This window comes from Contarinia nasturtii, unplaced genomic scaffold, assembly GCF_009176525.2.
Source record: "Contarinia nasturtii isolate CC-2019 unplaced genomic scaffold, AAFC_CNas_1.1 Cnas_scaffold_864, whole genome shotgun sequence".
Taxonomy (NCBI): Eukaryota; Metazoa; Arthropoda; class Insecta; order Diptera; family Cecidomyiidae; genus Contarinia; species Contarinia nasturtii.
Genome location: NW_022198211.1, coordinates 3,038,091 through 3,109,446, shown reverse-complemented (window position 1 = coordinate 3,109,446; position 71,356 = coordinate 3,038,091). Strand labels below are relative to the sequence as shown.

Here is a 71,356-nt window from a genome sequence, read left to right as displayed (position 1 = left end):
TTACACTCAAAATGGTTCTCTTTTCTGTGTTTTTAAGCCGATTAGTTGAAATAAATGGAAAACAAGTGCCAAGAATGTCTTTTGACAGGTGAATGGTTTTTTTACGAACCACGAAAATGCCATTAATACCACAATGAATGACAAAAACAAACAGAATTAAATGCTTTGAATGGCAGAACATTCGAAATAGAAATAAATTTGATGTGGAATATAACAACAAAAAGGTACAGCGCATGTAAGATATAAATATATGTGCTCAGCGACCTGTAAAGTACTGCCACCACATAAGTTAATTCAATAAGTTTGATGTCGCATTAATTTTTGGAATGAATCCAAAAACCAAAATGTTTCACACACATTTGTGCAACATGCAAATACTTATACGTCATAGCGATCTGTTTTATTTTTTTGCTGTTGCTTACACATGCCTTACTGTTGCCAACTTGCTAACTAACAGATGGATCAACCAAAACACTTTTTTCTGCTGATTTTTTTTATGGAAGAAGAACGAATCGACCCGAAAAAACTCCGCTCCGAAAAAGTTAAACAACCCGAAAGTTATATTATCAAAATAGAATCAAATGCCAATTACATTGGTTAATTTATTATCGCCTTCAGAACACATAAATTGCCACTATTCAACAATTTGTTTACCGTATCAGATTACCTGACAACATACCAAAACATGTTGTTCCGAAGGAGTCCATATCTCACGCACATGTTTGTTTCACATGAATTATTCACCACTTTCGTGTTTTTTTAAATACCAAAACAAATGAATGGCACATTAACAAATAACGAAGTAATATCATGCTCTAATTGCAATGAAAAACTTTACAACCACTCCATTTTCATTAGTTTAACAGCATTGTTGTGTGCGAACATAGTGCAACACTTACTTTACTCTTTGGAGCATTCGATAAAATATATTTCATCGAAGGTTCTAACGTGTAAACGTTTTAAGCGATGTTAGATGATATCATAAAATTCAACCGACACGCGCGGGTTCAACTACGCTGAATTCATTTAATTTTTATCACGAAAAATCAGCGTGTTGTGAACAGCTATGAAGAGAAAACCCCGAACGATCCAATCAAATCAATCGAGTTATAAATACATTTTTATTATATCGGTAAATGTTTTGCGAATGAAAATTCATGCGCGCGCCAGCACGAATTCGTCCCGATTTCCGGTTATAGTCAATGAATCTGTTGGATTGTTGCAATTTGATTTCATCCGATGAAAATCTATGTGACTATCATTCGAAATTTATGCTTCGCTGACGACCGTTTGGTTTCGCTATTTATTTTCGACATTTAATGGAGAAATTCCAGACCAAAAGTGAGCACACAAAAGGCGAAAATATAAAAAAGCTCTCTCTCTCTTACATTTGTTGCTCAACCTAGCAACAAGATACGAAGCAAACGCGTGATCTCCATTACAAGATACAATGACGTTGCACATAAAGGAACTGGAGCCAAGAGAGAGCGAGAGAAAGGAAGTTTGGTCTGCAGTGTTGTTGTTTTTCGGTTGCAGGCTGCCTTGATTTTTGCTATCTTTTTATATTTCGAAATCATACAATGCCGAAATCCTCGTATCCTGGTTTGTGTGTCCTTTTTCGCATTTTTATTATTTATTTATGATTTGCCGTTTTATGGACATGCTCGTAAAAAGTGGATACGGGAAGGGAATATCTGTTAGCCCGGACTCTCTGAAGCAGCACCGATTTATGACATGATGTTCATTCGTTTCACATTTTCATTATGAAAATTATGGTATTTACAAGGGAAACAGAGAAACATCTTTATTTTAATTCAATTTTTTTTCTATTTAGCAGCTCATATATCCTGACTTTGTTTGTTCAATTGTGCGCTTTTTCTAAACATATAAAAACTAGAACATTATTATTAGAAATGCCGTTGTTTCCTTCTCCTTCCCATCTTTCTATCCCAAATATCTCTTACGTTTATTGATGGTCATTTGTAAAATTGATGTCATCGTGTTTAATTTCCAAATTAGAAATTCAAATGTTTTCTAATATATTTTTCCGGCAGACCTTTTCGGAATACCACTCATTTTTGCATTATGTATTTTGCTTTCTTTGCTAACAAAAATGATCCGATAAAAAAAAGAAGAGACCAGTTGCCGATCGAAATTCATCTAATATGTGCCGATTGGAATACTTGGCACGAATTTTGTGCTGTGTTCATTAAATTGGTTTGGAAGCGAACAAAAGACTGACAACTCATCCCCCATCAATAGATATGGATGGGAAAATATTATATCGCTGTGAATGTTTCGCACTCATTTCATTTTATTGATATCGTATGTTTTATGATTCTAATCTCTAATGGCGCGCTCCATTGACAGCTTTCGTGCGCGCATATCCAGTTGGACGGAAATGACGATGGGAAACAAACAAGAGGAAAAACGGAAAGTGAGTTAGAGATATGACATGTTAAGTGAGCTCACTGAACAAATTGTGCATAAATAAAAAGTGGTCGTTTCAATAAACATATATTGAGCAAAAATGGTGGAATGGGAAATGGGCGACAAAGCAATTAGTAGAGCTTTTAGTGCAAACACGGTTTCAATCGGATGATTTTGTGTGCGCCGCCTTACTGATCGATCAGCGCGCGCCGCACATCCTTTTTTAATTAAATCAATTTTGATTATGTGTCACCGACAGATCGTATCTTGTGTACGACGGCACGGCAGCAGAGGCCAACATTTCTTCGTCTAATTTTCATGTGTTTTTATCGTTAGTCGAACCACTTTTACAGCATTTTATCTCCGGCGCATCCTTCCTCATAATATTTAATCAGGAAATTGATTTTCCCTTTCGCTTTTGTGCGAACCGCATGTCAAATCTTTTGTATCGCAACCCTGATCCCTTTCTTGTCTTATGGTGCGAAATTTTCAAAGCAAAATTAAATGGACCGTTTATCGGCGCACGGTTCGTATCAAAATAAACAATGTCAATATCCATAACGAAATACGTGTACGTGTGAATGCGGCCAAAGATCAGATTTTGCTGTGACATTGTTGCGATAAAAATAGCTGAAAACAGAGTGTCATCAACATATTTGATGCTTTTTTTGAAATCCAAAAAAAAAAATTCCGAATGCATAAAAAATGTATCGAATTTCTCGAAAGGAAGGCAGTGCCATTTTCAATTTAAATATTGGATGTTGGAAAATTGAAAGCGCACCTCACCAATACCTCAAAAGCTGAGAAACATATTAAATCAGATGTTAAACAAAAGGTTAAGTACGGTCATACGTCAGAAAACAATACGATGCCAGAGGAAAAAAAGGTCACGGCACATTCATTTGACTACAGGTTATTGAGGTTATTTTAAATAAAATATGTTGAACGATCCGCTTTCATATTATATTTGTCACACATCACTCACAATTTTGGTTTCGGTTTTGTAATAATACATATATACTACTTGCTCGCTACATCAGTCGTGCGTTTGGGGACAAAAATTACGATTCGAAATCAATCATGAACTTCTACACAGCCGTTTCATTTGCCACCGTAACAATTGATTGATTGAATGATTGATTTGATTTGGATATTAGATTTACACACAATTTTTTGCATCCCAACTCAATGAGCACGGCGACATTTTTCATTGATTTCTTCATTCCGGGGGCCGATCATTTTGATTGCCTATTTATAAATTGACGATTGTATATTTCCATGATGTAATGAAGTCAAGTAAAAAAAGGACCTATTATTACCTACGTAATAAGATGCAATTTAAAACAACTCAGAGTCATACATTTTTTATACTCAACTTCCGTTTTTTGTTATTTTTAAATTATGTTTTCACCACATCAACTTCCGAGGGATTTTTTTCGAAAAGATTTTTGGTATGATGTAACTCCCTACTTTTCGCGCTATTTTCCTTGAGCTTCAAACTTTTAATGAACGAATGGTAATGGTTTTGAGCATCATTATCGCGTAAAGAAAGGCAAAGATAAAAAAAACCACGTTATTAAGTCATTAAATAGTATTGGGAGGAAAATACAACAATGAAAATTAAAAATGTATCGGTTTTTTTTTGTTCTAGCCGCATGTGTATATATTGTTGTCGATAGCACATCATTAAGAAATAAAATAGGGAATGTAAGCCGACGGCTCGTGAGAAAAAAAATCTGCAAAATAGCTGACTACATAGACGTTGAATTGGTTGCTTCCCGTTGCTGCTACATTGTTTTCCACATCATTTTGTTTCATTTTCTTAATTTATAAGCGCTCAACGAAATAGTACGAGTAGTAAACACGATGAAATAACGACAATGCAGAGCACAGCAGATTATAGTAAAGCAGTAGCAAAAAAAACTGTGCAAATCAAGTAATAATAGACTTCCGTGCCTACAAACCATATCTTCGTGGGTATTGTTTCCCTTTCATTTGAAAAACGTCTTTATCGAGCGTTCAGTAAAAAAAATAAAACACGAAACTGAACTATATACAATAAATTCTGTTGAAACCATAAATAACCCGCGCTACAAATTTTCCTTCATTGCTCGTCGGACGTTCGAACAGAAATTACATTCGCAATATTATACTATACTCTAGAGGAGTATAAGATTTGCCCACTAAAATAATTATGATACATCGACCTGTTTTTTCAGTCGTTTTTGGCATACGGAAATCATTTATTGAATATTCAGTTTTTTTTTTCGTTTTTTTTTATTCGTGAATGTAGTTTAAGTTTCTGATAAATACATTATGCTGAGCTGCGATGAAAACCGTCACAAATTATTCTAGATCTGAAGAGAGTTAAAAAAATGTTTACTATTCACAAAGTTCTCTGTACTTTTATGTAAATTGAGTTGAATTTTGTGTCGAACTTTTCGCTTTTGAGTCTCTCTGACAAAAAAAACTTTTCGAGCATAGTTTTACTACTTAATTTAACATGATAAAATATGCTTAAGCTGTGAATGACAAAAATACATCGTTAAAACAATATCACCAAAACGTGACTCTACCCAATACACTGTATTCCGAAACGAGCTCGTGTTCGTTTTACATTTACAATAATAGCACACATCTCAGTCAAAGCTGGCTAGACTCCTTAAAATCGATTAATTTTTAATGAAATACGGTAAATACTAAAAAAATCGTTTTCAACTGAAATGTGACAAATTTTACATGAGTATTTCATGTTTTTTTTATTCAATGATGTATGACAAATTGACTTTTAACCTGTCCTCATGTTTTTGATTCTCTCGACAAACTCTGAAAACTTTTAGCTTGGCAACAAAAGATATTTGCCATTCATTTGCGTTTAGTCTGCGTAAAATTAAAAAGCACTCATCATTCATGGAATGTGTAACAAGAGCGGCTAGGATTATGTCAAATGAAAATGTGCTTGTGCACTCTATATAGTAAACGGATATGTGCTCTTTTATCAGTTGGTAAAATTCCAAATCAAAAATCAAAATTTTCCAAAGCAAAAATCTATTGCAAAAATGATGAAAATTATTTACTTTAATCCCAGCTTTGTTCTACTTTGTTGGTTGAACTATTGTTGCTTTTTTGCTGAGTCAATGGTATATTTTCGTACTTTCGTCCTTCCGAGCAGTAAATTCGCTGTGTTCCAATAACAGCACACATACTATAATTTACTTTGGCAACAAAATTTTGTGTTTTTTTTCTGCTGATCACTAAGTTCTATTCTTTCTGTTTTTGCGTTCGTTAGTCGCTTTGATGTTGAATTTAATCACACAAAAAATAGTAATTCGCTGGTTGCACAAATTCAGTCACGTACAGGATTTTGCACCGGATAATTCAGTTTATATTGGTTATGCGCTCAAAAATAATCACTGAAAAATCCTCACTCTCTTCTTTTCAAATTGAGCATTAGACTTGACAAAAATGTATAAATCACAAAGCCACCCACATTAAACTTGCATTGTTGTTGTTGTTGATGATGATGTTGTTCTTTTCCGTTTCTTGTTTGGCTTTATTGGAAAATGTTTTTTTTTTTTTGGATCGAAACTGATCGAAAATCCAGTTAATGGATTTTTTCCGTATTCTAACCTTGACGACTTTACTTTTGGCTTAATCGAGATGTATTGGGAATTAATGTGCGGCACTGAATTTTTGACAAAACATACGCAACACACGGAACAGTTATTTTGAATGGAAGTCGGTTGAATAAATTGCGTTCGTACTGTGGTTGGAGTACAGTAGCTTGATATTCGTGTAAAATTGCGAACGATGTTCGTTTCACATTTATGGCAACACGCACTCACTGTGTATAAACCCAACAGCACCTGTAATTATAATTGGATATTTGTTCTCCACCTCCAATTGTTTAATGTGCGTAATTTTTTTCACTTTTCCTGGCTTAATATCCTGTTTATCTCACACTCTCTTATGGGGGCACTTTCCACCGTAATCGTTGAGTAAACTTGCCAATGCTGTTGAAATGTTTTTGGCGGAACAATTTTTATCACATAAATCACTCAAACGGAAGATAATTTTCAACAATTTTTTTTTAAATTCATCATTCAAAATAACACCTTCCTTTTTTCACTTTATTCATTTCCGTGCACACACAAACACCAAACCTTGATTCGGTTTGCCATTAAATCGAGAAGCATTGATACACAACTTGAGTGCTCAATTTCGCGTGTCATTTATTCGACTCTGAATACAAATCGAATTGCACAACAATCGAGAAATACCCGTTGGACCGTTCGTTACCACTTCATACAGCGTACTAAAGAACTTTTCGAATCGGGTTAATGTGAAAACGAGAACGAGCGCAGAAAACATCATTCGGTTATTCGTGTGTGGTGTGTGCTACCAAAACGGAAATTTTCCCGAAATTGTGTCAATTGTTCCCCTGCGTTGGCAAATAGACACAAAAACGTTTAACGTTTGTTTTTGGGGTGTATATTTTTCATTGGATGTTTGAAATAAACAAATTTTCACGCCGGCGATTGAACAGCGGCCAAAGCGCATGTCCGGCTACCACGGCAATGACAGTTACTTGGTAACGAATGAACGAAGGGGAAACAAGTTTTGACAATGATAATGAACAAAATTCATTACATTGAAAATTCTTACATTGTAACGTTTACACTTACAGCACGCATAATATTGGACTGTGGGGGGATGTTGTTGGATATAAGTGTCTGTTTTGATAGCCATTGAAAGTTACGTGTTTAAGATAGGTGTAGGTCGGGTTTTGATTGATTTCGATTTTCAAGCAAGTCTCGACAAATTCATGAGATAAAATCGCCTCAAGTTTATAATTCTGTTCGAAAGTCTGTAATCTTCTATCATGACACTATATTGTGATCGAAAATACCTCAATGAATGGGATGCTTTGCTGGAAATTGCATTTGATTAAGACCGACTAAATTAAACAAACAAATCTGAATGAATAAAAATTGGAACACGCACATTTTTCCACTGACAATTTTACTTAGATTTTTAAGTCATCGCCTTTCATTCAATTTATTACACTATTAATAACAATTTCCATTCCGATGAGTTTTAATGAGTTAATAGAGCTGGTTCATTTTGTTGTCATCAACGATGCCAGTCATTCTGTTCTGTTTTTTTTTATGGTTCTCTATCATAATTTTCTCTACTTCGAGAGTCCACGTTGCTTGCCGTAATACAGCTTCAAAATCGTCGAGTATGAGCGAGAAATGAAAAGTGAATCAGAGAAAGAATGAAAAGACATAAAAAAAGAGTGCATGTCGAGAGCCACCGCGCTATAAAAATGGCCTGAGTGCTATTATGTGCACACACATTTTTGCATAAAATGAACGTATTTATTTATAATTAATTTAAATATGCAAAACCAAGAGCCACGAATAGAGTGAAGAGGACTACTACGCGGAATGAGAACAAAAACGCCACAATACAACACACTGCAAAGCACATTGTACCACAGACACCGTTGAGGCGCTCACCGTGTCACATTGTGCGGCATAGCTTGAATATACACGGTACACACGTAGATAGAGAGAAGAATGAATATATTTTCGGTTATTGTTCATTCGCCAATCGGTGTACGTGGACGGTGATTTAACCGCCAATGTTTGCATGTGTGTGCTTGCTTTTGACCGCGAATCGTAATTGTAAATAATGCACCAAATGAATAAATTCGCTTTTTTAAGCTTCTTTTTGCCGTCTGCTTATTCTCTTGTTTTTTTTTGGTCAACATTTTTTTCGCGTGCATTTTTTTATAATTTATCACTGCAAATACATAAGAGCATACACTTGACTCGCAACACACATATTTGGCGGCATGTACGATATGCTCATATTTCTTGATTGTTTGGGGCGTTTTTCCGTTAAATACGAGCTACGTTAGAAAAAAGAGCAAAATTAAGCTTTTATAATGTTAAATAAAATGAAATAAAAAATCACGTTCTCATTTTTTTCTTTATAGACCTCGTTATCAGAACGAAAACAAAAAAAAACACATAAATGCATTCATTTTCCTCGGCTTTACAATGAAATGAAAAAATATTTTGAATAATAAAGTAGCCAACGGAAATATTTAAAAATATTCGGCTGTTTATTTATGCGAGAGAAATACAAATACTTCAAATGAAATTATGCTAAAAATGCGCCATTGACCTTGATGTTGAAGAGTTCTATTTCACTCTCTCTATATTTATCTGTCGAAATTCATAGTTGATATGAATTTATTTAAATGGAGAAAAAGCACTTCGACTCTCCTTCGTGAATCTCTTTAGAATTATAATTATTTATATGTTCTTGCGTAGCAAATAAGTTCAAGCTTGTCGTGCATGAACGCAAACCAAACACTCATTTTCATATATTCATTTCAAACCAAAAACCTCTTATGTTGGTGCTTTTTGTTCTACAGTTGAAAAAAAATCTTCGGAGAAGATACCATGTAAATTTGGATTCGAATGAACAGCAAAATTGGGCAGTGAGCCAAGCAGTAGAAAGATAGATATTCCTCTTGTTGATGGACGAGAACTGCTGTATGGAGAGCCAGAAAGGAGAGAAAGCAAGAAAAACTAGAACAACTTGCTATCTGTTTGTATCCCGATGACTGTATATATAAAGCAATCGTTACTTGCGATTTTCAAGGAATACTCTGTTTTTTTTTCTCACAGCCCGTTTTCAAATTGTCTACACTTTTTCTGTAATGCGCATTTTTTTGCGCTGCAGTAATCTCTTTGAAAGGAGTTTTCTCTTTCTGTGTTCCTTTAGTGTTTTTTTATCTTCATTGGAACCAAAGATTACATGAATCGAAAATATGTTTCAATGCATTTTTGGTTCATGTATTTTGAAATCGCCCAATTTCTATAAATCTATCTTTTGCTTTTATGTCGTCCATTGGCATTTTTCTTCGTCTTTTTTTGTGCGACTAAAGCACTGTAAATTTGATGCCAACGAACATGAAAAAATTGCGGGTGGTTGCGCAACGGCGGCGAAGAAATATGAATTCAACCTTGTATGCCGTTCCGATTTCAAATATTACAATATACATTATATGCATTTGCTGTAACTTACAGCTGTAAGAGAGGGTGGGTGGATGGCGCGCCGATATAGAAAATAAATTGAAGCCAATAAAAGCATACACTCGAACAGTTTTAAATTCTGCTCTCTTTTTTTTGAAACTTCACATGTAAATTGCCTTTGCTTTATGGATTACTCGGAAATCGAATTGAAGTAAATAAAAAAATCAAAACGTTAAAATGTTACAAGTGGCTTTCATCAGAGAATGCAGGTTTAAATATGCTCCAAAGCACGAAGATACCAATAAAATAGACAAGTCGGTTTTTCTTAATTGTGTATGTGTTGTTTTTACAGCTCTTTTTGTTTTAACTTTTGTCTCAAGTGACACACAATTACATAAGATGACGACTCTTCTTTTATTCCATACAAATGCGTGCGCTGTATGGATTGAAAGGAAAAGGGTCTAAAATAATTGCTTAGCATTGATTCCTGGCTGATGCTGTCGTCGTTTTTGTCACATGCTGTGTGAGACGCATGTTAAGAACAAAATTCATTTTGCTCTGCATGCTGCACTTGGCAACCTAACCATAGTGTACGGGGTTTACAGATTTTCACATTTCCTGTGGATCTTAACAGCAGAAACAAGTGGTAATTTCATTTGATGATGATTTGTCTCTCACGCGTTGAATCCATAACTCACGTTTCCATGTGGAATTGAATACCCACCTTGTGTCTGTGCATAACACTTGGAAAAAAGGCGAGCTCACAATCATGTCTAAAGCGAAAAAACGATACAACTCATACGTTTTCTTTTTTTTTAATTCTAATTTTAATGAACTGACTCACCGTGATGCTTGTCAAAAACATACATAGTCTACATATTTGATGTGAAAAAAAACAGTTGTAAATATTAAAAAATACAATGCACGTTTGTATGTATATACATTGAAATTTAATTTTTTGACGATCCCGAAAAAATACATTCATGTAAGTTTCCCCAAGTTCTCTATCAACTTTTCAATTTGCGTTCTCTTGCAATTTAAAATGTAACCATAAAATAATGTAAATGCGGTGAAAACACAGTTAATTCAATTGCATTCTCAATCTATCTTTTGTGGGCTGTTGATACTTTTCATCAAAAATCATGATCTGGTTTTGACATTATGTTTTTTTTTTCATTTTGATTTGGTCTTTTTAACCATCTTTTGAAAGAAACATTCACTACGAGGAAATAAAATATTCAGCGGAAAATGTATACATTGATCGCATTTCCATCGTGTTTTTATTCGAGTAAATTTTGGTTTCACGTAAATTTTTTCTATTTAAATATTTTTCTCTCATTTTGCTTTATTGAATAGTAGCGATTAGGTTATGTTTCGTTTTTGAGAATTCTTTTGAAAATCTTTTATGATGACTTTATCGACTTTAAAGGTAAAGTTATTGCTCAACATTGATAAAGCACAAAGTCATTTCGATTTTCATATTGATGGTTTTATGATTCGAATCGAAAATTAGTTCAAAACATCAAATGTCTGGCTGAATAAACTATAGTTGCATATTGCATTCGAATTGTATAAGGAAGCTCGCTTCGCTCGTTGTAGAGTGCAAGCAAGCGAGTGGCACAGGAGACAGGATTTTAGTTAATCAGATTTATTCCGTTACACATCACCATCAGAGCAAGAGCAAGAACGTTGAATAAAAGAGTATGAGAGAGTAATCATTTCCATTCTGCTAATATTTTGTAATGTTTTTAGTTCAGGAGATATAGCAACTGAAAAAATATTACACAAATCCAATAGCTCATAGCTCTACATTTCGAGTAGTGCTAAGAACGTCAAGCAAAAAAAAACCACAAAAAACATACGTTTCGTATCTTTATGTTGATGATGATGGCGATGATGATAGTCTATCGTGAACTTTTGATCGCTTCGTAACAAAAAATACTGTCAATTATACCATTAGATGTCATTAAAATTCATAAGCTTTATTAGAAATCATTCAACGTAAAAATATATAACAGAAAATCAGTTTGTGATTGGAAAAGACCGGAGATATTATTTAGTTATGTTCATAGTTAATTGCAGATACGGATATGCATCCGTATCCTCTGATCGACAAATGGATCTGTATGATGCGACCGACATTTTCTTTTATGCCAATAGTCGGATATGTACACTCAAAAAATCAATTTTAGATATTAAATATTACCGTGTTAATGGTTTCATACTTTGCCTTTGGATAATGAAATAATGTGCATTAAATGAGTGTGATATAAATCACAATTATTGAAAAAGCATTTACAATTTGATTATACCGACATATTTTTGTAGGCATGAACGTAATACTGTATCAGTCTATTTCGAAGTTCTGTAAAAATGAGTAGCGGTGAACAATTTCTACGTTTAGTTCGTGCGTTGTGCAATGTCACGCGTATTTGGGGTATAAATGGATTTGTGATACCACCAAAACGCAACAAAAAAATGAAATTGTACATAAATAGAACAAGTGTTCTGATTACTTTAGTGCCCGTGTCTATAATCATTGGATCAGTTGTTATATCCACCCTTAACAATCAAGCGCAAAGTGCAATTTCTTCGTATATGCCAAAGGCAAAAATGGCCAATGTTGTACTTTATTTTTTACAATTTTTGGCAATCTGTGGTTTTTTCATCAACATCATTATGGATATTAAAAATCGTCCAAGAATTCAATCAATCATTTGTGGCTTGTGTGATTTCGATATCGTGGTAACTTCTCTATTCTTTTTAAATATTGATTCTCCCTTTAATTTAACAGATTTCTTATTTTTCAAATAATATGTTATTTACTTAGATGCGGCGAATTTGTGGGAATGTTGAATTTAGTAAAATGACCCATTTAATAAGCTTTACGACATTCATTTTTGGCTCTTGCATACTGTATGCCATATTTCACTTCCGTTTTGAAGACCATTCAAACGGACTTTCTATACCAATCATTAGAACTATATCAATATGTATAATGATTGGAAATGCGGGCGCTCAAGCAATTGTACTTTTATTTTATGCTTATCATGTGTACATAAGATATAAATATCTAAACGAGAATTTGCGGTAACGATGCATCATACTTTATTAAATGACGTTCCCTGAAATATCTTTTATTTCATCAGTGTTTCGTTTAATATAAAAAATTTAAATGGACGCATAGAATCAAAATGGCTGGCCAGCGTCAAGGAAAAACCAAAAAATGTTCATCTTGATCAATTGGTGCGAAATACAGCGCGACTGCATCATCGTCTCAGTTCCGAAATCATCTCATACATAAATTATTGCTATTCATTTCAGGTTTGGTCTCAATTGAAAAGCTCAAAATAAATAACCTAATTTTGTATTTTTCTATTTCAGTTTATGATTTTTTCGTTTAAAATATTTGTAATTGTACTGATTTCTTTCTACGAAGCATATGGGTATTTCGTCTCAAACCACTCGTCTGATTTTAACGCCGATTTCCTTGTTATACAATCGATACTAGCTACCCTGCATATTTATTTGTTTGTAATGACCCTTGCGTATGGATCTTCCATCAACAATGAAGTAAGAGAAAATATAGTTAGCTTTACTTTCAATAATAGCCCATGTTATGTAATTATTTTTGAGACTTTTCGAACTTTTCAAACTTAGTTATACTAACCCATTGAATATAAATTACTTCATTTTCATTTGCCTTATCTATTTATTATCAGAGCCACAGGACTGCATTCATCGTGAACAAAGCCATGAATAAATCTTGGAAGGATGGTTTAGTTATGTCAGAGGTATTGAAAAAAATGCCAAGTGATTTATACAGTGAATCCGATATTTTTGGTAGACAAAATTTTGCATGACACACTCCACTCACACGCCATTCGCATATGAATCCTATGTTAGTGGAGAGTTTCTCTGCTTACTTTGCTTGTTATTTTGTCTATCAAAAAAATTAGATTCACTGTATATGTTACATATATAATATGTATAGTTTTCTTAATTCGTTAAAATAAAGTTACAGCAATTTCTGCAACAATTGGAGCATTCAGATCCTCACTTGTCATGTGGCCTCTTCAACATTGATATTAATTTGTTGCTTCTTGTATGTTTTAATTTACGTTATGTAAACAATCTCTCATTTGAATTATATGATAATTTCTATTATAATTTAGGGATTTTCGGCAGTTGTTTCTTATATAGCGACCTTAATTCAATTTGACGTTGTTACTTATCCGACTAGAGAAAAACGATAAGTGTATTCTAATGGCTGAAATAACGAAAAATTGTACTGAAATAATGAAATTTGGTCAGTTGCTGACAAAACATGCCACTCATCATATATCTGAATCAGCTTTCAGAAAATATTTAAATATAATGTTTGACTACTTGATGAGAATAAAATGTATATTTATTTGAAAATTGAACTGTAAGACGAATAAACAATTTTTAACCTGGTCATTTGAGAATTAGTTCAATAAAACCAGCACAACGCTCAAAAGAATTGTTTCTTCTTAATCTTCAATTGAATAACAATCTTGACAATTATCTTGGATTCATCTAACTGGTCTGCTAAGCTGACAGTACGTAGCCAACTCACCGAGCTAAAACAATAGAAGTGATTGATCATTATAACAACAAGTAATGGGCTAAAACAAAAGCCATTTAGCTGGCTACCGAGATAATCCCCCATTCACATTTGTACCACCTTTTCTTTACTCAATTTCACCGTCATATTTTTATATTACTTTTGAGTTAAGCTCAGCTGACCAGTTAGTTGAATATATTGTCTGCCAAGAATATTTTGATCAAGTCAAACCGGATAATATCGAATGTCAACTAAAAGTGAATCCACCTCATACTACAGGACAGATCATCATATTGTTAACTTTCCCAAAGCTTAAAAGTACATCGGTGGAACTTCAATGCTTTATTATTCATCACTTCTCTCAGGATGTTTGCTATTGGAGAACGCCAAAGAAGGGACAAAAGTTCTTGACCTCATATACCGCTATAGCGGTAATAACGAAACTGACTGATTAATATTTTTGATGTGAATAATAATATAATCTCTTCATTAGCCACCACCGATTGGCACTTCAAATGGCCGTCAAAAACAACTACAGTGAATCTAATATTTTTAGTAGACAAAATTTTGCATGACACACTCCACTCACACGTCATTCGTATATGAATCCTATGTTAGTGGAGAGTTTCTCTGCTTACTTTGCTTGTTATTTTGTCTATCAAAAAAATTAGATTCACTGTACTATGGGACATGCGAATTATTGCTTCGCACAGAAAGAAAAAATGTGGTATTTTTAATTCAATTTTGGTAGATTTAATATAAAATCTACCAACAACGAATTAAATTTACCATTTTTGACATCTCTGAGGCATATTTTTCAAAAGAGACTATCAGTTGAATTAGTTTTACCAATTGCTTCATTACATTCACCAAATTCATGGGCTAGCGTCATCTGTGGTTTCGAAAAGTTGGTAAATGTAATGAAACAGTTGGTAAAACTTATTCAACAAATAGTCACTTTTGAAAAATATGCCTCAGAGATGTCAAAAATGGTAAATTTAATTCCTTGTTGGTTGATTTTATATTAAATCTACCAAAATTGAATTAAAAATACCACATTTTTTCTTTCTGTGCGCTGTGCGGGTTGGTATAAACACAGACTTGATGCCAAAAAATTGTAAGGCCCAACTGATAGTGGACGCTAAATCAATCCGAAAATTAAGCACGGTGCCGACCCGTTTGGTGAATCCAAAAATGGAGAGACTCCCATGGCATTGGGCGAACAGTAGAGTGGTTCAATTTTGACATTTTTTCAAGAATCAAAAATCGTACCACTATAACCTCTGAAGAAAGGTCATAGAAACATGACTATAACAACGAATTCGAAAAAAAATGATTTTTGGTGATGCGCGGTTCCAGGTGGTTTTTTAAAAAAAATCAAATTTTGATGAGTTTTGAGCACTTTAAAAATTCCGAACCACTGCAAAAAAACTATGAAATAAAAAAAATAAGAAAAAAAGATGAAAAAAAAAATTGTTTTCACACGGAATCGAACCTGAGACTTTCAGTGTCATGCACCGTAAGCGTAACCACTGAACCAATGCAATGCTTAAAATTTTGAGGCACCAAATGGATAACTTGAAACTCATGGAATTCATAATTTGTATATACGCAATTAGATGAACTAATACAAATGAAAACAAACATCAACATACAAATAAGCTACAGAAAATGCTGCTTTAGTGTTTGTATTTTTGTATGTATTTTTGGAACATTGTTTTGTCAACGACTATACATATGATGTATGGGAGATACATACGATATAGATATTTACCATACAATGATTTTTAGATAGGATAGATGCGTAAGATCTCCGCAAGATCCAGATCCAAGCGTGCGTACGCTGCCGCATGATGCATACATATATAATACGCACGCAAATTCATTATTCTTATTTCCCCTTCTTTGATTCGCATGCCATAGCATTACGGAGTAAGGAATGTATGTATCACGCGGCTACGTACGCACGCTTGGATCCGGATCTTGCGGAGATCTTACGGATCTATTCTATCCAAAAATCATTGTATGATATTTACTTAATAAAGCAATTTTTCAAAAATAAGTTTTCATTCAATTCGTAAGGAACAATCGTTCCATCTTTCAATTTATATGACTTTCGAGCATACCTAGGGGCAGGGCAGTACTAGAATAATAATTTTTGTTTAAAGTAATTCTATGTTGTGAGTAGTAATCCATATTAATTCGCATGTGTACGTTGTGTATTACATTTGTTAGGAATAAAGCGATCGTCGTATATTACGGATTGAAACAATTTATTCGATATTTTCCATTTTTTAACAATAGAATGTCTTATCCGAAATATACGGCGATCGCTTTATGCCTAGCGAAGGTCATACACAACGTACACATGAAACGTCATTGCACGCTGTTAGAATTTACGTAAGTGTGTATTACTATGGATTACTATTCACAACATAGAATTACTTTAAACAAAAATGATTATTCTAGTACTTCTCTGCCCCTAGGAGCATACACAAACCCATTCATTGTTGACGCACTAGAATTCTTTTAAATAAAGGGGAAATTTTTTTGTAGTTAAATGTTCTAGGTTTTCTAATAAGAATTAAGAAGACATTTCACGAAATTTTATTAAATATATTTTATTTGCTGCAAATATTCTTTAAATTCTACAAATTGTTTAACCGTTATTTCAAAAATATTGGTTTATTGTAATTAAGTGAGTGTTCAAAGTTAATTTATATAAAAATTTCATGTTTTACTATACCTTTTCATTTTTATTCGTGTATTTGGCCATGAAGAAATTGCAATAGATTCGAAAATGAGCACCAAACATAAAAATTTCGATTATACATTTTTTTTTTAAAGCAGGAGTTGCTTACAATTTATTCGGAGGTGGTTTAGTATTTTTATTCTCTTATCCTAAATTATTTCAAGTGTAAATAACATTTAAATACATCACTGTAAATAATTTTTCTTTTACTTTTTTTTGGTGTTTTAGGTTTTTACCATTCCAATCGAACACAGTTTGGAAATAATAATAAGAAAAAAATGAATATTTTTTCAACTTTCAATGAAAAATCTATTTACAAATTGCTTTGAATTTAGAGAGGGCACTAGGTTAATCGCGATAGTCCATGGTTTTGATAAATTGGACCGCTGAACAGAACTGAGTCCACCAGTACTGATCCTCGCCTTCGATTTCTTCGCCAATAAATGCGTTCACATATTGAATCGTTGACAATAAATACGGAGGATTGGCCTATATGTAAAAAGTGACGAAAACCAAATTCAAAACATTAGAAGGGATACTTATTTTTCTGTGTTTCATTTAGATGAAAGAATGTTGGAACAAGTACCATTATCACAACATAAATCAAAACTGGGACCAAATCATCAGCCGATGGGATTCGGTTTGAAGACATTTGTAGTAAATTCATTATGCATGTTATACACCTGTAAACCAAGAGTTTTCATTTAGAAAAATTGGAATTCTTTTGTTTTTTCTCAGAATTGAATCAATCTTACCGAACAACACACTGAACTTTTTCGCGTGGCGTTTTGTATGCTGAAATGTACGAGATTTGTTGTTGAGCAAATGGCCATGGAGATTCAATCCAGAATGCCTTTGGAATTCTAAGTGCACTGTGTGATGGCGTAATGATTGTAGACAATTTTCGAATGTGTTCGTGCAATACTCTGAAAGGCAAGTGACAAAAAGTCGTTATTAGAAATGTAATTGGTGAAAGATCGAAAACTCGAACTTACTCATCACGTGAAAGGTCAGCATCATCGTTTGGAAACAGCACTTGTCGATAGAGTCGTTGCAGTAATATCCGTTCGATACAAGTTCGTGCCTCATGTAGTTGCCAATCGGCCATTCCTTGCAATACTCCATCTGATTTCAAGTCGTCCATCAGTCGGTTCATAAAATCCAGCATTATGTCGATTTTCTCATCGAATACGGTTAATTCAGAAAATCGTTCTTCAAATTGTTCGATAACCGATTCACACTTTTTCAAAAACATTCGAACACAAACCATAATCAAGTGACGATTGCACATTTCACGGTCATTCTTTAATCGATCCTCGAATCGATCAATGTTTTCCAGTGCGGACAGCAAATTTTGATGATATCGCATTAAATATTGCAAATAACTTTGTCGCTTCACCAAATCTGACTGAAGATCGGCAATTAAGGTCTGCTGTTGCGATTGATCCAATTGATTGACTGACCGTATCGCCTCGGAAACGTATGAAATTTGCTGGAGATTTTGAAGATTTTGCGCTTGAGCCAATTGAATGTGCAGATATACGAGTATTGGTGGCGTTTTATTGCACTATAAATTGAAAATGAAAATTGAATTAAAATCAAGTCCTTTTTTAATAAATATATCCATTATTTTAGTAACTTACGTTTGTGTGTCGGAAATCGGCTGTGTGTAAATCGGTTGTCGATAGAACGAGACGTAACTTTTGTTTGGTTTTTGTATACAAATAAATATTTTCATCGTGTAACATTCCAGCCAAGTGATGCTCATCTGTGCTCATGAGACTCTTTCGATCATTGTTCAAATTGTGTCCAATCGAATCTGAATTGGTAGCTTCACTGGATGATGAGATTTTACGTCTATATTTCTCCAAAATATCTTCGGAATCATTGTATCCATTTTCAATTGATGATTTTTGTGAAGTATTTGCGAACAATGAGCTACTTGCGCTGGCACCATTTGATTCCATTGACAATGGCATGGCCGTATAGTCTTCGAATGTGGCGCGTGGCATTTTACTGTTACGACGAAATCCTTTTTTTATTTTACTAAAGAAACCGTTTCCGTTGCCATTTTGACGACCATTCGAATGATGGGGTTGATGGTATGGCGATGTGTTTGGTGATCCATCAACCTTTCGTCCATTGCTATTTTTATCAGCCGATGCATCGAAACTAATACTTTTCGGAATAGCACCCGTATACTTGGCTGTTGTTTTATTCGCTGAATCGGTAGACGTCGGCGCTTCAGCGCCAGTAAATACATCGCCACTGCTACCGCTTTCCATTGGCGGTTGACCAGCCGAATCTTTGAGTGACATTGAAATTGTTTTTTGCACCAGCAAATATTCATCTTGTCGTTTATTTTTATCGTCATCGGTGGCCGAACTCGACAACAATTGTAAACTTGATGTTTTTGTTTTTGCGATAATCTCATGATTTTCATAGTTTAAACTCTTTGCAAAACGTTGAACTGAAGCTGCGGTTATTGAATTGCTGCTTGTATTGGCTGTTGAAAATGAGATGCCATTGCGACGACCATCAAAGCTTGCGTTCAATGCACGTTGTTCATTGGACATTCGACGGCATTCAACCGGTGTTTCTTCAGAGAATTGAGCACTTTGATGGTTGCTGCTATCATTGTGTCTCAATTTCGTTGTGCTCGTACCTTGTGCACCCAATTCATCTTCGGCAAATGGATTTATGATGTCCGTACTGGTTTTCACCACATTCTCTTCCTGTTCAGTCGAATTACCATTTTCACGTAGAAAATCATTCATCGAAAAGTTTGATTTGTTTGTCGATGACCGCTTTGATTTATTCAGTGCGGCCGCATCATCTAACGTGGATGATTGATTGGATATGCTGCTTTCAGCGGAATTTTGACGACGCATCGTTGAAGTACCGGTCGTTAAAAATGGATCGCGTTCAAAACTTTCATTTCCATTTGGTGTCGAACGATAATTTCGAAATGCACTGTCTGTATACCGTTTGTTTGTCGAGTTTCGTGCATTCGAAGCCGATGGCGATGATGTGCTTGCGAATCGTGCATAGTCTTCATTTGGAAATCGGGGTGATTGGGTGCCACGTCGATCATCAAAATGTGAACTTCGATTTGTGCCAAAAAGCGGTGAATCGGGTGCCCGAGGTGCAAACATTGGTGAATCCGGAGCACGATTACGTGGTGAAAAGAATGGCGAATCGGGTGCTCGTTGATTTACCGGAATTAAATCGGGTATGGGATCACCTTCGGACCGATTTGCGTCGGTCGTGTCTGATTTTGCTGCAATACTTTGATTATCATCCGTATCAACTTCGGTCATTTTTTCCGAATCACTTGCAAGCACATCGGTCGACCACGCCGATTCGGATCGTGTGTCGGACGCATCGAGGAAATTGGCTCGCAGTTGTGGATTGGCCAATGGATTAAAATTATTATCACCCGGTAGAACCACAGCACTTGGTATCAATGGTGTGGAAAAGTTTCGTTCATTTTCAACTGGTTCAAGTGTTTCTGAGTCACTTGCCAATACATCCGTTGACCATGTATCTGATATAATCGAAATCGTTTCATCGCCTTCGACCAATTTTTTAATCTCAAATTTACAAAATTTGTCATCGATATCCGATCGTGCTTTATTCAGAATTTTGGCCATTTGTGGTGTCGGAATTTGAACATTTTCACCTTCAGTGACTTGTGACGATGGCGTATCTCGGCCACTAATGTTTGGCGTACCACGACCAGAAACATTCGCTGAAACCATATCCGACAAATTATCGTTTAAATTTTGATCATTTTCCTCCAATTCCAATGAACTGGTAACCGAATGGTTGCTCGGCGCTTCACTAACCACTTCTAAATTATCAATCGATTGATCGTCTTGCGAAAGTGAGAATCGTGTATGTTTTCGTGTTGGCATCACAGCGCCCAATTCATCATCGAATGCCACATTGTTTGTTTTGTCAAGTGTATCAACATTTTCTTCGGTGAGACCAGGTTCAATTTCATTGCTGATATTATTCATATTGAGTACTTCTTGTTCGGTTAACAATTGAAATTTTGTTTCTTCACTGATCGTTATCGGAATCATAAGCACATTTTCATTGTCAACGTTGTGATACACATTATTGTTGATACCAACTGATCCATTCACACTAACACTAGCCGCATATTCATCGCTGCCCACATTCAAACTAATCGATTTCGCCAATTTGTTTCGTGTACTTTTACCCAAATTGATTAGCTGCTTTGTTTTACTTTGACTCTCAGTTGTAATCGTAACTGCGTTGCTGGTACTTTGGTCACCATTTAAAACCGTGCTTGGTAGTTGCTCAAGAATTTTGTTCAATTTTCGTCGATCTTCACCACTAATTGTCAGCTCATCATTGTCCAATACGGTGCGCAAAAAATCCACAAAAATGTTGAGCTCATTTTGTGTGACCAGCACATGACCACGGCCAAAATCATTTTGATGCGGTATTGCCATCGAACTGACTCGTATATCATTCTCAGTCTCAAGTAATTGTTCCATCAACTCGGAGATAATATTGCGATCGAACATGCTAAACAATTCCACATATTTTGGATCGATGTCTTCATGTTTCATGAGTGCAAACATTTGCAAAATTTGCCCAATTTGAATGAGATTCATGCGTGCATTTTCGGAAATCGGTGCATCGGATATGCCATATAAATCTGGGCTTACAACCGCCGGGCAAATGAAATTCGTAAAAATCATATCAGTCAAAATGTCGTTGATTTCCTTATCGTTTACGTGAACCGATCTGAGCAAATGACACATTGTTTGTACGACCCAACGCATGGTCGACGGAAACATTGCCCAATTGTTACTCAACGATTTTATAAACAATTCCGTTAGTTCGAATAATGCTTCGATTGTTTTGCGTCGAAATTCGTTGAACTTTTGCGCATATTCATCGGTACCTTCTATTCCAAATCTGTTAACGGTAAATAAAAGAAATTTAGTACAATTGCCAAAATAATGTGTTTTGTTTTTCATACTTTTTCAGTCGTTCCTTTGCCGCATAGTTCTGAACGGCTTTGTTTGCATCGATGTCCAATACTAAATCGTCACCGATTAATACTTTCATAACTGGCTGATGCAAGGCGGCTGTTAGAAATAATTTTGCCGAAAATAAACTCTCATGAAGTCGACTGTAGAGACGGGAAAATGAACATGATCCACTGCGCAACATTCGACGTGGATTCTCACTAACAATCACTTGTATTTCAATCAAGTCACGTAATAGTCTCAACACCAAATCGACATCCTTTGACAGAATTGCGTTGCCATAAAGACCGGTGGCCACCGTTTTTACGACCGAGTTCATTTGATCATTTGAAATCTCCTCCAATCGGTCACCGACCGATAAACTTTGCGCTAATAAATACGTTGAATGATGCAGGAAATTCAGCAATTCATTGTAGGCAAGGACATGCTAAAAAAAAAAAACAAGAAAAAACCCAAACATTTATCACCTTGCTCTCAAAAAGAAAATAACATGATTCATACTTCGTATTTGACGCCTTTTGCTTTGTGCGCCTCGACAAATCGCGTGTTTTCCAACGAATTTGCTTTGTGACAACATTCCGTTGGACCGGTGTCGGGTCGCGATATGATCAAACTGTTAAGATTTTGTCGTTGTTGTGAGCAAATCCAGGCCAACTGTTGATTGAAAATAAATGCACCATTATAAATTTGCATATTTAAATGAATTGACCATAAACTCTCACCTGCGCCACATTCGATGCATTCCGACCAAGTGTTTCGTTGAGGCGATTGAACGAAGCCTGTTCATTGGCAATGAATAAATGTTCCTGTCTCAACGAGTGTGCCAAATCGATAATTTCCAACAGATTGCCATTGTGGATGGACTGCATTTTTGGAACAGGACTTACTCAATTTGAACGATTTTATCAAACACCCAGTTCAACTGAAATGAAAACCGCAAATGAAATTAATACGTATAAGTGTCTCGACCGAATACAAAAAAGACATTTCCGTGTGAAAATATCGCACACAATTATCTCGCTCATTGTGTGTGACACACGAGTAGTCGGTTGAACGCCCACTTAGTTTAAAAATTTCGTACAGATCAAAACGATAGCACCGCGCAGAAAAAAATGACAATAATTTTGATTGAATGTTTTGTACAAACAAAAAATCGTATAACAACGACGTTCGTAATCAGAAAGACAAAGGCACACAGTGTCACGGTAATTCCATACGAGCACAACAACAACATAAAAAAATTATAAAACACGGAACGGAACTGCAAAGCGGATCACACACATAAATGCAGAGAGTGAGAGATAAATGTTCTATCAGCAGTAATACAAGTGTGTATTGAATTTTTATTTCGAAGCGGTTCCGTGCATGAATAGCACACATACGTAATGCAGATTTCCAATAAATAATAATCGACGTGTATCGCATGTGAGCTTCACGGCATTCAGTTTTTATCAAGGTTATGCACAAAATACAAAATAAAAGTAAAGAAAACAACAACAATTACAGTGAAGAACGAACAAACCGCGCAACAGACAAGCGATGAGTACATTCATATGTTTCTCATTCGATTCACAATGTAAACACTTAAAGACAAGCAAATAAAGCACACGAGCGGTAACAAAACTCAAAGCAACAGTAACAACGTCAAACGAAAGAATATTCATTTACGTTCGATTGTAATCCATAAACAATTAAAGAATTACGTCTAAATCCGATAAGCGTTGGAATAAATTTGTTTGTTTCTGTTGTTCAATTGAATTGTGCAAAGCACGAATTTAGCGCTATATTCTGCTCTTTGCTCTCATTTCATTTGACCCACGCGCGCATATTTTGCTTCCAATAACAAGGAAGCAACAACACCAACAAATATGCTTAAACGATGAATAAAGTGTTGAACTAACGACAACCACGATTTTTTTTTATCATTTTCATTTATTCTTCCATCATTTGCTTGTTGCAAAATAAAAACAGAAAACATTCAATTTTTCTCACTTGAATTCACACATACAATTTGTTTTTGTTATTAGTTTCATTAGTTTGTTTTGCTTTTGATTCGTTCAGAACGTGCTCGGTGTCGTTGTGTATGTGTGTGAGAGAGGAAAGCATCTCACATACAGTCAATCAACATCTATCTTGTTGTTTGACTCAGACACATTCACGCGCAAACATCACACACTACCAGTCTACCATAATAATTACGATGACAATGACGACAACGACGGCGACGACGATGAAGATTGTTTCAATGATTTGTTCACAGCGACATGCATGCCAGCTAGACTGAGCGAGACGGACTACAAAGAGAAAACATGAAACAGAGAACACGAACAGCACAAAGATGGGAAGAGAGACAAAAACTATAAAATGCACACCATATTATTTTCAATATTCTCTCACTGTCTGACTATATGCGTTATTTCTATTTTAGCCTAAATTTTACAATGATTTTAGAACATTCTGTCGTTTTTCCTTGTTTGTCGTAATGTAAACACCAATAAATTCAATAAGTGTTTTGGCTTTGGTTTTTACTGCTGCTCATTTTTCGAATTCATTTTAAATTATTGTCATTGAACTTTGCACGCAAACAACACAGCTTATTGAATCAATCCTTTCACAATTTTTTTGTAATTTCAACTTTCTAACCCAGCATTGAACAAAATAAAATACTGTCAGCATTCTTATTCACCTTTTTCATCCACATTGATTGCCTTGACTGGACGATCTCTTTTTTTTTTTTTGTTTATATTCTCTGAACTTTTGCAAGTCGAACCAAATTAAGAAAACAAATACACCATTTAATTTTCGCAAAAAACACAACACAACACTTATTTTGGATAGAAATTTTCACGTTCCTTTGATTCGTTTGGATATCAAATAAAAATTCCACAACTTTTCAACTCGTTTACAATTCGTTTCTCTTAGCTTATCTTTGTTTATAATTTATGAATTCGTATTTTTTGTGTACGAATTGGATCACATCACTACGAATACTATATATTCAGTCCGTCAAGCAGCCACATAATGCAAATATGCTCGTGATGAATGTGTGACAGGGATAGAGCGTTGCATTCAGTTTTGCAAAGACATTTCGTCGTTGTTTGTATTTGTGAAAGTGTTTTGGTTTTATGTGACGCCTGCCATTCTCGACCGTATTTCACTACAGTGTAAGACTTCTTTTTGCTGCTATTTGAAGCGCAGTTTGTTGTTTACAGACATCAATTGTATGTGTTGCCATCTAGTGCATTTAAATGGAAATGAAATAAATCGTAAAAATTCCTTTGAATTTCAAGCAATTTTATTTCACACTTTTTTTGTACAATAATATTTTCACAAAAAATTGTCAAAAAATTTCAGATTCTGATCTTAATTCTTATTTCACGAAATATATTGAATATTTCAAACAATAAATGTTGATACTAAAAATTCCATTACATTCGTGTGCAAACTTTGTCTAATTGAGAAAAAAAAAAGAATATAGCCAGGATCAAACTAGAAAATTATTTCAAATTGTATTGGCGAATAAATTCGAGGATGAGAAATTTTAAGGGAGTCGAGACTGTGTAAAAAATGCCGTGTGTGGATTTTTATGAGAATTAATAGATTGAAACAGTGGATTAAACGCGATTAAAAATTTTCAATCATCTTCTATATCTTTTTTTTATTTTTAAGTTAAAAGTAACTATTTTTATCCCTCTCATATCCAATTATAAAACGGAAAGAATTTGATGAAAAACAGATTTTCGTCTGTGTCAGCAAAAAAATGAAATTTCTTTTTTTTTCGATCAATTATAAGTTCGTAAATAATAAGTAATAAAGAAAATATGAATTGATGTAGTTTTTTAGGTAACACGTGACATTTGTTTATCATTTCCTTTCGTTATCGCCAAATTAATTGCTGTTGCTGCCTGTTTGTGTTTGATTTCCGAGTGAAAAATTAGACGAAAATTGCCAACAGATTTTTACGGATTTGTTGAAGCGTTGTTTTCTTGGGCACACGATTGTATAAAATATGCTGAAAAATTGGTAAAAGAGGCCATTGAAAAATAGTTTACGACCTTGTTAGAAAAGTAATAAAAGCAGCACGTCATAAAGTATTTTTCTTCTTCGACTTCTTTTTCGAGTGATACAGCCAAAGACGAAAAGGAAATATAAAAAAATTGCCGTTGATTTATGTACCGCAATTGGTTTTGGACCAAAAATTTCAATGTTTTTAATTATTGTAGCTCAAAATTGGCCACAAAGAGTCAAAGGTACACTGACGATCTATTTTTTTTTTCGACTGAGCAAAGAAAAGACAAACGGTACTGATCATATTTAACATAATTTAACACAAAAACAACACCAAAGTATTTATCAGAGTAAAATATCGAAAAGAAAAAAAAACTGAAAATGTACAAATCAAATACGGAAGCGATCCATAAAAGAGAAAGTAACGGAATGAAAAAAAAAATGAAAAATGAAATTTTAAAAGCAATAAATAAGGCAATTAAGCAGTTACGCCGTACCGCCCAGAATATAGATCAATTTGGGAATGTTGTCGACGTTACCGTTTTTACCGTCGTCGATGATATAGACGACGACAGGACTCGACAACAACAAAAACCAATAAATTTCAAAATGTTTATGTTTTTGTCAGATTCTTCTCTCCAAATTTGTTTTGCGATTGAGTTGAGTGCAACCAAATTTATTATTAATTTTTCTCAAATTTCACAAAATATTGGCTTCTTTATTCGTCCTTTGTTCAGTTTTTTTCCTTCTTCTTGTTTTAAAAAGTAGTCATGTTCACTTAATATGATTTATTAACTGAATCTATTGAAAAGAACAAGCTAAGGGGTATATCGAGGTTTTCAAGAGCAAAATTCTGGCGCCAACGTGCTGAGTGCAACAGAATCTTGAACCAATTGAACAGTGTTTGAATAATAATTATTCTATTATTAAAACAAAAAGTGTAATAATTTTAAATTGATAATCAAAAACCAATTCAAACAGGAACTAAATGTAAAAAATCGGTCGAAGATCAAAAGATTTTGTTGCTTTTGCCGCTGACATCAAAGAACATTATTAAATATGATCAGTCAAGAAACTGTCGTAAACATATAATTATCATCAATATTTGTCCTGATCCATAAATACGACCAGATGCGCTTTACATAATATGATGATAACGAAGCGGCTAATGAAACATTTAGTGACTCTATGCTACTCTCACGCATTTTTATTAATCTGAGAGTGTCCCACAGCACCAATAAATGTATGTTTAAGTAGCGAATTATCTTCGAATTTTATAGCATTTTTACTAATAGTACAATTATCTAATCGAACGGCATGCTTTTCATCTAAAAAATTTTTCACTTTCTTGTCTCTTGAGTGCATGCAGTTGCTATGCAAAAACACGGTAAATTTTATTGCCATTCCGAGAATAAATCGCCGTCAGGATATGATGTTTACTGAGAAACGGTAAAATTATAAAGAAAAAAAGTGCATCTCATGTCTGAAAATGCCGACACATTGATTCTAAAATGAAATGTTAAGACAATCGCACATTTGCATTGTGGTTCACAATGTTAAGACGAATCAAACTGAAAATAAAAACTTTGTTTCAAACAGAATGAGAACGTCGAGATTCTAGGCAAAAAAATGTGACGAAATTCGTTGGTTTTTCCTCGTGTGTACACATTCACGTCTGTGAATCTTTAAAACAACTGCATGCAAGCCGTAAAAATGTCGTGTTCAATTAAAATCACGTTAATTAATGACTTTTTACTACACGCTGGAAATCACAATTTTCATCTATCAACCATTTCATTCATGTTTGAGTCTATTTTTAAGCGATACGTTCGCATCGTAAAAAATTTCATTTTTTCTCATCTAAAAAAAACAAAAAATTGGAAACGAATCGAGAGCATATTCAAAATTTGGAGCGAATATCATCCTTTCTTTTAAGAATAAGTTCTTCTTATTCATTCTGAGATTTGTTTGTTTCGTAATAAGAAATTCAAAGCTATTAATTGCTCTTAATCAAACGATTTGAAATTAAAATGTTATTAACACCATTAGTCATTTAAATGAATGAGATCGTTTCGCATACGCGCCAATTCAATTGAATTTCTTCGCTGGAAATTTTATTCGAATTCTCACAGCAAAAAAAAAAGACGTCATTCACTCGTGTTGGCTGGCACCGGCGACAAAGCCCACCAAAATCAAATCGAATTAAATAAATTGTGTGAAATCGTGTCGGTTCCTGAGCGTTCTTATTAAATTATAAACAAATTATGCTTTGATGATAATAATATACTCGCTGGTTTGTTAATTTACTAAAACAAATTTATCGCAAAATCAAATTATACAATTCTTCATTATGCATCGCGTTGCAGTACAATAGCAATCGTGTTCTCAATTAATTTTTCATGTCAGCCGAAATGCTTTTACTCCTCCCACAAAGTGCGTGGCTTAATTTGTGAGCACGTGAATATATGCAGTGATACACAGTAAACGAATGAACAAACAAAAATGTGTTCAACATTTGTTGGCGCAGTGATCGAGGTTCGTGTATGAATAAATTCTGAATCATAGCATAAACAGATAGAGTGTGTAAAATATCTCTGTCGAATGAGAATACAGAGAACGATGAGCTCAGCTATATCGCGCCGAATAAGCGATATACGCAAAGAACGATGGCATCGAAGGAATGAAAATCGAAGAAAAAAGCGGGAGAGAGAGAGTGAGATTGTAAAAAGGGAAGGAGCTGCTACGACATATCGATTTGGGCACCACCGTCTCATCAACAACATTTCAACATAATTTCAGTAGGCATTTGACTAGCGTTTGATTAAGTCTAAAAACCAATTCATTTTAATTTGGTTAATTTGGTAAAAAACCTTTCATTTCAAACACATTGATCTTTCTGTTTTTGTGGTTTTTTTTTTGCGTTGAAGTTATTGAACTGAAAAAAGTGCGTACAACGCATTTTGTGTTGATTTATTCTGAATATTTCGTGCGCGCACCCATTAAAATTGGCAACGCTAATTCAATTAAAATTCTCTTATATTAAGAGTGTTATTTTTCTTACTGCACGCGTGTGTTCGTGTGTGACACAGCATCGTAATTTAATTAAAACTACAAACAAATTCAGTGAATACTTTTCAATTAGACACGCACCTGATCAATTTGAATTGACGATAGAAAGTGATTCAAAAAATGTTGAATTTTAACACGATTGATAATTCGAACGCATTTTCACATCCGATCCCGTTGCATAGCGGAAATTTTAATGAAACCGCAAGTGCAATGGTTACATCATCCTCATCAAATCATTCGAATCAGTCTCAAGCGCAACAGATTAACTTGAATTATCTAAGTGCAAATGGCAACGACGATCAAACCAACTGGACGCATTCTGAAACTGCTCATAACAGTAGTTCGACAATCGATGACAATTGCAATCGAAACAACAATAATTTACCAAGTGAAACGGATCGTGTACAACATCATCAGAAGGATTATTTGCAAACGGTTATTACTGATACCGAATCATACACGCGATCGAATTTAAATATGGGCAATTATCTGCAACAAAAAGGGTCGGAAAATGTTAAAAGGTTTTCGGTGAATAACTTGTTGCAATTGGCAAACAATTGCCGAGCCCTTGTTGATGACCATCGATTATCTTCGGGTGAGTATGATTGAAATGGTGTTTATTTTTGGACGTTGATGACATGGTTATTACTAGACAAAAAATGTGTGATTATAACACCGAATCTGTGAATTAGCGAATCATTGAGGGAATGGTTGATTAGCATAGTTATAAGATAGTGTGTTTAGAGTCGAAAAAAGGTGTATTGGACGGAAGGATCGGACGAAAGGTCAAACCGTCCTTGAAATAGTATTGAGCCGTCGCAATATCGAGCTAATTTGTGTATTTTCGTGACAAAGAGAACGTGTCTCTTAACATCCAAATTAGTATCTCTCTTTTCTACTGCCTGTTTTGAAGGACGAATCGCTATCAATTTCATATTTTTAAATCTATTCCATAAAGTGGACAGTGTTAAGACTTCAAAGAAATTAATTAATAACTTGCAACATTAAAAACTCTGTATAATATTAAAGCTAATTGAACGCAACAAAATAGCAATCTTTCGATTTTGTTCGCAAGTTTTACGGCTTTATCTTCCGTTGCATTTCAATTACAGTAACGATTTATCTTAATTTATGAACATTACTTCTGTCATGTACTTTTATCATGCAGCATATTTTATGGCCAATTTTCTCCTTTTTCTTAAGTTGTTGTTGCTTTTTTCTTCTTGCTCTTTCTCTCCCAAAAAGTTCTGTGCATTTTTTTTATTCGATCGTTTTTCTTCACGAATTCCCTCGGCGAATCGTCACATTTGTCGTTTTCCATCTGCATATTGCTTTGATACATCTTTTCCACATCAATTAAAATGCATTTGCATCAACGAATACGGAGCGCGTGAGCTACGGCTCATTTTCACTTAACCGCGACATATTTTACGCGATCATTAACCAAATTGGTTAACATCTCACCACACAAACAAACTTAAAGATTTTTTTTTCTTCAAGTGGAAAAATATAAAAAAAGGATGTAACGTGTGTTCTAAGTGTTGTGCCAAGTGTATTTCAAATGAGTTGCTTTTTTGTGGTTTCGTCAACGCGGTTTGAATGACAGAATTTATGTTGATGTATACAGACAAAGTGAAAAATATGGAATACCTATTACGTTCAAGTTTTTTTTACATGTTATGAAAGAGATTGCTTTGAACACGGAACGAATGAATTTTCGATCATAAAATCTTTCATCCAACAAATTGTCAGCTATTTCGATGAAAGTGTGGTGAAAAAAACTGTCACCATAACACATAAATTGTAATTCACTCCTTTTAACTTTATTACAATTTACATTGAGTATCAATTTGAACCGGATAACGTAAATTTCAATTTTACGTCTCATGTCATTGAATAGGGGGTGAGCGATCTCGATTTGAAAAGAGAGTATAACAAAATAGAGTGATTTTTCTCAAATCAAATTATTCCAATCACTCAATTTAATTTTTATTGAACAGTCCCAATTAGACGAAAAAAAATTAAACTATTAATCAAATTTTCTTGGTCAAACGCCCATTTCAAATAATTATTTTTTCAAAATCTCTAGCACTTATGAATCTGTAGATTTCACTTGATGTTGTGAGGAAATTTAATACCACCACTTCAACGGATTTAAAAAAAAAACACTTGATAAATCCAAATAAATAAATCGCATTGGTGCTAGATGCCGACAAGCAACCTAATATCGGTGTATTAAACATCTTAACTGAACGGGAAAATTCTCTGTCTCTCTCAAAACTGTTGAACACGAAACCAATACAGTGAATTATGCCACGCGAAGAGTAAACATGCACTTTTCAATCCCTCTACAAATCGTCTTACGCAAAGACAAAATGTAACAATTTTACCATATGGTTGGTTATACGGTTGAATGGCAAGCGACAAAACGAAAACATACAGATGAAACAACATAACATGCATTGCTACAGATTTCAGAGATCATTTTTCATTCTTTGCTACTTGTTTCGTTCTTTTTTTCTTATTTTGAATTTAAAACTTCGTGGCGCACTGTTACGTTTGCCTTGCAGTTTCAAATGAATTGGCGGCGCATTTCAAACAACATATTTTTCTGCAAACAAAATTATGGATAGTAAAGATTTTATGAGAGGAAAATTTGCACTTCAGGCGCCTTAGCTAATAGTTGGATTATTTTACGAATGATGATATTGTTAGGCATGATTTTTTTTTTTTTTTTCAAAGGAATACACAGAGCGACCCTTACACAAAGAGAATGAAAATTCAAGCAACGTGTGTGTTTTCCGTTAACATTCTCAGTCCATTGGGGATTAGTGTTCTTTTTTTGTATATAAACGACTTTTTATGTAAAAGAGTAAACTGTCAACCGGATTTGAAAAGGAAATTCGGTTGAAAAGTCAAAATTCGAAAGACACCGATGTTTTTTTGTCTCAAAAGAAAAAGTGCATTGACTTCAAAATGAACAACTTACGATTGGGTTCACATGAAAGAGTTAAAAAAAATACAAACGGAAAATACTGAGTTTAACAACATTTTCTCGAATATTTATGTAGATCAGAGCAATACTTTTGATTCAAAATCGACGGCAGGACATACTCGATTTTATAGAGTTTTTTCTTAATTTTTGTGTAAACGAAATGGTTGTCATCGCCCTCGTCTTCAATTAAGATTCGTTGTATTTTTTATTATTCGTTATATAGCTGGCAACTCAAAGGTATCAAGATTAATCTAATTCTTTAGTCGTTTATTGCAAATGAAATGTGGTATTAATTTGCTCAACTATTATCAGATCAACGATCAATCAAAGTTGCTGAGATTCTTGGCATTTAAAAATCGCACGAATCGCAATGTGCATCAGAAATTCTTTTTTTTCACTTGAAAATATATCGCGTTTGATTAAAATTAAATTTAAACAAAATCATCATTGTTTGCGTGTATTTTGCGAGTGACTGTGAATGAGTTTTATTATATCATCCGTCAGAGTATGTTTAATGAAAGACACATTTTTCTAATTCACAGAAGAAGCGTATGGGAGTGATCATTTGAACGAAACGTCGAGCAATACATGTATGGTAAATTCAACGAAGAAACCACGACGTAATCGAACCACATTCACAAGCGGCCAACTGAATTCATTAGAAAAAATATTCGAGCGAACACATTATCCCGACGCTTTTGTAAGGTAATAAGTTTTATTCATGACTAGATCTATTGAAATATAATTACGAATCTACTGATTTACATTTATAAATTCGGCTTACAGAGAAGAGTTGGCATCAAAAGTTGGATTGAGTGAAGCTAGAGTTCAAGTTTGGTTTCAGGTACGTCGACAACGCCATTTTTTTGTGATCGAATATCAAATGACACGGTTCGCACCACTTCGGCATAATTCATGGAAATAAATTAAAATTATTCAATTTCAGAATCGTCGTGCAAAGTTTCGACGCAATGAGCGTTCAACGTCAAATCGTTCGCTGGTTTCTCAGTCACCGGGGCAGCCGGTTCCAATTCTTGCTCATAACCAACACAAAGCAATGGATAAATCACATTTTCCCACATCGTCACCAATTGATGGCATTCCAATCACACCAGCGACGCATTATTCACTTGGTTTCACTAGTTTGGGCGTATTTTCAACGGCAGCAGCAATGGCAGCAGCCAATTCATCAAAAAATTCCAATTTCAATTATGGAAACGCATACAATCCGTATCATGCAGTTGGTCCGGCTGATACCAATAATCCTTACCTTGCCAACAATTACTGCCAACCAAACTACAATAATTTTGCATCATTTAGATATAAGCCACAAACCGTTCAACCGCCACCATCACATGGATACTCAACCATTTAGCATATATCTTCTGTTTAATGTGTGAACATTTTTTTATTCTTGTTTAGAATTTACGTTTCGTTTACAGATTAAGGGAAATATTACTTCAGGATTGATTTTCAACTTGAACCGTGACTGAGTAAAAACAAATATAATAAAAGTCATTGATTTTACTTACATATGCACAATTTCCAGTGAATAAAACATCTTAAATAAAAATTCTATTCCCGTTTAGTCACAAAACAAAAATTTTATATTCAAAATCATGTTTACGTCTTTGCAAATATCAAGACTTTGTGACATAAATAAAATTGAACTGACGCAATAGAATGAGAAACGAGTTAAATCTCAATCATTTTTATCTGTATCATTGATTTTACTTTGTTTTTAAAATAATTTAATTAGATAATGAACGTATTGAATTACATAAAAACGCGTGAGTAAATTGGTGCTTGATAATAATAATAATAAAAGAAAATTAAATTCAAAAAAATTCATTCATCTTCAATCGAATAGGTATTAAAATATTTTTTTCCGCACAGCTGTGTATCGTTCCATGTACTCCTCATAGCCATCGAGTTCGTTGAATTTTTTCGATGGGAATAAATTACCGTCCAAATATAGATTGGACACTTGCGATTCTTTCAAAATGGCCGAATGAATTTCGGTGATGGGCAAACAATTTTCTTCCAATCGTAATGTTTTCAATCGTGGACATTCGGCAATTTCCGGTGCCAATGTTGCAATTTGATTTTGATTGCAATTCAATTCGGTTACGGCCAAATTTTTTACTTCAGGTGGTATTGACGCGATTTTATTCCGTGATAAATCCAAAACGTCCAGATTTTTCATTCCACCAAACATGGTTGGGAATTGTGTTAATTGATTGTTGTTTAGATGCACTTGCTTTAGATGTTTTAGATTAATCAGTTCTTGTGGAATGCTTACCAGCATATTGCTCATTGCGTTAAATGTTTCCAATTTGATTAATTGTCCAATGGTAATAGGTAATTCGGTGAGACGATTTTCACTAAGGTTCAAATGTTTGAGCAACGTAAAACGGCCAATGTCATCAGGTAGCGTGACAAAGCGATTTTCGGACAAATCTAATGTTCGCAAACAGTTCGGAAAACCTCTCATGTGTGGTGGAAATTCCGTTAAACGTTGCTGTGATATCTTCAAAACGCCCGTTTTTTGTGCCGTTTCAAAATGCTGCTTCACTACTTTGTTGCCCATTTTGTTTATGTTACTGCAATGAAAAACAAAAACACTTGCTATCATCAAACTCACAATACTCTGTTATAGTGTGCAAACACAAATTGAAGGTCTTTACTTTATATGAGTCACTTGGGTCACACTCAACTTCTCTTTCTTTCTCTCTCCCGTTCACTGTGACACTATCGATTAATTTTGTTCAAAGTCAAACGCTGACTTAATTCACTCTAATCATTTATTTTGTTAATTTATTTAATAATCCAACGATGAAAGTTTTCACAACACACACAATCTGTTGATTAATATGTAAAATGCGCATGACAGTTCCCTTTATATTGTCAGCTGAATTTTATTTGACAGATCACTTTTCAAATACAGTTGGTGTTGAAATTCGAATTTGAAAAAAAAAAAATTGTGAAAAGAGTTTGAAAATTTTGAAAGTTTTTTTTGAAGAAATCCTCTTTAATTTTTTTAAAAATAAAACTTTCAACAAAAAACAGTGAAGTTGTTATTATTTGCATTGGCCGTATGGTGAATTCCAATATATTTATTCACCACAAACGATGACACTTCCATTGTGAGAGGTGTCAAATCCAGAGTACATAATTTTTTTTTTGATCAATTTAAGAAAACAATACTTTCTCTCCATAAGTTTCATCGCAAATCATTCAGCACATTCGCAATTCGATAAATCATGATTCACAGTCTGTTTATTGTTAATTCCAGTGGGTAAGATCACTGACCAAGAAAAATCTTGCAATTTATTTTGCTCATTTGTTTAAACAATTTTTTTTACAGCGACATATTTTTGGAGAAACATTGGCGTAGCGTCATTTCGCGTTCCGTATGTGATTATTTTTTGGACGCACAACGCGCTTCACCTAACGTACGTATAGCAATGCCGCTTCAGTGATTTGACAAAATAACGAAATGTTGGTTGAATTTTCAGGATGTGCCACCAGTGATTCAAACTCCACACTTTTATTTGATTACCATTCAACGTGGAAATGTATCATTAATTGCGGCATGTAAGCAGGAAACACAACCGCTGTTTGTAATAGAGTTCTTACATCGCATTGTTGATACGTTCCAAGATTACTTTGGCGAATGCTCCGAATCTATAATCAAAGAGAATTATGTTGTCATTTACGAATTGCTGGATGAAATGCTTGACAATGGATTCCCGTTAGCTACTGAAAGTAATATATTAAAAGAACTCATTAAGCCACCAAATCTTTTACGCACCCTTACAAATACAGTTACAGGAAAATCCAAGTGAGTATGCATAGAATTTGATACACTCTTAAAGTTTGAGATCAATCTCAAGAGCATTTTATTTTTCGTTTGATTTTACATATGCCATTCTTTTCCATGTAGTGTTAGCGGAACACTGCCCTCTGGTCAACTTAGTGCAATTCCATGGCGCCGATCTGCTGTTAAATATACAAACAACGAAGCCTATTTTGATGTTATTGAAGAGGTTGATGCGAGTATGTATCGTGGCATCGTTTTTATTTGAGTGCTCATAAAATTAACAAATTTTCATCTATTTACAGTAATTGATAAATCCGGGCAAACCGTGTTTGCGGAGATTCAAGGATATGTTAGCAAGCATTCTTTATATATATGTAGTTGTGTTTTGTCCATTTCTTAGAATCTAATCCTTTTGCCTTTCCGACATTTAGATCGATTGTTGCATCAAACTCAGTGGAATGCCTGATTTAACATTATCTTTTGTCAATCCACGACTCTTCGATGATGTTGCTTTCCATCCTTGTGTTCGCTTCAAGCGATGGGAATCCGAACGGACATTGTCATTTGTTCCTCCCGACGGAAATTTCAGATTGATGTCCTATCACATTGGTTCGCAGAGCGTTGTTGCTATTCCAATTTATGTGCGACACAGTTTAACATTTAAAACGGGCGAACAACAAGGTAAATTGGATATAACAGTTGGCCCGAAAACCACATTGGGACGATCGATTGAAGGGGTTAAATTGGAAATTTGTATGCCGAAATCGGTGACAAATTGTTTGCTCGTGGTGAATCAAGGCAAATACTCATTCGATACTGTCCAAAAAATACTGCATTGGGAAGTTGGCCGTATTGACCCCACAAAATTGCCATACCTTCGTGGAACAGTATCGGTTGCCATCGGCAGCACCAATGAAACGAATCCATCGATCAATGTTTCATTTTCCATTTCACAATTGGCTGTGTCCGGACTGAAGGTCAATCGTTTAGATATGTACGGTGAAAAATATAAACCATTCAAAGGTGTCAAATATGTTACGAAAGCTGGCCGATTCCAGATTCGAATGTAAGGTCTACTCGACTGGACCAAAAAAAAGTCATTACACAAACTGTTGCGATTTGCATCAAGCAACAGTAGAAGCAAAACAACAAATCATTTTTATATTCCAATTATTTACAAACACTTTTTTTTATATATAGCTATTCCAATAATATTTTAAGAATTGTGCTACTATCTTTTCTCAGTCAGAATGTTGTTTGTAATCAAAAAGCTAGAAAAAAAAGTAAAAAAAAAGAAAAATCAAGCGAAAAACAAATACCGTATTTATTCCATTTTTCCAATGACATTTCCAATGGTTGAATTCAAGTGTGTTTGTTGGAAGGTTGGTGACGTTTCATTATTGCCGCTGTTTGACAGATCAATCTGACAGCTCTCATTTTTTCTTTGTATCAGCGAAAACAAATCGAATAAACTATATACATTCTGACATAGATTAAATGGTTCTTTTTGTTGTTGTTGTTTTTTTTTTCATTCTATTAAATCGTAATAAAAGTATATTTGAAATTATTGAAAATTGATGATGTTTTTTGTGTTTAAATTTATTGTATTTTGCAAGTAAATCGAACCTTAAGTCATCGTGTATTCCCTAGAAAAAAGTAGAGGAACGAAAAAAATAACTTTTCAAAATGGGTGCTTCAGAATGGGATGGTAAATAATCAATTTCGTTTTGATTTAACAATTTTATAACAAATTTCGTTCGAATTATTTAGTTCTTCGAAAACAAGCTCGGAAGCTGGAGAATGACATCGATATGAAATTGGTGGCATATAGTAAAATTGGAACATCGACAATGCCCAGCACATCGGCCGACACAGCGCCACTTTTAAGCGAACACGTATTCGATTCACTGTCGATGGAAATTGAACAAATGCTCGACAAAGTGAGTACGATTAATGAATTGCTGCGACAATTGATAATCAATTTTAATGATTCTATTACAGCTATCGGAAATAAATGATAAAATGTCTGAGATTCCACTAACCGCCGACTCATACATGATACACACATTGCAACGTCATCGTGAAATTTTTAATGTAAATTTTGCTTATTTCGATCAATTTGAATGCAAATGAAGTCGGCTTCAAAGAGATGTAATGAATGAATTTTGTGTTTTATTTTAGGGCTACAAACAAGAGTTTAGTAAAATTCAAGCAAATCACACGACACGATTGGAGCGTGAAGAACTATTACGTGGATCCGGTATTTCAATGGGCAGCGGGCTGAGTCGACGCGATATGTACTTGAAGGAAAGCACACATTTGCATGGGTATGCTTGTTACGTTTCGAACTTTTCTTGAAATTTCTTATGTGTTTCGTATTTGATTGTAGATCACATGGCCTTGTAAGCGATCAAATCAGCATCGCAATGGAAACAAAGGAGCATTTATTATCGCAACGTCAACAATTTAAACGATTTCAAACGCGCTTGAACGATATGTCAAATCGATTCCCATTGATATCAAGGTAAATAGAGTATTCCAAATCGATGACCGTCCAATTAATAACATTGTTTCTCTTTTTCATTTTCGATTTCAGCTTAATTCAAAAGATTAATATCCGAAAACGACGGGATTCCTTCATTTTGGGCATAGTTATGGCCATTTGCACATTTTTATTAATCCTATATGCATTCAATTAATAGTTATAGCATTGGAATTGAACTCTTTTTTTTATCTATACGTCAAGCATGAAATTTTCATTTGATACGATTGATTATCAATATCGTTAAATCTGTAGGGTTGCAATGTTATTAAAGTAAAGAGGAAAATCTTAGAGAGCATTTTATGAAACGAAAGAGATATCATTATATACATATATAAAGAATGTAAATAAATTGAGCGCATAATCTTTTATAATATCGTCAAGCAAAAATAAAAATTTATTTCATAGTTTATTATTCAAAAGCAAAAAATAACATCGAAAAATTTATTTTTGATATTTCGTAGATTTTCTTTGTGCGATTCATTCCGTAAAAGTGTAAGTATGGTCTTTATTTCATTGCAAAAAATTTGCTTTTATATTTCTTTATTCTTTCTTTACAAAGAATGACTATGAAATTATAACTGTTTTTTGTACCATTTTTATATGACCTGCTCCACTCGCTTTGAATGTTAATTAGATACGAGTGGAGAAATGGTATAAAGCGTTGAGTTATTCTTTCAGCATTTACACCGCAATGCTTGAAAATGTTTTGAAATTCTTTGCAATAACATTTCGTGTAGAATCTGTTGAATATTTACTATTCATATTTTGAAACGAAAACGCATAAGACATTTTTAGTCTGTTCTGAAAAAACGAGTTAATTGACTTGAATTTGCTGTTGTATGTTTTTCTTATTGAAACATTCTTGCAGGCATGGTGTTGACCAATAGAATATCTTTGATTCATTTTCTGTTGAATTACAAATTTAACGAAATTCATATAAATATTTTGGGTGGATCACCCTAATCAAAATAAACACACTAAAATATGCAAACAATGTCTAGCATAGTATTTCGCCTTCGTTTATCGTCGCGTCTCACTTTATTCAATCGAATGTGCTTCGTTTTGATTTGTCAGCAGTTTGTGTTCAGCAGGCCCGACGAAAAACGTATACACACAAATACAACAATTCCAATTGCATAAAACAGAACAGGACGATTATACGATTCTGACACCGAACTCTTCAAGTGTATTTGTTTCGGATTTCGCCGTTTTCGTCTTCATCGCATAGAAACCGCTTCATTCTGCATTAGTGCTTTGACAAAGTCGGGACTGTGCTAGGGAATGTGCACGTACGAGTTTAGAAAATTCTTTTTAACAATTTTAAAAAGGATTTCTCTTTAAATATCTTTATAGTGTAATGTAGATTTCTTTTTATCTAATATTTTGAAAACATTTTTTATTCTTGTGGGTGAGTTGTATAGTTTTTTTAAGTGATCAAATCAATTGTACGGATTGATATAGAAAATGTCGTTGAATCATTAGAAATTTATTGTATCCATCATATGAGATTGTTGTTTGTTTGATTTGAAGAGCGCATTCTAATGAACCAATAAGCAACAAGCGTCTTAAAATCAAAAGAATCAAAATTGCATCGAAATTTGAGTCGAAAAATGTTGCTATTCAGATCAATAGGGCAAGAGATGTCTCAGCATCTCAGTGTTTACAGTGTTTATTTAGCTGTTCAAACAGTTTATGTGTATTAGCCGCTTGTGGGAATGTTTATGTCAAACAAGAACACGAATGTTTATAATTTCATGAATTTGAATTTGGGAATGTGGTTTTCCGAGAATGAATATCAATCTTTTGATATGATAATTTTCAACTATGTTTTTATAAATTGTTCTTGTTTTGAATTTGACGGTTTAATATTTAAAACAAATATTTTTTTACGCAGCTAAATGACTTCTGAAGCAATGGCTGAACTCTGTCGAAAGTTATACCAAAGTATTTTAAAATCAGTCGAATCAAACGAAGATTTGCAAAAATATTCGGTGATTTTTTCGACCATTTTAACCGAGTAAGTTTTTTAGGGCAAACGATTAAGTATCTTTGCATTAACATTTTTTTTTTTGGTTCTCCTGCTAGAAAGATCAACAGATACGAAAGAAAATTTCAAGCGCTTTTGAATGAGGCGGGTGTGATTTTGCAAAATAAAAATCTTTCGAACGATGATTCCGAATTGATCAACAAAGAAACTCTCAACTGCCATGACGATGGCATTGAAGAAACGGTAGATGGAGACAAATCATTTGAACAAAATCTGATGACCGATTACGATAAGAATGTACGGAACATGGTGGAAAGTATTTTTCAGGTAAATTTTTAACATTTAGAAAATATACTCTTTTGGGGATAGAGAGAGAGAGAGCTTCGAATAATTATCAATATTTTTTAGGATACCGTAAAAAGTAAAAAGATGTCCAACGAAATGAAGAACGAAAACAATGGCGAGGACTTAGTCATTGACGCAGAAACTGACATTGAAAGCGAAAGCGATGGTAGCCAAGTAATCGATGACAATTTTGTAAACCAACAAACACAACATTTGATGATCGAAGCAGTCCAACAACAGCTAAATTTTCAACAAAGTTCCGATCCAGAAAACGGTATCGGCAGCTCAATGAATCTCGTCCAAAGATTCGAAGTCCGAATTGAAGAAAAAACCATTGTGACAACCACCAAAACAGAGGAACGGTGTGACACTTCAGAAGAAGAAATAGCTGTGGCTGAATCTAACAATAAAAAACATAAATTACTAGAACAATTCGACAAAAAAACGAAGTTGAAACGACGGAAGAGCGAACATCAATTTGTATCAGGTGTGTACTTGCTATTGTATATTTATTTATTATAGTTATATAATGAAACTATGAATTGAAGGTATCAATGGAATGACTTCAACACCACAAGCACCGGTACACGAGAAAGCCATGAAAAAACGACACTCAAGCGCACGTAAAACAATCGATTCGCAAATCGAATTGGAAAAAATTCGAAAAACTAACCAGAACAAACAACCTAAGAATCCGGATCGTAATCGTCGATCTTCATCTGGTATGTATATCGTTTATAATACGCATATTTCTGATAAAATATAATTGAGTTATGAATTCAAGATATCGAGCCATCGTTGAAAAAAGACAAGACGGCGAATCCCAAAGCATCGGTCTACGAAAAAGCCATGAAAAAGCGACAGTCAAATGCACGTAAAAGAATTGATGGCATCAAACCGTCGTCGGTGGAAGGAAATGGAATGAATTCAACACCGCAAGCATCGGTCCACGAAAAAGCCATGAAAAAACGACACTCAAGCGCACGGAAAACAATCGAATCGCGAAGCGAATTGGAAAAATGCAATAAAACGGCTTCGAATACACAAGCACGAATGTCGATTGGATCGTTGGATAAATTGCAAAACCAGCAAAAAGAAAACAAAAGCAAACAGTTAAAGAATACGGATCCTAAAATATATGCCAAAAATAGTTTGCATGGTAAATTTTGTCAACTTTGTAACAAAAACGAACGTTACTTGGTAAACCACTATATGAATCAGCATCCAGACAGTGAAGTGATGATCAGCAGACCCTCGCCAACAATGGCCAAACGTTTGCTTTCTCAAAAGGATACATTCAGCATTGATGGAATGAAAATTCTTGGTTTTTGCTTCTTTTGCGAAGAATGGAAGAACATGACAAGATGCAAATGGGCAGAGCATATTTTGACCCATACTGGTCAGTGATTTGATCAAAGTGCCATCCAAACTAAATGACTTAATTTATACGTATTTTACAGGTGAGAAGTTATTCAGGTGCTCGGTGTGCTATTTTGAATCGAAACGAAAACTTGAACACAAAAATTGCAAAAGCGAACCGGTCAACATTTATGAGTCGAATACAAGCGACAGTGCATTGATGGGCTTTATTTGCAAAAAATGTAATTACTTACTTTCATTACTTACTGATGAATTTCCATTCTTTCCGTTCATTTCTATGTGATTATTCTCCAGGTAATTACTTACAAGTAAAACGCGAACGAATGGTGAAGCACATGGTTAAACAGCACAAGTACCCCGAAGTCAATGAGGGCGTTGAATACGAAAAGATAATGCTGATTCCAGATCTGAAGGCCGTCGATTCAGCCTTACAATGGTCATTTCATGACTATATTGCACCGGCACAGATTTTCAAATGTGCAATTTGTTTCAAGAAATTACAAAATGCTGAAGCATTCGAAGATCATTTTGATAGAGAACATTACCAATCCTTTACACATTACAAATGCGTTTGCGGAGAAATGATATTTATCGAGGGTTTGACACTTACAGGCGGTTTTATTTGTGCACATTTGAAAATGCACAGTGCCAAAATTGATATGTATCAATGCATGATGTGTGACAAAGAAGGAGAGTTCGACAATAAGACAGACATTGAAGACCACTTGTTGAATGACCATGCTGATTGTCAATTCAAATACCGACACTTTCATCGTGACCCAGATACCAAAGAAACAAGCATCACCGAAATGACAACCACGAAAATCGTTTGCGAAATCTGCAGTGAAGATTTCAAGGATGCCAGATTTGCTGTTGCAATCGATCATTTCGAACGGAATCACCCAGAGGAAGGCATAAATTTGTACGGAAGTTCAACCAAAAAGATCACTCAAATGGCAAAAAAGATAACTACCAACAGAACAAGCTACTGCGGTGCCGAATATTTCACGGTTCGAATCAACTGAACATTTTATGCTTCGAATTTCTCAAAATTCATTCAAAACACAAAATTCATTGAGTTGTCACAAAATTGAAATGTCCCTTTGTAACATCTGAGATGATCAATCAGCTCAATTCAAGATTATTGAATACACCATAAAACTATTTTCTTACCTTTTTGATTAAGGAGACTATAATCGTAATTAATTCCATTAAGATTCAACTAAAAAAACTTTTAACCGTGTCATGTCAATTGAAATTCCTCAATAAATATAAAATATAAATAAAACGATGCTTTCGAATACTATTTTGTTTGTTTTTATTTTCTTTTTTTTTTGCATTTATTTGTCATCAATGAATCCTAATCCAGTCGCAACTGGAAAGTGTGTAATTTTTCTAAAACAATAACTTGTAAATCATTTACATAATAGTTTGAGTATTTTCGGCTTTTTTTTTGATTACGAATTGTGTGTATGTGTCTGAAAAAATATTCCAATTTTTGTTTTGACATCTTTTTTTTTACAAAGACATGAAGAGTGAAGACAGTTATCATTATTTATGGAAACGACAATTCGACTAAGTTCAATTCATCTACATGCATATGTTTAATTCTCTTCCTTCTTCTATCGGAAACAGCGTTCGGTGAAAAGAAAATCGATCGACTACAAATATTATTTTTCAGTGGCTAATTTCAAAATACGGTATGAATATATTACTATTCTTTTGTCAATTAACAACAATATCTCATTTGATTCGTAAAAAAACTGGCTGTTTACTTTGAAAATAGCATATTTTGGTTTGTGCATATTCTGCGGAAGCTGTATTCATAATACCGTATTTATAAGTGTTGACGATAGAAGCGAAATTTCGTATTATCAAAATGTCAAGAGAATAATGTCATTTTGCACTACCGCTAGCACTACTATTTTAACATTTTATTTCTTGTTTGTTCATTCGAACGAACCATAGTTACCTAAGTGGTCAGATGGTGTGAAAGCCGTAATAGCTTGTTGGTACTTTGAATGCATTCAATAAGGCGCGAGTTGTCTTATCGTAAACATTACTGTTCTATTATTCATCACAACCAAATTCAACCTTTTTTTGTAAGAGGTTTTTGGTGGTTCTTTCGAAAGTTTCACAACAATCTTTTCAGCGGATTTTTTTGTCGATTATTGGAAATATTGTTTTTATGCGAAATTTTATAATACATAAGCACTGCATAATGGAAGAATTTTCCATAAGTGAATACTTTTGTCAGATGAATTTGTACGAATCGTTTGCGCTATGATTTTATTTTAACGAAAAATGATGTGCATTCGCATAAATATAAAAAAAGTGTTACTTTTTAGTGGGCAGTAAAAATGTCATAGTTTTCCAAGTAAAGTCCCATTAAGTGTGTATATATACAACAATATTTTTTTAAATATATTTCTTGCGCATATTTCGTGTTAATTTCCTACTGTTAACTGCAGATGTGTGTATGTGTGTGTATTGTTATATTTAACTATTGAATGCGTTGTTCAGTTTGAATACATTTTGTTCAAAAATAATAATTTAACCATCTTTTAAAAGAAGAAACTTCTGGAAAAAATATTGAATTCTTCTTTCGACGGATATTTTGCTGATTTCTTTTTCTAAAAACAAAAATGAAATCTTCCTTTTTTCTCTCTGAACCGAAAATGTTCGCTTTCATTTCTTTTTTTTGCTTCGTTCTAAATACGTTAACAAATTGAAATATGTTTAACGCTAAAGTAATAATTTATCAAATACCTCTTCGCCTTTTGCTAAATAAAGAAAAATAAAATAAAATACATATAAACCGAAATCCAGTTACTTGAATTTAGATCAACTTATTTTAGAATAGAAATTTGCTAAAAAAACATCTATAGGTTAATGTTTTAAAATGTTAGTTCTCCTTCACGTTTGTCTGTTTCCAAATTTGAAACAAAAAAAAATGAGCTGATGTGGAAGAAATAATTAACATCAACAAGACAAAAAAGAACATATGATGCAAAGTACTCTGGAAATTTGAAAATAGACCTTCTATCTAAGTTGAATTGTTTGAAAAACATTTAAAATACACGCATTTTATTCTATAAATGTTAATTTATATGCTTGGATCTGCATGACATTTAACATACACGTATTGTGATGATGTATTTAAAATTGTATGTGTCTTTTTTTAAGTTATGACGACGGGTGACCACAATAAATGATGATGAATAGAAAGCAGAACATTTTTGTAAAAAAACGGAATGATTTGCCGGTCGTTCTATGATTAAGCTGCTGTTATCTCATAATATAAAAATATATAAAATTGTTCATTCAAATAGAGCTAAAAAAAATACCGTTGGAGTGGCTAAGAACGCGATTTTGTTATTTTAACGAAAAAGACATCAGTTGAATGTTTTGGAAAAGTTTGTAGAAAATATGTATATAAAAAGAACTTAAACGACGAAAACACATTTGAATGGACAGAGAATGTGAGAAACCTCATGAACCTCTTCACTACTCGAAGAAAAGCGATACATCTGCGTGTGCACACAGAAAAACACCAGTAATAAAATTGTTTTAATAATTACTGTTACCTTTCGACTGACAAATACCAATATCGCCAAACTCAGATCTGCTCCAAAAAAACATAAACATACAATTGTACTGCTGGTGTTTTTTGTATATGTGTTTTTTTATCAACTGAATTGAAATAGATACACTACCGTTTTATCCTATAAAATACAATTTATTTATATGCTGCATTTGATTTTGATTTGAATGTTTCAATCCTAACAAGTTTTTATTTGTTTTTTTTTTTTTTTTTGTGTTTCATTCTTCATATATTTTCACCATTTTTTTAAATTCTACAATTCTAGTGCCAATCCAAGATGACATTGACGTCATATTTGTATGTGTGTTTGTTATGGACTGATATAATTATGTGTCAAAATAAATATAATTATGTTATATTTTTCGTGTGTGATAACAATTGATGAGCAAGAGAGAAACAAAAATTAAAGAAAAACTTGGTCTAAATGTTTACAAATAATGTCGATTATGTTAAAAATACAAAAAATAGAATTATTTAATGATGTCATTCATTCGTTATGGCCATACAAAGAAATTTCAAGACTTAAACAGCGTCGGGAGGGAAAGATATTTAGCTCTAAATTAAAAAAGAATTAGTCAAAAAGTAGTAAAACTTTTTTCACAAGAGAAAAAAAGAAACCATGTTTTTTTTCTCATTTTTGTGTATGTTTTTTCTTTGTAAATCATTTTGTCTTTCAAACAATGTATCTGCGTTCGAAATTTAAATATTTCGATAAATGATATGAGCTTTTTCAATTAATAAATTACAATATATCTGAAGTTACAATATTTCGTTTTCTATTTTGTATGCGATGCTTTAGAGCTTTAAAATGCTTCTTTGTACAACTTACATATGAAATGAAAATCACTTCATTCCGAATCACTCTTTATAAACTTTTTGTTTTGCTATCTTGTTTCTTTCGCTTCAGTTTTTGTTGGTTTTTATTTCTCTTCTAATTAACGCAACCCGATTATACACATTACAATAGTTAAATAAATCGCATGCCTATCTCACTAGATCTTAAAAGTGTTTGTAGTATAGTAATTGTTTAATACAAATTTCAAGTGAAATGAAAATACGATTTGGATCTACGATAGTAAATTTCGATCGATAGTCTTGTATTAATGAAATATATGTTCAGAAATATCCTAAACGATTATTTGTTCGTTTAACATTGTTTGTGTGTATCGGGCGCTGATGGATGTTGTAATTGGATTGACTGCACGCGTTTTTAATGTGTTTGTGTGAATGTTTACTCGGATTCATCTTCCCGTTCCTCAAAGACAGGCAAATCGGCCGTTTTGAGCATTCCGCGTGACGCGGCATATTCGATTAAAGCTAAGTGACAGAAAATGTATTGATCCGGCATTTGTATTGAATAGGCGCGCTGAGATCGAATTTTTTCCACCGTTCCTTTTATATCGGCCGTACCAACATCTTCCAAACGAGCTATACATATGTCTAGTGTGATGAATGTACCTGAAATGTTGTAAATGCAAACGATAAACATCAATTTCGATTTTTGGCGAAAAATGAAAACATCAACTCACCAGTTCTTCCTATTCCGGCGCTGCAGTGAACGACGATCGGAGGTCCACGTGGATGGCCATTCCATTTATCGCCGAGTTCTCTAACCATTTGTGCTTGTTGCTCACGAACTCTTTGTAAAAAGTTTATCATTGCCATCGCACTGCTTGGCACACCATAATCAGGCCAACTTGTGAATTGCCAATGCGATATTTTTCGTGTTTCATCAGTCTGAAAAAACAAAGACAAAACAAAATATACAATATATACAAAAAAAAAAAAAGAAAAACTATATTCTTATACCTTTAAATTAGTAAGCTCTAGTGAGACGACGGTATAGTCTTCCTTTGAATCGACATGGTTTGTTTTAATGCGGAAATTATCGTATTGTCCAACACCATCAACATTCGTTTCCCAATATTGGCCGCATTTCACTCGGCCCCGTTCCATAACTCGTGTTGTCATCACAATAACATTTGTGTGTTGTTCCCAAACCATTCGCCAAAAATCACTAGACGTTTTCGGCAATGGTCCTTGCGTGGAAATATATGCGTTCTTTTGTTTATAACCATCGACAAAATTTGCATTTATATAATCGGATGTGGTATCGTCATTCAATTTTGATAAAACTACTCGACTATGATCATAGCATAAAACGTCTGTGTAACGATTTTTCACTAAATTGGATCGTAAACGAGCCTGTTGAAATGTACCATCCGGTGCCCGTGCACGAATTTCCGAATATTCTTTTGCCAAACCATCACGGCCAAGATCGCGCACCATCTGAACGATTTGTTCAATTGTTTTTGGATCGCCTTCCGTACATGCCAAACTATCGTCATCACTGAAACCAGACGATGCACTGCTCGGTGGATTTTCGGACCACATTTCGCTTATCGGCTCACCATTGCTACTAACATGGGCTGTGTCATCATTATTGCTCTGTGTGATTTTTGTATCGGTGCTAATGTCACTGACGCCGCTGCCATTGTTTTGATTGTTCAATTGTGGATCAACAACACTAACTAATTCAACGTCATCAACAGTACCATTGGCGTTACCATTTAAATTGTTGCTGGCTGTGCAATTGGTGTTGGTGTTGTTTTCTTTTGTTGGTGATGCACTTTGCGATGATGGCAATTGCTCACCAATATTGGCTGTGTGTTCGTCTTCACGATTCGTCATCGATTTGTGACAATGTAGCAACCATGTGGAATGATTTATTTGATGTGTACCACCAAGATGGATTGGCAATGTATCTCGTGGAACGTGCAAACTTAATTGTGGAATTGAAACGGTAAATACACGTTCACGCAATTTTTCACGCACAAATAAACGCAATATTTTGAACGGCGCCTTAAACCACAACGGTGCAGTAACAATCAATACTTTTTTCAAACGAGCTGGATAGCCACCCTGTAATTATAGAACAAGAAAAATATTTTAAAATTGATTTGTTTTCGTGATACGGTCTATAAATATTTGGAAAAAAAATGTTTACATAAAAATGGCGACCAAAATGATTTAATTTAAAATTTATTTTTAGTTTGATTTAGTGATGTGGAAACGAAAATCTCTTTGTGTAAATGGCACTTTCAATACCAACGAAAATATAAACAAGACTAAATAATCGATAAAAACGCATAGACGCACGCACTCGTTCATTCACGCCAAAATAATATCAACAAAAACAACAACAAATATCGATGCGTTTGACACAAAACAGGCCACAAAATTCAAGTGATTGCGAAATGCGAAAGGTAAAATGAGACAAATACGAACACACACAGACAAGCCTTCAACCGAACGTCAAACCATATGAATGAGAGGGAAAAAAATGAAACTAGCACTAACGGAAATAAACAGTTTGCCTTCCAACAAATACATTCGGCATGCACGCACAATTTTGAGTAGACTGTAGACTCACACTAGTACATAAGCATTGTAATACACAAGACCACGCACACAGGCGCAAAATTGCATCGAATACAAGCACAACCCCTCTATTTATGTTTCTTTTTAAATGCCTTCGACAACAGCCCCGAAACAATTTTGAGTTCTATGATTTCGATTTTATTGCCTCGCTCTCGCTCTCTATTGTTTGGCAAGCTGTGTTATTTGTTTAGCGAGAAATGTACAAATACAGGGAAATTGCTATGTTTCAGTTGAGTGTTGTTTATATTTGTTGGATCGTGCAGTGTTGTGAAGTTTGACTGCTGTTTAGAAATGCGGATGAGTCATCGAGTCAGCACGCAGCACAGCTGAAATGGACAGCACATTAAATTGCGCACATTCAATGTTGCATCGGAGTTATTATCTCCCATAAGCATTTTTCGAGATAACTTGGACAATGTCTTGCAACACAAAATGATTACGAGGGATGGAAAAGTTCTTTGGCACCAATCTTTCTCTTTTTTCTCTCTTGTATACATGTTGTTTACATGTTTGTTCAACTGAGATTCCAAAGAGTAAATGAAAACACGTATTCGGCCCTTTGAAATACGACGTGTCATTTTCTTTGGTTAATCTTATGCAGTGCTCCCATAAAAATATAGGGAAAAAACAGAGCAATGTCTAGTTATGAATTTCCATTTGAAATGCGTGCTCGTCGCATGAACGAGAATTCGGGTCGCACGAATAAAGCATACACATATTTTTCCATCAAAACAATGTAATTTCGAAACTTTTTTCCTTTTCTCTGACGTTCCAATTTTAGAAGTCTTATGCAACTTTCTCTTATATTTTTTATTAAAATCCTCTGTAGTTTGGCTTGAACAGAGTATTAATATTAATGGAATTTGTTTCGAGGCAAAATAAAACATATTCATGATTTAATATAGCTGAATAGAATATTTGAAGTAGAAATGTCATGGAATTATCTAAATATATGATTTATTATCGCAAACATATTGTATTATGTTTCTAAATAAAATGGAAAAGGTTTGATTAGAATTAAACTTGTTCTTTCTTCATTTATATTGCGTTTCAGTGCATACAAAGAATATTATCGGAAGCTCAAATTGGCGATATCTATGTCGTTCGATTCATTTCTGTGCTCATTTTATTCATGTGTGTATGCTATACTCATTATACAAAGGATGTAGTCTAAATTTATGACATTATTTCCATCGGTCGTTTGCCATGTATTCGAACAAAGAAACAAATTTGTATTGCACGCTTATTTTTTTCCCTTTTTTCTCTCTTCTCCATCGTTACCCGCATCAATTTGTTTACTTTACAACGAGCGGCATGTATTTTTGTTTTTGCTCCGAATTCTCTATACGGGACGCTGAATGTATAAAGACAATGAGATAGACCAGCGTTGCATTCATCATCATCTGTGTTGTTTATTGTGCGCGGTTCATAAGCTCGCCGTTTCAATGTAAAGTGCTTTAAACAGTATTTTTGTTCAGTTTCTTTTTGTCTTTTTTTTGTTTAGTTGGTTTTCATTTACGCTTGCCAAGCAAACATATGTGTAATTTGTACACTTGTTGTAAGTATAATATATGTTTCGTAAGCGACATACACTCAATTCCAATTGACGTTCGGCAAACACAAGTTTCGCGCATTTCAAAAAATACGTCAGACAAATTGTTTGACGAGAGCAGAAAAAAATACAGCGGTACAATTATGGAGCGTTTATTTTTGTTGTGTTTAATATCAAACCGATAAAGAAACTTTCACTCGGTTCGTGAATCAATTTGAACGTGCCACAAATTACGACTTTTCTTCGACATTGATGATTTATTAATTCTGACAAAATGAAAATGTCTGCAGCAGCAGATGCACGTCAAATAACTTCGACGTTCTGAAATCGTTTTTTTTTGTTTTTATTATCTCGGAAAATCCTTCTATGAAAATAGAGATGGATTTCGGTTTGAGCGCCACAAAGAAACGGTGAAAACACATTAAAAAGAATCAAAATAAAAACCAATTGATGGGTCAGTAAATGTTACAAAAAACAGAGCTGGACATTTGGCGAGAAATCATTTTGATAAATTTCATTATTTTTTTTTTTTTTTCTTGGCCATTGATTGCTTTACCAACATATTGCTTGGCAAAAGTTACATTTGACATTCGACATTCGGTTGTCGGTGTTTTTCTTCGATGTAGACCAAAGTACACTTAAAGCATGTTGCGTAATGAATACTCTTGCTTTCTTTGGAAAGGAAGGAGCCACGGCTCAAACATGTAGTCGAACGATGTAGTTTGAATAACACATTTCAGGTCATCACGCTATGACCCAGTTCAGTCAAAAAACACTCACTCCTATTTTTTGTGTTTTTTTTTTGCATGCGGGCGGATTATAAATCAAATCGAATTTTACTGACTTCAATGTATTGTGTTTTTTTTTTAATTATTTTTAAGAAAAAGGCAAAACAACTAACAATTGACTTTCTTTCTATCCAGTGAATCAATAAAAAAGACTTTCTCATCACAATTGGCAAAGGATAGATAAAAACCGGTTGCCATGTCACGATTGTAATCTATTTTACAATAAAAATCCATTCTTATTCATTTTGTGTTTTCCGTTCTTTTATATGCTTTTTGGAGAAGCTTCTTTAAGCTTAAAAGAAGGCTGACTTATAACAAAAAGAAACTGACTTGTTAAAAAGAAATACCATCCATTATTTATAAATTGAAAGATCAGTTGAAACAATGTATTTGAAATAGCGTTGTCCTTTGTATCGTTTCAATGAGTCTTTATTGTTATACATTGTGTGCTGAATACTCGTTGAACGACCTAGGACGAGTTCCCAGTTTTTGTAATGACTGTAGCTGATCCGGGGAAATTAATCGTTTTTATGACACAATCTATAAATTTATTGTCGAATTTAATCTGCTTAATTCACATTTTTCATTCGCAAAAATGAAAATATAAAAAAATGAACTCATATATTCGCAGAGCATGTGCTAATAGTACATGATACAACAACATCATTAATTTTACATCAAAATAAATTAAAGTTGCCTTGTCGTTGCAAAAAAAATTCCGTTACAATAAATTTTATGTTTGAAAAAGTACACAGGCCACATTTTTATTCATCTCTGCGCTGTCATCGTTGACTTTGCAACACTAGTACGATTCTACCGTCGATTACACATTATTTTAGAGATTTGCATCTATTTCTCCTTTCTTTGTTGTTGAAAATTTAATCTGTCATTTGCCAAAGCGTTGAGCTCTTTTTTTGTTTTTTGTTTTTGTGTGCACAATATGAAAACCACGGTGCCGAGTAAAAAGAGCGAAATGAGAGCAAACTTTTAATTTACAATGAACATGCGCTAATAAATTATGGTAGGAGTTTTTTTTTTGGCTTTGTTTAAGGCATTAGGGTTTGCCTTTGCATGACCTCTTTTGGTGTGTGAAAGAGACATATAGAGATAGAGATAGTTGATGAAAAATAGTGAACAAAAATATAGTGGCTTTGTACACGATTATATCTATTAACATGAATCCGTTTCCAATTTGTGTGTCAGCCACAATGTCATGTTATTTTTTGTTTGTTTCTTTTGACGAGAAATATTAGACTAATTCAGTTCGTATCTAAGCCATAATGATGTGAAGTGAAATGAATGCACGTATCAGCTTTGACAGCTTTGTGTCAGGATCTATCGAAAACCACAGGCACACTGAAAACAACGCAGCCATTATGTAATGGAACATCCAACCAATTGACTGCAATTTAATTTTTCTAATTTTCTATTTGAATGGCACATTTTTTTATATTTTCATTGAACACATATGCAATTTGATAAAAGTGCTCACATCCCATGTAGTTGTACATTGCATGTATCTGTGTTTATAGTTGAGCTCACATTTCAGCGAAATTCAATCATATCGTTGAGCAGAGCAAAAAAAGAGAAGAAGATTGGTTTGTATATGGAAATTGGCACAAATAACGGATGAAATGCAAACACTTTAAGTAAAATTTGATTCCTCATTTGAATTGCCCGAATCATGTGGTGCAATTGAATTTTCACATAAATTGACATTTACTAGAAATCTAGATTGATTTTCGTGCCGTGTTCGACGTGCAAAATGATGCCGTATAAGTGGGTTTCCATTTATTTACGATATTTGCAATCAATTCACAAGAATTTTATTTATGGTTAAAAAAAAATATGAGCAAGCGAGCGAGCGAATATGAAATTAAATAGAAACAGTTTTAGCGCAATAATTTCAATTCATTGCCATGAGTCATATTTGTTTGAAAGCAACTGCCGCTTCTGCTACTTTGAAATTGTTTATTCTGTGACGATTTGCTATTGGATCTTGTGCGCTTAATACATCTGATGTGCGATTTAACTCATATTGCAATAATGTTGCAATATTGGTGTATATTTTACAATTAAATTGTTGTTATATTGAGTTTGATTTTCGCATTTTTCCCATATTGAAACAATGTGCAACAAAAAAATAAACACTCGCTTTATGTACCGACTGAGCTCATCGGTTGAGCTGACCAACGGCATCATCTGCTAACTGAACAGTTCTACGAACTAGAAATATAATTAATAAATACGACCGACTTCGACTTATGAATATCGGTAACCGCATTTTAATTGAAAATTTAAAGTACGAACCCTTACGGTTTCAATGAATGATTGAACTACTCGAATAAAGTAATGTAAGTTTCTCGTATGAATTGAAATTTGTTTTCGAGATAAGGAATACAGATAAATCACACAGCGTTAACAAATAATGCACTAATTTGATTGGTAAATTTTGCACAATGCAATGAAAACTTATAACATCAACTCGTCAATATTAGATATTTAACATGAATAAGTTTCGAGACTTTTTTGTTGTTCGGTTTCGTTTTTTTGTTTTGAGAACTTATTAATAATTGCGCAATGAATCGAGTGTGCGCTGGGTTCTAGGAAAACAGTGATGCTAATAACATTTAATTACATTGAAATGACGTTAGTTTTTGTGGCGTTTGAATCGGAGCAAGAAAGAGAATGAATTTCAAGTTCACAGTGATTACATCAATTTCATTTCCATATTAAAAACGTAATTGAAGGAGTGCCCGTGTGCGCGCACATACACACATGTCATTCAACATATTCATTTCATATGAAAGACAAGGATAAAAAAGCAAATTCATTTTAGCTTCAAACATTAGATGCTATAAAAGTGAGCTTTTTTTCTTTCTTTCGTTTCGACTAAGAAATGATATAATAAAATCGCGTTACGCTGTGTAATGTTTGTATTATATTTGACCTTGAAAGTACACACAACAATGGCTGTAAGAATAATAATAACAAAAGAACACACGGTGCGATCGCAATTTTCTCTCTCTCTCCCCCCTTTTCTCTTTATTATATCTCATTTTATTCACGTCTTGATCAGAATGTAATAAACAAATTGTTCACGATTGCACGACGTTCTGCAATATAGATTTCATATTCGATGTTAGCATTGGAATCGTAGGTGTAATCAACGTGCGCATAAAATGGGGGCATGACCAAGCAAATTACCTATCTCAACAAAAATGTATTCAATAAAAATGAATTTTACCCATCGGGATTTGATCAAATTACCACGATATAGACGCCATCAAATATTCAAATAAAGAAAGCGTGCTTAACAACAAACTACACAACCAACCAGACAAACAGTCACACAACACAAAACCGATTATTTCATTTTGAAATGCGATTGGTAAACATCGTTGCAATGATAATAATTGAGAATTATTTTGTTATCGATTTTCAATGAATCATTTGTACGAGGGCTGACATTGTATGTCGCATAATGTGATGGCATTTTGATATTATTTGATATTGGCTTTGTGGCTTAAATAATAAAGATAATCATTAAGTTTTGACCGTTGAAACGCGTTATGATTGCTCTGCTACTTGCTGTATTGGGAGCGTGCATGTATCGGTTGATAAGTGTGACATGGTGGCAAATTGTAAGCAATTTCCAGTCGATTTATGTTTATTGCTACTATACACAAACCCCATTAAGTTTTCATCCATTCCATAATTTTACATTAGACCGAAAATTGCTTTTCGATTACCACGGGAATGTGCATTCTTAATTGGCTTGGACAATTTGTGGGTACGTCCGAAGGTTGAAACAATTTGGTGGCAATTCTCCACGATGATTTATGTAAGACACTCGAACCAAACGTACTTGAGACTATGGCCGGGGCATGGATGAACCCAATTAAAGGAACCAATTCGAAAGTCTTGTCGACCTCTGCTTTTCGACAACACGAATTTCAAATGATAACGGTGAAAAAAAACATAACCACCCCCGAAACATACGAAATAAATATTTGGCGCGCAATTTTTCCATTAAAATATGAATGTATCACGGAATTTCCACCCACGCGCCATTTATGTAACATTTGTGCGTTGGCTTCAATTTCTCTTTCTCTTCATCTATCTCATTTCATGAATGAAACAAAAATAAAGGGAGCACATCGCTTTTTCATTTGAAAAAGAAAATTGCGTAGGCGATTTTGTGTGCTGTTATTACGGATGAAAATGAGGGCGCTCTTGTGTTTTTTTTCTATTTTCATAGCATCATTATATTTGCTTGAAGATGCTCTACAGCTTGCTGCAATCGCATTAAATCAGTAGCAGTAAAAAAAATCCGAAAATCGTATCTACACAACCCGTGATACATACATACACGAAACGTGTAAGTTCATTGAGGTCATAACCTATTTTGCGGCTGAAAAGCGCACATCACGGATGAAAATGAGAACATACAGAATTGCCGCATTTTCCATTTTCTAAAAACAGGACGATTCAGGGGGAAAAAGTAATTTTTTTCAGTCTCTGTCAGAATCTTTTTATTGAGCCAAAGTAGTACAAAAGAGGAAATTGAATTTTTCCGACATTTCCAGCCGAACCGAAATTCAATTTATTCACAAATAAGAAATTAGAATTTAATTTTCCGTAAATAAAATAACCAGATGACGAACTTACACGATTTCCATGTGAAATATTGTTGAACTCGACTAGTTGTACGGTTCGCTCTCAATGGAAATATTTTTGCATGAAATTGCACTTTTTGTAAGAGGTAAAGAACACTTGAATGTTTGTTGTTGTTTTTTTTTAAGTTTATGTATATAAATCTTTGTGATTGAAAGTTAAATCGTTTTTCTGCTCTTATTTAAATAACGTACACAAATCTACACTGAATTCACGGGGAAAATTCTCTTACATTTAGTATAATAAAGACGTATTCAAAATTGAAAGAAACTTCGTTTTCAAGACACTTAGTAAATGAATTGATTGTGTTTAACGGCGAAACAACGTATTGTCACAGCAAGTAATTTTTTGGTTTAAAAGCACATTTAATATCAGAAATGTTGACTTGTTAGCGTTAGCTAGTAAAAATGTTGAGTTAAAATTGAGTTACATAAAATTGATCTACAAATTACGACCGAATTGACTGAGAGTTGAACACACACTGCGGATTCGACACAATTTGTTTCTCTTTCTTTTTTTTTCATCTAAATTCTTCTTTCTAATTGTTGAATCACTTTTCTCCTAATTCCAATGAATTTGATTCCGCATTTTTTGGGGTCTTGTTTCTTTTGCCCGAAAGACACTCTTTCTTGAGAAAACGGAAATTTTTCAGAATTTGATGATTTCTTTATAAACAGAAGGGAACATTGAAATGAATTTCTGTCGAATGTATTTTTTTGTGTCAGGAAATACCAAAATATAGATGCGAAGTTCGATTCCGATGTGTTTATTCTTGATTCACTAAAATGTGAATTTGAGTTTGTGTGTACGTTGTGTATGTTTCACCGATTCTGTTGAAAAGTTTCGTCACTTTTTATGATTGGGCTACGAAAGCAAAAGTAAAAGAACGTCGTTTAAATACTCTCTAATCTGTTGATAAAAATGAACTTTTGTGCGTGCGATTATTTACTTTTCTATAGTTTTTTATTATACTTCACAAGTTCTCGATTTGGCTTATTTTGTGAATCATATGATTTTTCAAGCCGATGGAAAACGATTCTATTGCTGTGCAATACGTATGCAATGAATGAGTGTCAATTTTTTTGGCGGCTTGTCTGTGAATCTCTTTTTTTTACATAAAATGTTCGTGCTTTTCGAGGGAGGAAGAAAATCGATTTTCACAACTCTTTTCATTCACAAATTTAACACATTTTCGACACAAAAGCACTTTTCTTAGCTTCCATTCTTACATTTTTAGATTGACTAGTTGTAGTTGTAGTATTAGAAGTAACATTCAAATTAAATGGAAAAATGAATGTTTATAAGAATGAAAAATGTGGCCGCTTGTATTAATGCAGTTTTCTAGTTTGACGATTCACCTAAAACTGAAAAGCGATGGAAATTCGCCAAAGGAAACTAAACCACCGAACCTTTGAAAGCACACACATACATGCACAACACCAACACTGTCACATTGTGTGTTGGTTGCGTAGGTTTCGAAATTCTACCGTGTGTCGGTGTTGCTTCGGTATTTGAATTGTATATAAACAACATTCGCATGTTCAACAGACGGAAAGTGTGCTCATCAGAGGGAGATGGAAACACCGAGTGAGCAAGAAAGATACAAAGATATTCGGTGGCGTTGACGTTCGTGCATGTGATAAAAAAATTTCCTTGCGATGGTTGTATTTTATCGTTGTGTGTGTGTCTGTGTGTGTATGAGAGAGAGAGAACATGTTTGTGTGTTGTGCATACACAAAGAACACGTTGAAATGGTATACGTATAATATTGCGTCGCATCTCTGTCGTTATTGTATAACGAAAATGTGCGAGTCGACGCTGTAGTGGCACCACAAGTAGCAGTATACTAGCTTTCATTTTCAAATGACGTTTGCACCGAAAACATGCCAAACCATTTTGGTAATGCTCACCAATTTCCGTTGAACATTTTTAATTTTGTATTCTTCCTTTATTTTTCCCGCGTGCGCCACACAAATTTACATTCGTCAGCAAAGTGAAGACAAAACCACAACGAAATGCTTTTGCATTTTAATTGAGCGATGACACAATTTTGCTTTCGCTTGAAATGCAAAAAAAATATATTTTTTTCATTGAGAATTGGTAAGTGTTGAGTAAGACTAGCAGAGAGAGAGAAAGAGCGAGCGAGAGAACATGCCAACAATTGATGCGCGTTGAGCGCGTGCATCAGGTAGTCGTCAGCCACAATGAATTTCAATTAAGCAAACCGAATGAATGCTACCATTTAAAAAGAAAAACTGTTTGTTATGCCGCCGCCGCTGAATTACAATTCTTTTCACATTCCGATGTGTGTGTGCGTGTGCGCTGTTGGCTCGGTACAATAGCAAAAGCAAAAATACGTTTCTTTATCGAAATCGGAATTGAAAATTAAATCAGCATTTCAGAAGAGCCCGTAAAACGATTACTTTTAATGGCCAATGCAATCAAAATGATTATTGTCTGCAATGAAATGCTATTTTTTCGGTCGATGACAAACAATTTCCATGCCAACATACTTATTTCCAGTAATCGTTTGATTAATTTATGTTGTCACCAAGCGAAATGATGAATTATTTGGAGCGAGGTATCACAGATCAAAACAAAGAGAACACGATGAACAAAAAATGAACTATTTTTATTACATTCCATTTTTATTTGTATTATTAGAGTATGCAATTTAAGAGTAGCCAATTTAACATTGATAATTCCAATCACCGATTCACATGAACCAATTTACGTAATTGATATAACGTTGGACTGATTTTCAGCGTGGGTGTCTTTCAACGGAAGCATCGTTGCAGTGGGATAAGATCCACAACTCTTACCATTCAATAGAATCCTTTTACTGGTAGTTCAATATTATAGCGATCGACATCGATACGAAGAAGCGAATTAGTATTGATTTTTAATTCATAAATAAAACCAAGATTCTTATTCTCGAGTAAATTCCTTTAACATTGCATGGTTACCAAGTGAATTGTAACATTCTAAATATGCTGAATTGATTGCCGGATTTGAGCAAACCATGCGCATTTAATGCAGCACACAAAATAAAAGTGCCATCAATTATTCATTTAAGCGAAATGATGACAATGACTTTTTATGTGTGTTGAGCATACCGACAAATGTGCTGAAAATGCTTCAACAATTCATTAAACTTTCCAAATTCAATTAAAACTTTACCGTATGCATATCAACTGTTGCAGTATGGCCAAAAGAGATATTTATTTTGTAAAGTTAAAGCATGCAACGTTCGAGGCATATTTCATTATAAATTTTTGATCTGATTCTAAGAAATTTTCGCCCAACGCAATGTTCATCGATATTTTCAAGTTCTTGGATTTCCGTCAAATCCGCTTGTCGCCAAATTTCCATTATAATTCTAGCTATTGATAATAATTCCCATTTTGTGCTCATGTCTAAATGTCTTCTATCTCGTAATTCAGAGAATTTATTCTATTGACGATGTTATTTGGCTATAATTAGTAAAAGTTTCGATCATCAAATCTACTTATTCACTTGACTCGACTTTCGAAATTATTTTCCGTTGAAAATGAATTTCTCGTAAAATCTTTTCAACGTTTTTTTTACACATGGATACAGTAAGTGCAACGACAAAATACACACTCCGATTTGTCAAGAATAATTCCTTGAATTCGTCATTGCTTCAATTACATACTAAATCTTCGACAAAACATTTCCAAGAAAAATCATTTCGATCCATTTTTTTCGAAAGCCCCTTTAGCGTGAATCTTGTTTATGACATTTCACGTTTTTTTTCTATGTTCAACCTAAATTCTTTTACTAAATTCCTGCGAAATATTCTATCTTTGTTGAATTTGACGAACAACATTCTTCGTAGAATTTCCAAAGTTTTACATAAAAAGCGAATAAAAAAATAACAAGTCGATTCTGGAAATACTTTTTGATAAAGGAAATCTGAAATTAATAATCAAAGTGACCTCAGTTTTTCCGACATTTAAATTGTTCAAAATGCAAATACGGTTTTGAAGGTCTACATTGAACTTGAAATGCAAAAAAAATCTTTTAGCGCACCCAACAATTAGTATTGTATAATTCCAGATGTGATTTCGTTCAGTCTGTTGACTTTGATTGCTTGGCATCGATCACAGCGACTCATTTAATCAACTGAAAATGCCAAAAGAACAATGTAGATTTTAAGTTAAAAATTCAAAAAGATCGAAAGGTGCCACCAGCCGAGTGATTGATATGCATACAATGCAAACTTAAATGACTTTTGAAAAAAGTCGAATAAAAAAAACCTATAGAGAAACGATTGATAAATTATTTTTGTAATCGTCCATAGTTAAGAGAAAAAACAGTTTGACATTCGAAATTTAAGCATTTTTCAACAGTAACTTAAACCGAATTGCATTCAAATTTTGTAAGCGTATTAATAAATCAATGAGATTTACGAGCAAAGATGACAACAAACGGTTACTAAATAGATTCTTTTTGTCTGCCTCCAATTGTTTGATGACGCACGCACACACAATGCCATTCCCTTTCGTAATATTGGGCACAATATCGAAAGATACGGAATGTATTTCGTATATGTGTGTTTTGATAATTCAATGGTAATTGTGTCGGTTTTGTTCAAATGTCTATTTATCGATTCAATCGATAAAAAGGTTAGTCGATTTATGGTACATTACATTGTGTACACTTTTTTTATTTCGCCACAAAAAGTAGAGCCGCGGATGGCATAAAAACGGAAAGCCCTTGGAATGTGATGTCACGTGTGCCAAAGTCATCACATAAAATAATCTCATTCGCTTTTTTTAAGCCAAAGTTTATGAATGTGTTTATAATCCTGTTAGAAGAATAATGACAGCCGTTTGAAAAATTGCTTCGCTTGAATATGGCATGTGAGACTTTCCACAGATGTTGTCGTCCATTTATTATTATAATTTTTTTCAAGCGGTATATACGAATGGTGGTGTGTCGGAATCTTGGGGAGTTTATCTAAAAATATGCACAAAGGATATATCTCCATAAAATTCAAGCCTCATTACATCGAATACATTTTATTATTTTGTGTTGCCACATTGGCACGTGCACGGTTTTAACATCGTTCGATGTGTTTTTGAGGTCGCATTTCCTGCTTCGATTTCAATTAAATTTTAATTGTTTCGGTCGAGATTTTTTTTGTCATTGTGTAAACTTAATTTCACACAGTACGGAAAGCACAAAACCCCAACATAGATATCTAATGGCTGTCTCTTATTTTTTAACTGTTTTTTGTTGTATAAAAGCCGCATTTATTTCTGCTTTTATATGGAAGCGCTTTGTTTACGAGTATTTGCGCCATCTACGCGTAGGATGAATTGAAAACTAGTCGGCAGTTTGTTGAAAGTTCGAAATAAATTAAAAAATTAAATTCAAACTGAAAATAAAAGAAGTATTCGGTCTGGACAAGTGTCACATTTGAAATGTGTTAATTAACTTTTGTTAACTCTGTGTCCATCTATGTAAAGATGGCATTACGAAGCCTAATTTTCTCAAACAGTTCAACTTTGTAACTATCTAATCATTCGATTCAAATGAGGCGATACTTCGATTTCCAGAGTCTGAAATTCAGACACACACACGCACTAAGCTTTATCATAACTATGGTTGAATTGTGTCCAATACATCAAACTACAATAAGCTATGGCTATCAACGATCTTAAAATCAGTGACCTAATACATTCAATTTGTCTTTTATTCTCGGAACAACATGACTCTACGTCATTACATTTGGTGAACAATTTGTCGGTTTGCCGAAATCGATGTTTTATTCAAATTTTCGGGCGTAATACCTTCACCGTCGAATGGCGCGTGTACAAATTTGGAAGCTTGTTTCAGATGCCGTGTGTATGTGATTTACCATAAAGCGATTCGGATGTGTTGAAACAGAGAGAAGAGAAAAAGCAATGACAATGGCATGTTTAAAAACTTGAATCCGATGGCAATCCGAGGACTCTCACACATTGGCTGATGATATGACAATGACTCATTTTGAAAGCCAAAAAAGGGATGTGTGATTTCTTGAAATGAAACACGTGTCGACGGTGCTTTTTCCATTGAATTTCAGTATTTTCAGCGAAAATTCAAATTGAAACGATATTTATTTCATTTCGGTGTAAAACCAAAAACTGAATGAATTTTAAATTGTGATGATTTATATTGTGAATTCAAATGTAAATGAACCTTTTATTTCTTCGGGCGATTTCAACGCGTTTGCATAAGTCGACGTATAATAACAAGTCAGGAAAAATGTGAGTCTCGCTTTTGAAACGTCATGCATCATGACAGTTCAAATTAATTAATTTAACTCGTTTATTCGGTGTAAATAAAAAAGGTGTATGATGCAAATTGAATTTCTCATCATTATTTTTAGCGGGTTAATTTGGAGTGTTGCCCTTTTATGGATGAATGTATAATAGCGGATGTTTTTGGGCAACAAAAAAAACAGCAATGATCACTCAGTCAGGTCAATGGTTGCATCACCGTTGCAGAAGAAACACTTAAACATTTCGCACAGTTTTTGTTTTCTTTGTCATCGTTTAAAAATCCATTGATTATAATTCATCGTCGAAACACTTGTGCATTCGAACGAGAATTTAATTATATATAATAAAAGCATACGTTTTTCACGTCGTTTTTTTATTTCTTGTACTTTTCGTGGTTTTGCTTGAAGAGTTTGACTTCGATCGTGCGCTTCGAAAATTGTATGTGTCGTATTAATATGTGTTTGTGCGTGTTCGTCACCGAAACAGACGATGCATTAAATGGAAAATGGGTCATAAAAAACACAAGCAGAACTAAAAAAAACATATAATAATGCTTACGCGATTCACAAATGATAAACATAAGGCGTGCTGTGCATTTGTCTGAATGATATTTGTACAAGTTGTGTCCACAATATGGTATATGTGTGCGCACGCGTGTGTGTGTGTGTGTAGGCACACAGGCACTCAGCTGTGAGAGCTCAATCTACTTGTGCATCGCACAACTTGATAGCCACGTTTGGATTAGATTTTTGATTTTCAACGCTCACGCGTCTTCGCCCTTAACTCAAGTTTAATTGCGCGAATTGTACACTCTCAAAACTCTTCTACTGTTCGCCTGCTCTTTGTTGGTTGCTAATTCGTTTTTTCTTTATAATTTTCAACAGATCGTTTGTTCCGATTGCTTATTTCTTCTTGTTGTTTTTTTTTCACAGTACATAAACCAAATGCTATTTCAATGATGAATTTTCGAATTTTATTTCTCTAAATTTTTAAATTACGAAAAATTATTCCTTTATCTTGATGCGAATCATCACATTTTCATTTGAACACACGAAAATGTAATGTTTACTCTGCACAATGAAACACGCAAACAAAACTTTGTAGCTCGGTCTTCGTTTTCTACTCAATGACGACCGAAACAAAATTAAATTATTTCCATTTACGTGTAGTATGGTAAATAAAGTCTTGACTAGGTCAATTCACATCTTCTCAAGCAAAAAAAAAACAAAACATCACTTCACATAATTCATAAAAAAATCGTTAGTATTCAGTTCAGGGCACACTAAAACGGAAAAGACGATTACGTTAATGTAATGCACACACACACACACACACACACAAACACTGACCGACTCTCGCAAAACTCAATGCAATAAAGCACCAAGCAATTTACATGAACATAAAATGTACTGCTTTTCACTGCTGATCACAAAATCATTCACTCTTTTTTTTGCACATACCCAAAAATGTAGTTGAAGTGAGATAGAGAGAAAGCGATGTGCTTTAAAATGTTTCTTTTATTGCAGTCTATAAATAATTTTTGTGTTCCACGGAAAATCACCTTTTTTGAAATCGAAAACATTCGCTGAATAACCCACAATTGATCTCACTGTTGAATGGATTTCTGCTCCTCTCTTTATTTTTCTCAATATGGAACACGCTCGCTCGCTCGCGAGAAAAAAACTAACAACGTGTATTGAAATGAGTAAACGCTTGTGCAACGTGTATATTTTACATTCCGTGTGTCTCGTAAAAAAGACAAATGCAAACTGAGCCCTCTTCGGAAATCGACACAATTATAATCGACTCGATTCGGATATATAAAAAAATTCCGTTTTTTTTCGAAACAAACAATTTCGTTTTTAATGCGTATTTCGTGGCGACTACGACTCGTGCGCGGAATAAACCAAATGAATGATCACTCACTATACACCGACGAAATATATATCTATATATATTATTTTTCGTTTTCTTTCAATTTGTATTTGTTTACTACACGCGTAACAATGTCTATGTGTGACCGTCACTTCGGTTTGCTACGTTAAAATATACATAACAACAACGACAACCGTCGAAAATGTGTAAACAAAACGCTTAACTGTGGGAATGTTCATCAATCGTCTTTAGTTTTATTTTTGTATTTGAATGAACGAGAGAAAAAAAAACAACAACGACAACATGAACACGGATCGGCACACAAATTGAATTCGGCCCCGCACAAATACATTGGCATTGGAGCAAAAAAAAAAACATATTGACTCTATTTAATGACTATAGGCCCATTGTATTTGGCAAACGAACAGTGAGCCCAAGTGGAAAAATATTTTGAATGGTTTGACGTGTTGTGTTCGATTGCTTTGACTAATAAGTAAAACGATTGATTGAAAAAAATATCGCGAAATCGGAATTTGATTGCAAACTTCATTCAAAATGGCACGATTCAATTCCATTCATTGATTTCAAAGATACAATCACATTTTTTTATAATTGGAAGTATCAAGTTGATTGTTTAACATACGGGCGGTCGCAATAATTGATCTCAAAATTGAGATTTACTGCTTTGAATGTTCTTATAATAATAATATCGAAACGTGAATCTCATGCCACGGCAAATTGACATATACCAAGCATATTTTAATTAAATGTGTCTGTTAGATTCCAAAGAAGAAGAAAAAAATTATAAATTATGGCGCTTTGTGAATTTATGTTGGTATGTGTTGTTTGGCGCTTGTGTGGAATTTTATGTAAAACAAAAACCAAATTGATTGTTTGTGTGTGATGACACAATAAGAGGGGAATTTTCGAATGGAATATTTGATCGCACTTGTCAAAATTATACGATAAACACTCGCGAACCAGAATTCACAGAATTGAACAAAAACAATCGATTTCCGGCAAATTGATCGAAATGTATCACGTTTCTGTCCAAGTCATTATGAAAACTGGCGAGAGTAAATAACGTCATTGATTGAGTCCGATTAGATAAAAGAAAACGTGTTCATGAGCATGAATTGCACGGGAGTTAAATGTGTCTTGTGTCTAAATAAAGTTGCTATAAATCAAACACAATCGCCGTAATGAGATATGTTTAGCGTCTTTTTTCGTGTCATTCTGTCTAAAGAACATCTTCAATGACTCATCTTCAATGACTGCACATCTTGAAGGCTTTTTATTTTCAGATTTGTTTGCCACACAGTCTGAATGCTTTGGAGCGGTGCACATTTACACTTTAATCACGTCGTTACGACATATTCGTGGCAGTTAAAAAAAATGTGTAATCATTTTTTTGTTTGTTGAGATTTCTTTTTTCATCCGTCGTCAACGTAGTCGTCGGTATGGTACGTGCTTCTGTTTCGAAAGTGAAATGTGGGTTTGATCGATGCGCAATGACACTTAACCGAGTGCAACTGTGCATACCGAACACCCAAGACACCAAAAGTCAAAACCAAGAATTAAGATTGAAGAAACAAATGTACACGACACGATGTCGACTGCATTCCACGGAAATATGAAATTCCATGCCGGATGAACGGAAGTTGGAACTGAACAACAAACAAACATTATAATTAATGCGACGCGATCTATGCAAATTAACGATGATTACCGATCATATTATTCTAATTTATTTCATTTAATGCACACGAGTCATAAAAACATAATATATTTCATTTGTTTGCTTATCCTACGGCGCATGAGTATCGCAACTTGGTGTGGTCACTTCTTGGCATTCACGATTAATCATCACATACATAAAATGGTTATACCATACACGGTATTTGCTTTATGAATTGAATTTCTTCGGAATCAAAGACGTCAACGTTTCTAAACAAAATAAACCAAAAAACATGCCAGAATTATCAACATGGAACGGAAAATCACATGATTTGTATTTATAACGAGGAAGAGACGTATGCCACACGAAAAAGTGAAGTAATTAAAAACTCATCCTTCTTTGAAAGCAATCGGAAATGATACAAGTAACCAAGCTGTTCCCGATATGGACGATCTGCGACGTATTAATTAGTAAAAAAATGTTTGTTTTTGTTTTTAATCGCAAATTTCTTGGAAATGTTTTACAACAATAACAAAAAAACAACGTCAACAACTCTCAAAGACGCCCGATTTAATTTTATTATTTATATTCTAACATTTATATGCGTCACAATAAATGTTCGCTCTACATTTCAAAACAGATGCTAAATTATTTGGTTTTTGTTTTTTCGGATTAAATAAATAGAACGCAAATCCATGCCAAAATACAAGAAATAAAAAAAACAAAGTGGCCTATCGAAAGGAATTCTTTTTTCGATTAAATGAAAACCGCTATCGAAAAGCAAAACCAACGGTGTTTTATTTGAATTGGCGGTAAAAAAAATTTCCTCATGAAAATCTCTGTCAAAAAGAAGAAGGAAAAAAAGAGATTGAAAGAAGGAAAAAAACGATGTACTACTGAATAAGCAAAATTGTTGGTCGTTGACTTTATAAGCGAATAAAATCAGTTTCATGATCCAACTGACAGATCGATCATAAAAGTGGTATTCAATAAAACTGAATAGATACCATTCCAATACATTGTTGTGTAATCGACGCGAATACAAAACGAAGCAGAAAAAAAAACCAACAAACGCCACACAATCGCATTCATAACATTACAAATGAAAACAAATAAAAACGAACGATCGAAAAAAACAAATCGCAACAAAATAATGTGTTCAGTGCCATGTGAAGTAAACAGAAAAAGCTAACGTTTAGAAATACTCAGACATAGAGAGAGAGAGACGCGAGGAGAGCGGCTGACGCTTTAACGGTGAATGTGTTATGCACACAATTAAAATCTGTATCGCGCATCATTCGTTTGCCGGTCAACGAGCGTTTTTAGATCGTTTCGATACGCTCTTTGCGACGTATATATTTTCTTGGATATTAGCGCAATTTTTGCATGCGGTACACATTGGTTTTTTTTGTTCGTTCATACTTTTCAAGCGATTAAAGAAGTTGAAGAAAAAAAAAGCAGAAAATACAGTTTAGACATTGAAAAATACACAATCGGTTAATCGCATGATGAAAGAGAAAAAAAAACGCGATTTATAAACGATTTGCTTTGGAAACGGTTTCTTAAGAGTTCATCCACATATCTATGTTCGCCTGATTCGAAATGGATCCTCTAGGTATATACGGAAAGTAGTTTCAGTGAAAAAAGTTTTTTCTAATCATTTCGGGTGGAGTTTTTGTTTTCGTATCTCTTTCTCAGTGTTTCAAATGAACTTCTAACGAATATTTTACGAGTAACTAATGTGCAGGAAGTACGATGTAAAACAAATGACTTCCAGATGTTTCACTAACAAAAAAAACTTAAAAACAAAATGCAAGAAAAATCGTGTGACTTACTTTGAGTAAATTTAAAATTCGCTGTGACAGTTCATAGTCGAAATTGGAGTATTTTGAGGCGCTCATATCGTAGATGAATACTAAGCCTGCCTTTTGTGTATCGATATTCTGTAAAGCGGCGTCCAACTGATAAATAACACCTTGTAATGTTGTACGATGTGTTACTTCTTTTGGATTGTGTAAGTTGGCGGTGAACAAAGCAATAGCTGCACCACTCGAATCACGTCCCGCCTGTTAAGATTAAGATTGAGAGAGAGAGAGAGAAAAAAAAAACGAATAAATAATTTAGCTTAACGACCGCTACAAGCGTTTTTAATGAGTTTAATTGTAAAAAAGAGAAAAACTTACGAGTATTGTGAATTTGCCTGTTTCTAATTCCGTGCGCAATGGATCTGACATTGGTTCGATATTATCAAGATCTTCCACTTTTCGAGTTAATAAATGTTCCTCGAATAGTGCCACTGCGCGTGGTACATCCAATTTGCGAGCTAATACGAATTTCAGCGCAGTCGACGTTGAAATCGTTCTTCCCTCAATTTTCTTACTTACAATCTCTATAAATTCTTTAACAGCCTGCAAAATGGAGAAAAACTGAATATAAATATTTCGGATTTTTTTTTAATTAGGTAAAGATAAAAGCGGAAATCATAAATGTGGTATTTTAGTTTATATTTTATGCGCTTAACAATGAAGTCGTTATCAGTTGTGAAAAAAATAGAACAAAATCGAATACCTCGAATGCCCACAAGAATAGAATGCCAATAACACCGAATTTACGATTATTTTTATCAGACATTTTGTACTGAATTTACTTTTTCACGAACAAGAAAGTATTAACACAAATCAATTTTCAGTTCTTTTCAAAACTTGAGAAAAACCTCTATAACATCATTTTCACTTCGTCGATTTATGTGATAAAAATTTTGATGCGTTTTTTTCAATTCCGAAATAAAATCAATTGCCTTTTTTTTCAGATCAAGAATTTCCGGTTTTTTTTACAAGATGATAGGGAGTTAATTTCGCACAGAGCAGCAACATCCGAGAGTCAAATTGACATTAAAAGAAAAATCGTTATATGCACCGGATGCACATATGCAACGTATCGATGAGGAGAAAACAACTTGTCTTTTTTTGTCGTCGTTGTCGTTGTGGATTCGGATATAAAACTAGAAAACTTTCTTCGTGCTTGGAAACTTTTTTCACAGTTTGTCTTCGACATGAAATTTAATGAGCACAGTTTATAGAGTTTTAACGCTGCAAACTACTTTACGTTTATATTTTTTTTAATATTCATTTTTTTCTTCGTTCTTATGCCCAGGTTGAGTTGTTCACTTAATGTGAAACGATGTTGAAATTTTAATGATTGAAGCACACAAACACACACAAACATTTAGTCGCACATACCCTCTGTTGATTTCTGTTCAATAAATTTGTTGTTAATTTTGAAGTCACTAGAGTGAATAGAGAGCAAACTGTTCAGGTCGATGATTCAAAGGTCTTTGCTACTTCAATTGTTGAAATGTTCAATGTTTGTTCAATTGATAAAAACCAAACTTAATTCACTAACAGTTGAATAAAAATGTTCGTTCATGCATAAAACGAAATAATCGAATGGACTCTCACTTGATTCCGTCGAAAGTATTGTTGAAAAATTTCGTTTCTTTCGCTGTGTTTCACATTTAATTCAATCAAATGAAGAAAAAAAAAACATTCAACCAAAATCATTAAAGAATCAGATCATTGAAACTATTCTCTGTGTTCACCTTTCGCACGGTCCATTTGACGATATTGTAATTGTTTGTTATTATTCGTTGATTGTTAACAAGAGAAAAAAAAACTCTTCACGAAATTGTCGAATAAATAAAAACCACATCCGAAAACAATTGTTCCAAATTCGCCAATTGACTGCAAATGTGCGAAATGGCAAGAAAAAGTGTTTCAACCGTTAAAACTAGCACACAAAAGAACACACAAAAATCATTCAACAAATTGCATTATTTGCCCTCCCGATGAAAAATAACAAACAACACTGAACAACTTGAATATGGTAGCCACCGCGACATAAAATGGTTAATAATCTCTCTTTCTTTCTCGCTGTATTTAATTCGGTTTATTTCGATGTGAGTCTGATGTGAATTCGCTGTTCATGAGGAGATTCGAATCGCAACTGGAAGCATAATGAACGTGATCGTGAGTGTTGAGTATGAAAAACTGAAAAGCATAGCCTCGGATGATACATAAAACTTGCTTTGCTTTGCTTTGTGTCGTCACTTCGACGATATGTGCGGCTCGTTTCGTTGTTGCTTGTGCCTTTACAGTTTTTTCTACATCTCTTCTCTCTCGCAGTGCAAACACACACTTCTTTTTCATTGTTCACATTTCTTTCGTCCTCTCACCATCTCTTTTCCATTTATTTATCGGTCGTTACTTTTCTTTCAGTTTCAGATATTCGTTTTGTTATCGCACCACTTCTCATTGCGTTTGTACATTTCGGTTATGGGTCTCTTTCTGTGCATGTGTAACCATGTGTGTGTGAGCATGTGTACATGAGTAAATCTACGCGAACGTTTTATTTTACAATTTTTCTCTGTTTTAGATTGCTCTAACAGCAACAAAATACTAACTAAACGAAGACAAGACTCACATTTATACAAGAAAGGTTCAGATATGCGATTGCGTTCATCTCTACATGCTTTTTTTATTCTTCTCTAAACGTTTTGTGCTGCTACGTTCGCGACCATTCTGTTGAATATTTTTCGTTTCTTTTTTTCTGACTCTTCTTTTCACCTCTGAATTTCATTTCATTTACAAAGCAGTTGCATGTTGGATACCATTGGTAATTGATGTATATAAATGTATATAAAATAAAACAAGGGACGAGTGATTGGACGAGCGAAAGAGAAAGATGCGTCGTGTATGTGGAGTTGGCTAGATTAATGATGCCGGATGATGTGTACCATGCAATCAGAATCGTTTGCCGAATGGCTTTAATTTTAAAATTTTCGGAATTGAGCAGAGAGTCGATATGTACTTAGGATTCGTGTGGGTTTAAGTTTTTAATACATTCACAGAATATGGTACGCTTATACACTCGATTGCAGTTAGCCGTTTTGAGTTCGCCCGCGTTCAAAACGAAAAAAAAGAACAATAATAGAGACCATCGAGATGCAGCAACGTCGGATTGTGTTGTGGTTTGCTGTTCATGTGGGCGAAAGATGATACGGCTGAACAAAACACAAATCTGAAAATCCTTTGAGCTCATTTCATGTTAAGACTTTTATTGAAACCATCGTCTCTTTCTCTCTTTTGCGTCTCTCTCTACAAGTCATTGGATTTACTGAACGTGTGTGTATGGTGCATTTTGCCAATGAAATCAAATGGAAGTTCGATCGATGCTACTGAAAAAATAAACATAAGAGCACCTCACAAAGAAAACAATTGCTGCACAAGTTAAACAACAAAATGAAACGTGTTTGTCTGTATGTATATCTGTATTCCATCAAATGCAAACAGCGTCTATCTTATTATTGGTTTTTATGATGGATTATTTTAATCAAGTTGAAGTATTGTTCGTGCTTTCTTTGTTCTTCAACTTCGATCTTGAGGTGC

General features: G+C 34.1%; 8 protein-coding genes across 9 annotated transcripts in view; 4 read left to right on the top strand and 4 right to left on the bottom strand.

The window, feature by feature from the left end:
- The window catches only part of LOC116342405 (zwei Ig domain protein zig-8), a 185,978-nt gene extending 179,248 nt beyond the window's left edge, over positions 1-6,730 (bottom strand). Inside the window, exon 1 of the mRNA XM_031770007.1 lies at positions 5,508-6,730. The gene's annotated coding sequence lies outside the window, so the exon portion shown is untranslated. The remainder of the gene's footprint in view (positions 1-5,507) is intronic.
- A 9,945-nt stretch (positions 6,731-16,675) lies between these two features.
- LOC116342431 (receptor-mediated endocytosis protein 6 homolog) lies at positions 16,676-24,860 on the bottom strand. The gene is made up of 9 exons (XM_031770039.1): positions 24,539-24,860; positions 22,575-22,774; positions 22,354-22,506; positions 21,843-22,279; positions 18,466-21,778; positions 17,818-18,389; positions 17,578-17,748; positions 17,409-17,505; positions 16,676-17,311 (listed from the first exon to the last, which is right to left on the bottom strand). The coding sequence occupies exons 2-9, from the start codon at positions 22,719-22,721 to the stop codon at positions 17,171-17,173; spliced, it is 5,031 nt and encodes a 1,676-aa protein (XP_031625899.1). The 5' UTR covers positions 22,722-22,774; positions 24,539-24,860; the 3' UTR covers positions 16,676-17,170.
- Positions 24,861-29,011: 4,151 nt separating this feature from the next.
- LOC116342376 (retinal homeobox protein Rx-A-like) lies at positions 29,012-33,594 on the top strand. Its single transcript, XM_031769956.1, has 4 exons — positions 29,012-29,524; positions 32,467-32,629; positions 32,711-32,768; positions 32,871-33,594. The coding sequence occupies exons 1-4, from the start codon at positions 29,050-29,052 to the stop codon at positions 33,297-33,299; spliced, it is 1,125 nt and encodes a 374-aa protein (XP_031625816.1). The 5' UTR covers positions 29,012-29,049; the 3' UTR covers positions 33,300-33,594.
- A 39-nt stretch (positions 33,595-33,633) lies between these two features.
- On the bottom strand, positions 33,634-34,841 carry LOC116342377 (leucine-rich repeat-containing protein 57). Of its 2 annotated transcripts, none has more exons than XM_031769958.1 (2): positions 34,612-34,841; positions 33,634-34,527 (listed from the first exon to the last, which is right to left on the bottom strand). In XM_031769958.1, the coding sequence occupies exon 2, from the start codon at positions 34,512-34,514 to the stop codon at positions 33,798-33,800; it is 717 nt and encodes a 238-aa protein (XP_031625818.1). In that variant the 5' UTR covers positions 34,515-34,527; positions 34,612-34,841; the 3' UTR covers positions 33,634-33,797. The 2 variants fall into 2 exon arrangements, with proteins under 2 accessions (XP_031625818.1, XP_031625817.1); XM_031769957.1 differs by having other exon boundaries at positions 34,615-34,841.
- A 255-nt stretch (positions 34,842-35,096) lies between these two features.
- LOC116342504 (AP-3 complex subunit mu-1) lies at positions 35,097-37,240 on the top strand. The gene is made up of 6 exons (XM_031770151.1): positions 35,097-35,222; positions 35,292-35,379; positions 35,443-35,768; positions 35,871-35,983; positions 36,050-36,096; positions 36,179-37,240. The coding sequence occupies exons 1-6, from the start codon at positions 35,188-35,190 to the stop codon at positions 36,815-36,817; spliced, it is 1,248 nt and encodes a 415-aa protein (XP_031626011.1). The 5' UTR covers positions 35,097-35,187; the 3' UTR covers positions 36,818-37,240.
- A 75-nt stretch (positions 37,241-37,315) lies between these two features.
- LOC116342505 (Golgi SNAP receptor complex member 1) lies at positions 37,316-38,695 on the top strand. The gene is made up of 6 exons (XM_031770153.1): positions 37,316-37,455; positions 37,518-37,687; positions 37,749-37,841; positions 37,929-38,074; positions 38,137-38,271; positions 38,344-38,695. The coding sequence occupies exons 1-6, from the start codon at positions 37,434-37,436 to the stop codon at positions 38,444-38,446; spliced, it is 669 nt and encodes a 222-aa protein (XP_031626013.1). The 5' UTR covers positions 37,316-37,433; the 3' UTR covers positions 38,447-38,695.
- Positions 38,696-40,200: 1,505 nt separating this feature from the next.
- LOC116342536 lies at positions 40,201-43,240 on the top strand. The gene is made up of 7 exons (XM_031770194.1): positions 40,201-40,309; positions 40,378-40,606; positions 40,688-41,111; positions 41,173-41,346; positions 41,409-42,023; positions 42,085-42,225; positions 42,299-43,240. Exons 1-7 carry the CDS (start codon positions 40,206-40,208, stop codon positions 43,027-43,029), a joined length of 2,418 nt encoding a protein of 805 aa, XP_031626054.1. The 5' UTR covers positions 40,201-40,205; the 3' UTR covers positions 43,030-43,240.
- Positions 43,241-45,804: 2,564 nt separating this feature from the next.
- LOC116342689 (tyrosine-protein phosphatase non-receptor type 9) lies at positions 45,805-69,923 on the bottom strand. Its single transcript, XM_031770406.1, has 6 exons — positions 68,481-69,923; positions 68,096-68,320; positions 67,748-67,978; positions 47,418-48,530; positions 47,138-47,345; positions 45,805-47,066 (listed from the first exon to the last, which is right to left on the bottom strand). Exons 1-6 carry the CDS (start codon positions 68,541-68,543, stop codon positions 46,840-46,842), a joined length of 2,067 nt encoding a protein of 688 aa, XP_031626266.1. The 5' UTR covers positions 68,544-69,923; the 3' UTR covers positions 45,805-46,839.
- Positions 69,924-71,356: the final 1,433 nt, after the last annotated feature.

What these genes read in the sequence shown, in the direction of transcription:
- LOC116342431 (XM_031770039.1), bottom strand. Translation starts at nt 22,721, where the DNA reads ATGCAGTCCATCCACAATGGCAATCTGTTGGAAATTATCGATTTGGCA. An exon ending in GCAAAGGAACGACTGAAAAA is followed by an intron (nt 21,779 to 21,842) that starts GTATGAAAAACA and finishes TACCGTTAACAG; the next exon opens with ATTTGGAATAGAAGGTACCG. An exon ending in CCGATTTCCGACACACAAAC is followed by an intron (nt 18,390 to 18,465) that starts GTAAGTTACTAA and finishes TTCAATTTATAG; the next exon opens with TGCAATAAAACGCCACCAAT.
- LOC116342376 (XM_031769956.1), top strand. Translation starts at nt 29,050, where the DNA reads ATGTTGAATTTTAACACGATTGATAATTCGAACGCATTTTCACATCCG. An exon ending in TATCCCGACGCTTTTGTAAG is followed by an intron (nt 32,630 to 32,710) that starts GTAATAAGTTTT and finishes TTCGGCTTACAG; the next exon opens with AGAAGAGTTGGCATCAAAAG. An exon ending in GAGTTCAAGTTTGGTTTCAG is followed by an intron (nt 32,769 to 32,870) that starts GTACGTCGACAA and finishes ATTCAATTTCAG; the next exon opens with AATCGTCGTGCAAAGTTTCG.
- LOC116342377 (XM_031769958.1), bottom strand. Translation starts at nt 34,514, where the DNA reads ATGGGCAACAAAGTAGTGAAGCAGCATTTTGAAACGGCACAAAAAACG.
- LOC116342504 (XM_031770151.1), top strand. Translation starts at nt 35,188, where the DNA reads ATGATTCACAGTCTGTTTATTGTTAATTCCAGTGG. An exon ending in TATTGAAGAGGTTGATGCGA is followed by an intron (nt 35,984 to 36,049) that starts GTATGTATCGTG and finishes ATCTATTTACAG; the next exon opens with TAATTGATAAATCCGGGCAA. An exon ending in TTGCGGAGATTCAAGGATAT is followed by an intron (nt 36,097 to 36,178) that starts GTTAGCAAGCAT and finishes TCCGACATTTAG; the next exon opens with ATCGATTGTTGCATCAAACT.
- LOC116342505 (XM_031770153.1), top strand. Translation starts at nt 37,434, where the DNA reads ATGGGTGCTTCAGAATGGGATG. An exon ending in GTCATCGTGAAATTTTTAAT is followed by an intron (nt 37,842 to 37,928) that starts GTAAATTTTGCT and finishes GTTTTATTTTAG; the next exon opens with GGCTACAAACAAGAGTTTAG. An exon ending in GAAAGCACACATTTGCATGG is followed by an intron (nt 38,075 to 38,136) that starts GTATGCTTGTTA and finishes ATTTGATTGTAG; the next exon opens with ATCACATGGCCTTGTAAGCG.
- LOC116342536 (XM_031770194.1), top strand. Translation starts at nt 40,206, where the DNA reads ATGGCTGAACTCTGTCGAAAGTTATACCAAAGTATTTTAAAATCAGTC. An exon ending in CGAACATCAATTTGTATCAG is followed by an intron (nt 41,112 to 41,172) that starts GTGTGTACTTGC and finishes TATGAATTGAAG; the next exon opens with GTATCAATGGAATGACTTCA. An exon ending in GGGCTTTATTTGCAAAAAAT is followed by an intron (nt 42,226 to 42,298) that starts GTAATTACTTAC and finishes ATTATTCTCCAG; the next exon opens with GTAATTACTTACAAGTAAAA.
- LOC116342689 (XM_031770406.1), bottom strand. Translation starts at nt 68,543, where the DNA reads ATGTCTGATAAAAATAATCGTAAATTCGGTGTTATTGGCATTCTATTC. An exon ending in CAGGCAAATTCACAATACTC is followed by an intron (nt 67,979 to 68,095) that starts GTAAGTTTTTCT and finishes TAATCTTAACAG; the next exon opens with GCGGGACGTGATTCGAGTGG. An exon ending in CGCCGGAATAGGAAGAACTG is followed by an intron (nt 47,067 to 47,137) that starts GTGAGTTGATGT and finishes ACAACATTTCAG; the next exon opens with GTACATTCATCACACTAGAC.